This window comes from Suricata suricatta, chromosome 2 (assembly GCF_006229205.1).
Source record: "Suricata suricatta isolate VVHF042 chromosome 2, meerkat_22Aug2017_6uvM2_HiC, whole genome shotgun sequence".
Taxonomy (NCBI): Eukaryota; Metazoa; Chordata; class Mammalia; order Carnivora; family Herpestidae; genus Suricata; species Suricata suricatta.
The window spans coordinates 6240645-6294259 of NC_043701.1; the positions used below are offsets into that span (position 1 = coordinate 6240645).

Consider the following 53615-nt stretch of genomic DNA (forward strand, 5'->3'; position numbering starts at 1 on the left):
AGGCCCAACATGGTCGCGCACTCGAGAGCGCACAGCGGCGCCAGGCCTTTCGCCTGCGCGCAGTGCGGCCGCCGCTTCAGCCGCAAGTCGCACCTGGGCCGCCACCAGGCGGTGCACACGGGCAGCCGGCCCCATGCCTGCGCCGTCTGCGCCCGCAGCTTCAGCTCCAAGACCAACCTGGTGCGCCACCAGGCCATCCACACGGGCTCCCGCCCCTTCTCCTGCCCGCAGTGCGGCAAGAGCTTCAGCCGCAAGACCCACCTGGTGCGCCACCAGCGCATCCACGGCGAGGCCGCCCACCCGGCCCCCGACGCCGACCTCTCGGCCCCAGCCTGGCCCGCTCCCCCAGAGGTGGCCGCGCCCCCGCTCTTCTTCTGAGCCTGGCTCTCGTGGGGACCCTTCCTTGGCTCGCTGGGGGGAGAGACGCACGCCGGAGATCTGGGCAGTGAGCGCGGCGTCCTGCGTGGCCCCGACGGCTGTTCTTCCCTCACCTTGCCCGAGAGAAGTCAGGAAAGGGTAACCGGCTTGGACACTCTGTGACAGAGACAATGCTAAGAATGAAGTTCAGGCCTGAGTCCTGGGAAGACGCCCACCAGGAGAGCCCATCGGAAAGCATACATTTCTTGGACACCCCCTGCACACACGCGCACACACACGGCTAAGAGCTGACTGGGTCAGGAGCTTGGGAGTGGGCGAAAGAATGGTTATTTGTGTCCTTAAAGTGTCACTAAAATTAAAACCGGAAGGATCCGGGGCTGTTAAATGAGCTCGGGGTGGGACTCCTGACTGTTCTCTCCATCGCCCCCTCTTCCTCCTCCCACAGACACGCCCCCTTCCCATCCCGGGTGAGCCGGATGTAGCCAGGTGCTGGCAATGGGCTGTCCCAAATGAAAATACAGTATCGCTCACTGCTGAACCACTAACCTGCCCCCTGCTTCTTGCTCAGACATTTGACGGGAGAAACATCAGCATGGATTTCTCACAGCGGGTGTTGGGGGGGCCAAGCAACGAAGATGAAGGTTCCTTGCCATCACCATGTCCCCTAAATTCTGTCTGTGATGGATGCTGGATCCGGACGTCTCTGTAGCTGTGCTTGGCCAGCTGGGCTGGCTGGCTGGCAGGGAAGGAAGGGGAGGGGAGGATGATGGGGACACGCAGGACAGGGTGCCGGCTTGGGTCTGACCCCTCCTGTGCCGCTCGCAGGATTTGGAGCAGAGCATTCATCTTCCTGGGCTGCTTCTGCTTTCTCGTTACCACAAGATCGTTGGTGTTGGTGACGGCTGAGGCGATTTCCATCACCAAAAACCATCCTGGCAAATAGTTACTGGGTGCCTACTACATTGGGCGCTGGGAAACAATATAAGCAAGACAGGCTTGCAGGAAATGGAAGAAATTCTAGGCTAGGGTGAGCCCAGAGGGCTTTGGGACATGTGATGAGGGCATCCAAAAATGCCTGGAAAGGTCCACAGTCTAGCAAAGGTCAAGGGAGGTTTGCAAGATGAGAACACCTCTAATGTGAGGCCTGAAAAACGTGCCCGAGTCGCCAGATGAAGGTGGAGGTTGGAGAGAACCGTGTGTGCAGAGATCCGAAGCCCGGTGCAGCCGGAGTGCAGAACGAGCATTGAAGGAGAGGCCTGAGAAAGAGAGGATGCGTAGACTAGGAAAGCCTTGAGCACAGATGAGGGAGTTCAGGCCTTATCCGGGGGCAGTGGGAACCCCTGGAAGGGTCTGGGCAGAGCAGGAACAGGATGACATTTACATGAATGCATTTTAGAAACACGGCTAGCTGCCCGGAGAGGATGGACTGGCTGGAGGGGACCAGACTGGAGACCTGCACGTTAGCAATCCAGGTGACAGGTGGTGGTGACTGTGGCCCATGCTGTGTCAGAAGGGAGGAGAGAGGTAAAAGACCGGAGATACATTTACCAGGCAGCGGGTACCGGGCGTGCTGACCAGCGTGGAGAGAAGGGAGATGGAGGGCGGAGATACTGGCCTGGCTTTTGTTTGATGACTAACACCCCGACAGCAGCGTTCCCCGGAGATGGGCGACCCAGGGGGAGGAACGGTTTTGTACTGGGGGAGCCGTCTTCGATCTGTGGAGTCGGTGGAACCAGAGCGTGGCCAGGTGGCGGGGGGAGGCAGTGCTCCGCGGGGGGTCTGAGCCGGAGAGAGGCCTGAGGCCCATCGACACGTTTCTGAAGCCAGGGGGCAGGGGATGAGCTACAAGAAGTGGGTGTGGAGGGGGCAAAGAGAGAACCTAGCACTAAACCCTGGGGACACCGATGTTTAGGGGATAGTGTGTGGAGAAGCCTTGAAAGATGGGGAGCGTGCGGTTCCAGAGAGTGGAAAGGAAAACCCAAGAGGGGACAGCAGAGCTGAGGAAAGGCAATGTTTCAGGATAGAGGAAGAAGTCAGCAGCTGACAGTTGCCGAGAGATCAGTAATAACTTCCAAACCCTCTGGATTTTGCAACAAGGAGATGGGTTGGCATCCAGCTTCGGGGGCAGTTGGGACAGAATTCCCCTTGCAATGGTGAGTCACAGATGCACGGTCCCATGGAAGGTAGAAGAAAACGAGATCAAGTTGCAGGTAAATGACTGAGGTCAGCTAGAAGGTCTCTTTGACTCTAAGGCCTAGGAGGGAGGACACGGGGCAGGGGAGGGGATCTGAATGCCGTGAGTTCGACTTCTGTGGCCAAGAATGAGTAGGTGATAACAGGTGACTGTGGTGGCAGTGTGGCCGTAAAGAGGAACCACCGAGTTTGGCCCCAGTGGTATTTTAAATGCTTGGAAATTTCACATGAAATTTCTCTTGTGAAAAGTTGGAAGGTTGGGTGACCATCGGCCAGGACTGAGTGCCAGATGGCCTCTTCAGACATAGGGAGAGGGATGCAGCGTCCGGGCCCCCAGCACGCCTATTGGCTTTGCTCTCGAGTTGCTTACCAGGCCTCTTAGGCACTGAACTCGGGATTCCCGCCAAAAAAAGTCATCTCAGAGACTTTTAAAATCAAACACATAAAAGAGACATTCATGTCAGTTATACCAATGTTTATATCCCTCTAAACATTCCAGAATTCTTGTGTAAGAACAGCTTTTAGATCCTGCAGCCTATTTGGCGAGATCCACGATATGCCAAACATTTCCAGGACTTCTCATTCTCGAATCATCTTGACAAGGTGTATCTTTGTTCTTCGAGTTTGTTTGCAAATAGTCGAGTCATTTAGGGTCATGCCCGGTGATGATCAAAAGAGAAGATGGCGCTAAAAAATGCAACGTGTCTGCAATGAAAGACGGAGGTTCCTGATGGCTATTCCCCAGGGAGGAGTTCAGAGTCAAACAGCAGCGGTCTCACCAAAACCGATATATACCCCCCAGGCCACCCCTGGTGTGAGCCAGCCCAGGTATGACTCTCAGTAAAGCAGCAACCTTTTTACCTTAGAACTTCCTAGTATGTGAAAAATAGCACAAATGTACTATTTCTAGATAGAGAGCAAAATGTTTTATTAAGTAACTGAAATTTCTTTATTTTCCCCTATCTCGTTCCAAACCAAGATCGATGGTAGCCAGTGGGTGTAGAGCACCCTGTCTTTGCCCCCAGTACCAACCAGCCACACACAAACATGGAGGGCTTTCACCAGCCACGTGTCCATCAGGAGCTCACGGCGAGGTTAGACATGGCAGATGAATGACAAAGGAATGTGACATAAGTGCTGAATGGCTCCATAGGTCTAAAGACCACAGAGAACAGCCTGGAAGATGGGGGGCTGGAACACAGAGCTGAGGAGAGGTGGGGGTCAGATTTCGGGGAGGGGAGAGAGAGGACAGGGAGAGGAAGGTCCCACCCTGCCTTCTTCCCACACGCCCCTCCCCTTCACTCCTCCCCCTCCCCCCTCGAAGCCCCATGGGGTCCTCAGATCCTGCTCTCTCACAGCTGGCGACCCTCCCTCCGCTCCAAACCCCCACCGTTCCATGAAATTTACCATTACATGAAACCTAACGGTTTTTAACCATTTTAAAGTAGACACTTCAGTAACATTAAATACATGCACAAAGTTATGTAAACATCACTGCTATTTCCAGAACCTTTTCATCCCAAATGGAAACTCTGTCCCAATATTTTTTATGTGATGGCCCATGTAAATAAGGTCAGTGAGAGGGCAGTGCATGGCTGCCGTATAGCTGGCTGGGGGGGAGGGGGAAGGGCTCTAGAGCCCCGCCCACTGCCCTGGTAGCTGGGAGACTGAGCTCCACCTCCTTGTAGGTGCCAACAGGTCAGGAAACTCTTCAAGCCCACAGATCCGAGCTCCCGCATGTGAGGGAGATGGGGTCCAAATTCACTTACCACCAAAGCGATGAAGATCCAGCAGGTTTCCCTAAACTGTAATAGTTCACAGAGATGACAAACACCATGGAGACCTGAATGCCACCAGGCATCCACCTGGTCTTCCCTCATGGCCCAGACTTTGAGTCCACAGGCCTCCGGATCCTACCTCTGCCCCTTCTCAAATGGATGGGCTGGGGACAGCTCTCTTATTGCTATCATGTTCCAGGCTTTGGGGTGCCCACCACCACTCAGGTGATCCGTACACATAAGAGCAAGGGACTCAGTCCTGATTGACAAACACTTCCCCCTCCTTTAGGCCCTTTTCCCAGGCTCCCGCCTCCCTCCGATCCCAATCTCCTAACTTCCGGCTGATCCAGCTAGGGGATCTTAGGTGGAACCCAGCCCCCGTGGCCGTTCTGGTGGTGACCACAGCACTGGGGGAGGCAGAGAAAGAAGACTGAGCGGCCACCTGTGTCAGAGCGCAGTAGTGAACAGAAGACAGTGCATCTTGCCTGCTCGGGACTTCGCTGCCATCGCCACCGGCTCCACCGCTCCTTCCAGCATGAACGCCGATGAGGGGGCACCCAGCACACCCCCGCACTCCATTCCTGTGTTGTTGCTGCTTTGCACTTTGAGCAGGAGAGGAGAGGGTCAGTGAGGAGCCAGCCTCGAGTTTTAGATAAACACACGGCCAGTGTTCTTCAAATGGGAACACATTCAGATGCATAGACTGTCCTGTTTTCAGACGCCATGCTTGGGAAACTAACTTAGTGATAAGGAGGGGTTTGGCAGCAATGAAAGGAACAAAATGAAGTGGGTAAATTCATGAGCTACTTAATCCAGGCTTGACTGAAGTCTGCCTATCACACGTTAGTAAGACATGGAGACATCTGTGTGGCTGGACTTCCTGTTTCTTCCCCTCCCCATCGGTGAGGCTGGACTAGAACTGCTGGTCAGAGTGACCTACAGGACATCCCTGTGAATCTCAAGTCAGAAAGACACTATGTGCCCCCAGGCTTGGTCAATGCAACAGGCAGGGACACTCTGGCATTTTAATCTTCCACGCATTAAGACTGGCTGAGTTTTGGGGCCCTTGGGGAGCTCAGTCGGTTGAGCGTCTGACTTGATTTCGGCTCAGGTCACGATCCCAGGGTCATGGGATGGAGCCCCGCATCAGGCTCCGTGTGGAGCATGGCACTTGTTTAAGATTCTCTCTCGGTCTCTCTCTGCCCTTCCTCTGCTCATGCCCTGTCTCTCTCTCTCTCTCTCCCTAATATAATTCAACATTTAAAAATTTTTAAAAATGAATCCATATATAAGACCAGCACGAGGGGTCCTGCATTCTCCAAAGAAATAAAAACCAAGAAATGGGCTCATAAACCTAAGCCTTAGGGAGACAAAGCTTGAGTTTGACGAATCACCCAGACCATCCCGTGCAGTAGCATGGCCGGATCCTGGGCTCGGGAAGAGTCCAGACAAGGCGAGGCTTCGGGCCAGAGCAGTCAGGGATGGCTTGGTAAGGAGGAGGGTCCTGAGTGAGTCTTGAAGGATGCTAGGACTGGAGCAGACCAAGAAGCGGGAGAATCCAGAACAATGCAAGACGGCAGGCAATTACACGCTGAACTGTGCAGGGGCGTGGTGCCGCCGGAGGTCAGAGACTCGTGACGCTGAGTTTGCAAGAACGGGTCGGCCAGCTCAGTGCTTGCAGAGCAAACACACGTCTCCGGTTCCTCTGCCGGTGAGGCATGGAACAGTCAGGACTCTTTCCTTCCCCAGCACCTCACAGAGCTGGCTGCCGCACCCCGCCTCCCAGTGGCAGCTCCTAAGAAACTACCAAGGGTCAGGGCAGGCAGTTTGAGAAGGGCTGGCCATTACTGCCGGTAGTAATAATGGCGGCTCATATTTACCTACCACGGCCAGTTTTCATAATAACTACCATTATTATCCCCACTTTACAGACGACGAAGCTGAGGCACAGAGCAATTAAGTTATTTGAACGAGGTCATTCATTCATTCAACAAACATGCACTGAGTACCTGCCATGTGTCTAGCACTGTTAGATGCTGGGAATAACAAGAGTCATAAACTAAATCATCCTGAACGCTTACTTTGTGCTAAGTACTCTGCAGATTAAGGGTTTCGAAAGTGCTGCTCTCCTTTTCTCCCTACCACCCGATAAGTGAGCATCGCTGTCCTTGGCTTGGTTTGTCCGATGAGTAAAATAAGGCTCAGAGAGTCTAAGTAATTTGCACACAATTACACAGCAATGCATGATGAAAGCACCCCAGTGGTTTGGTTCCAGAGCCTGTGCTTTTTTAAAAAAGGAGACTTTTTGAGTAGGGTAGAAGTTCAAGGTCAGGGTCACACCCATTTGAAGTTTCAGAGGGCGAATGTGTTTCAGGCCTCTCTCCCAGAGTCCAGTGTTGCTGGCAATCCTGACTAGTTCCTTGACGTTGTGAAAATGAATAAAAATAATATTCAAAATGGAGTTGGGGGCATCTGGGTGGTGCAATCAGTTAAGCATCCAACTTGGACTCTGGTAGTGATCTCACAGTTGGTGAGTTCCAGCCCCGCATCGGGCAATCTACTCTCAGTGCAGAGTCTGCTTCGGAGCCTCTGTCTCCCTCTCTCTCTCTGTCCCTTCCCTGCATGTGAGAGCCAGTGAGCATGCAGAAGAGGGGCAGAGAGAGAGAGGGAGACACAGAATCTGAAGCAGGTTCCAGGCTCTGAGCTGTCAGCACAGAGCCAATGCGGGGCTCAAACCCACGAACGGTGAGATCATGACCTGAATCAAAGCTGGACGCTCAACCGACTGAGCCACCCAGGCCCCCCTAAAACACACACTTTTTAAAAATGGAGGTGGAAAGCCATGATAGGATGGCTTTCGCTCCACTACCACACCTGGGAACTTACATAGAGCAGCAGGAAGAAGGAAGATTTCCTCTCTGCCTGGCAGCCATGGCTCTGCCCTCGCAGCCAATGAGAGGTCACCACTTCAATCAGCTGCAGCCAATGAGAGGTCACCACTTCAATCAGCTGCAGCCAATGAGAGGCTGCCACCACTCTGAGCTCCCATTTTCCTCCAATAAACTTTTTGTTCAAAACACCCCCTTCTCAATTCTTCCCCTGCTGTGTAAAAGGACAGTCTCCTCCTTTGCTCTCCCAACTTGCCTGTGGTTCGCCATTCTCCGTGTGTTCCAAGTTGCAGTTCCTGTGCTATTCCCAAACAAACTCATTTGCTACTGGAAACTCTTTGTTGTTTTAACTTGTACTCCAATCTCCTCCTCCCTCTCCTCCTCTTCGTCTTCCACCTCCTCCTCCTTCTCCTCCTCTTCCTCCTCCTCACGTGCTCTTCTGTGTCTGTCGCTGTGTCTCTTCTTAGGAGGATCCAATCATATTAGATTAGCCCATCCTGATGACCTCATTTTAACTTGATGACATCTTCAAAGACCCCATTTCCAAATAAGGTCACTTTTGCAAGGACAGAGGGTTAGGCCTTCAGCATATTTCTTTAGGGGACACATTTCAACTCAGAACACAGAACTTCACTGAGATCACAGCTGCAGGAGGAGAGACAGAAATGCAGGTTCCTGGCGTTGGGCGAAGACTGGGGTGGGGCGGGCCGGCTCGGTCCATCAGGGAAGGGCCGCGGTGGCTCGGTTCTGATCCGGCGCTGGCAGCAGTGGACCTGGGCTCCCCAGTGGCTCGCAAGCCCCCAAGCTCTTGCACTTCCACTGTGATGGGCTGGAAACGTTTGCAGATGTATAAATGCACTCAAAAAAGCTAAATGATAATACGTTGGCTCTGTGTTCCTTTATTCTACAAGTGATTTTTAAATTTATATGTTTTTACTTTGATAACAGTAAAATAGCTTTGACATGACCACAAACAAACAAAAAAGCACAGCTGACTTTTAGGTGACTGTAGGAGCAACAGAGAACAGAGCAATCTTCCATCAGACAGGACCATTTTGTTCAGTGTTTCTGTAAACTGTGCGTGTAAACTGAGCATGCACCCGCACCTGCCTGCTCTGGACCTTCTTTGTGGAGGAGCCACATGGGGGTGACGCTGTCCCAAGGGGTGAGTGGATTTGGAAGGGGGCCAGATGGGGGTTAGGTGGGGGGCTGGGGAGGGCTTCCAGCCAGCACCTTGAGGGAGAGTCTGAGCAGACTGAAGCGGGGCCGGATGCAGAGTGAGGTCAGAGGACAGCCTGGTCTCCAATAGCGACAGCTTTTTTCTGCTCTGCTCAAGAATCTTCCGTGGCTTATAGAACTAAGCCTATGGTCACAGTATGGCAGACACCATCTGGGAGAAAAGTGATCCCCCCCCCCAGCTGCATCCCCCCTGCTCAGCCTGGCAGAAACAACCACCCTTCAATCCTATTCAATTCATCTTTGGAATTTCTTATACTTCGCAATCAGAGGCGATGGCTCTGTTGTAAATAGGTGACACCCTTGTCCTTTCTGGAGAGCTTTTTATCTGGGGAAAGGCCGGCACGTGCTGTGGCCTTATGGAGTCAGGAAACAGCCACCGGGGTAGAGGGGGCACCGGGGGTCCTCAGGAAAAGGCATGGCTGTCAGGGCCTGACGGAAAGCTTTTAGGAAACAGACTTTTCCCAACCACCCAACAGGGGACAGAGCTTCAGGCTAGGATTAGGTCAACCTCGGGGCAGGGGCTTGCTTGGTCAATGCCAGGACATGGATTTATGGCATGGGCTTATGTAACCTCATTATGTAACATCATTAGGAGCATTGCAAATTGGATTCTCCTTCGGGCTCTCCAGAAGCCAGACCCTGGGCTCTCCTCCAGCCCAGCAGGGCAGTTACTGCTTAGCTCAGAGTCCCCTTTCTCTTGCTGGGATTTCTCCTCTCGAGGCCTCCCTGGAGGGCTGTATGGGGCCCTCAGTGATCACCATTGTGCTGCGGCTTCTTCCCAGAAGGCCCGGAGTTTCGAAGGGCGAGGCTCACTCTCTCCAAGTAGGCAGGGCTGTGGGAATCCTTCCCCACACAACGATGGGCCTCAAATCCATAACACACTTGTACCTCCTGATGCATATTCACCCTGTTGTACTTGGTCCTCACTGTGCTGTCTACACAAGTCCAGGCTTGGGGGCCACCTAGACCTTTGATATCTTCTCCTAGCAGGTCTGGTCTCCAGCTTCTCCTGCCTTGCAGGAGATCCAACAACTGGCTGGTTGGTCTTCCTTTAACTTGCTATTTAAACTTTCATCCATTTCCTATAACTTAAATGCATCTTCCATTGGGATATCCAGACTCCGCAGGGGTTGGCACATTGTCTGATGTCTGTTGTGGATGCGTCCACCTCCTGCTCTGGGTTGAGCTCTTCCCTGATGCCCGACCTGCACTCAATACACATGTGGCTTTCATTCAGAGCCCTCTTCCATTGGCCCCAACAAACATTTTAAACTTATTCCCCAAACTTCCTGGACACGAACCCTCCCTTACCCCCTGAAAGATCTTACTCTTGTCTCCGACCATGCCCAGGCCTTTCCACCTCCCTTGGTTTTCCCATCTTGAAGTGACTCCTCCCCAACTTCCTCTTCAAGCCCAGATGGAGGCTCCTGTGGGGGCCCATCCTGAAGGCCCAGCCACAGACCTGTCCTTTTTTAAATGCCTGGACACCTGCTATTTGCCATTTTATCAGATGCTATCATCACACGGTTGTTTCTGTGTACTCTGCACAATAAGCAATACGTGCTTATTGTGACCTAGGCTCTTGGTGAGTCCCCAGAGTCCACTTTGATAGGGAGGGACTCTTTCCCATTCTTGGGTAAGGACGCTGAGATTCAGAACGGTTCAGCCACTACAGGTGGGAGGGCCTTGTCTCCCCCAGCCACCAGGGAGTAGCGCAGGGCCGTGTTTCGTCATCTGGATTCCTGGGACCTGGTGCCTTCACGTGATTACAAGCTTGATGGACTGGGTAGGGGGAAGGAGAGCCTTTGGAAGGCCCACCTATCTCAAAATGTCTTCCCTGCTAGGGAGCCTGGTGCCCAGAGTCCACCTTTTCAGAGTGAAAGCTTTGGGCTACGTTGTGGTACAGCCAAAGCAGAAATTCTGGAGAATGAATAAATATTCAGCAATCTACTTTTCCCCCTTGGTTGCCAGAATGCTTAAAACTAAATGCACTGCTCGATACACTGACCAAGTTTGACGTCTGGTGTGTTTCAGATACTTTACATCTCTCCCAATTTAACAGCCTTACTGTAATGTGCTGTCTTTATTGGGGTTCTTCAAGATGCTCTCCACCCACGTTATTAGATGAGAAGCCAGCCATACACGCTGAGAAGCGCAGAAGACCACACCTGGCGAGGGTACGGAAAGAGCAAGAATACTGGTGTTGGAGGGGACAGGGAATTCTCTAGACCAGAGGTCCCTCACCTTCCGTGGACCACCAAGCACATTGTTAGGATGGTTCCAGCTTTCCTCGGAAAAGTGTCAGAGACACGAGAGCTTGCATGTCCTTTCAGAGGGACCGTGGACACCCGCACAAGCCCATCCGTGGCCCTCATAGTCCCTGGAGCTGGCTTGAGAGCTTCTGCCCCCCGACCCCTCGGCCTGCACCTGTGAGAACAAGAGCTGCAGAAGGGGAGAGGCCCCCCTCCCACTTGCCCGGGCCTGAGAGGCGTGGGAGGAAAGGAAAGATGGAATCTGAGGGCCCTGCCATCAGATGTCCTAGTGACGCCTGGGCTGCCCCTACCCCAAGAAGGGCCTTGGGAACCACTGCGGGGTCAGAGGAAACAGCCCGGCTCTCATCCCCCTTTCTGTTCGGCAGGCTTGGGGGGTGGGGTATTCAGATCACAACTAAGAGAGCGGAGGGTCGGGGACGAGATCAAAGTTCATAATTAGCCGAAGGACCCCTCCCACGCCCGCCCTGCCTCCAGACCCAGACGGAGGTGCACCCACCTGGCAAGGCTTGGAGGTGGGGTGCTCCCAGGAGGACTACCTGGATTGGACCCAAAGAACCTTGGTGCCCAGCAGTCTCACATTCATGAGAGGCCCCTCCCCACCCCGTCTGTGCAGAACAGTCTGATCAGGAGCTCTTGGCCCCACAGCCGCCCTCCCTGATGCCTCTTCCAGCTCTGCCTGCTTTGTTTCCAGAAGCAAACAAGGCAGTGAGAGTGAATCTCACTTGTCTTCCCGGTCGGGACACAGGCCTCTCCTGTCCTCTGGGGCTGGTGCTTCTGAGCTTCCAAGAGCCCATGGGAGATGCCTGGACAACCATGGCTGAGTGGGACAGGGAAGCCGGCCAGAAACTCGAATGATACATTTGACGTCAAGTAGGTCCTTAGGGGCCTGAGACTACCCAGGAGAAACACAGAGGACCTGTCCTCCATCACCGTGGGGATCAGCCTTTCGCAAACGCAACTGGCCGGTGAAATGAGGTGAGGTGGGTAGGTGGTTAAGCAAGAGGCAAGAAGGACATCATGTTTCTTCCATCATCAGAGCCGTCTTTTCCACTGTACATAGATCACTGCAAAATGGACAGGCTGGAAAAGCCAGAACTCATCTGCGCACAGCTCTGTGGGCTGGCACCCTGGGCCAGGCCTGGCGGATGGGTCTTCGGCTGGTTTCACCCAGCGTTCATGTGCTTCCAGTCACCCTGTGACTTTGGGGCTTGATGGGCCCTGGGTGGTCCCTGTTGGCCCCATTCATGTGTCTGGGGGTCGGGACTGCTACCAGCCAGGCCCCTCCTGCTCCCAGAGGCCGCCCTGGGCTTCCTAACATGATGGCTTTGTATTTCAAGGGGTCGGGGCAGAATTTGGAAGGACTTGGCTCCAGAACACGTGCAATGTCACTTCGGGAACGTTCTCTTGGCCACAGCAAGTCACAAGGCCGGCCTAGGTTCAAGAGGTGAGAAATGGCCCCAGAGAGGACAGCGACAAAGCCACAGGGCAGAGCAGAAAGGCTGCGGCCACCCTCATGGCCAATGTGGCTCACCCTTCCTGGATCGTGTGGCAGGTGCATCCCCCCATGTCTCCGGTGTTTGAATGGTCCCCTTTTCAGTCATTAAACAGTCTGGCCTGATCTAACCCCTCCCAGTCAGGGCTGGCCGTGTCTCCGGTAGACTGACCAGTGTCTGTCCACCTCGATCATCCTTCCTCCTCAGTCGCCCCTCTAAAGGGGATGGAATGGGGGGAGGGGAGGGTGGGAAGGATGCTGTCCTCTGGCATGGTGTCCTCTGAGGGGCAAGATGCTGCTGGAAGCCCGATCTTTTCTCTCGCGGGTGCTTGCCGAGCTCCTCCAAGTCACATGCTCCCCGAGGGGACCTTGGCGGGCTGCGCCGTCCCCCGCTGAGGGCCACGCGCCCTCTGGACCTCTGCACAGCCACCTTCTGCCAGGTGACTCACTGACAGGTGGTTTTCTCGCTCCTGCTTCTCTGCATCTGCTCCTTCCTTCTCCTCCACGGACCGGCGTTCCTGCCTCTTTATCCCCGTGGCGTGGTGAAAGTGGCCACACGGAAGTGTGGTTACAGGTGTGGTTAAATGACTGACTGACCTTCTCACTTCCACATTCCTGGGAGAGAACACTGGCTAAGCGAAAGTCCTGTTTATCCCGGCTTCGACCAGCTACGACCCCGGGGGATGGGATCCCGTGAATCTTAATGAGTAATAACTGAGTCCTCAGTGCCTGGCACGCAGGAAGCACTTAGGAAACGTGAGATAGTATGAGCTATGGTTTTTATTTCTTCTTTATACTTTTGCCTTTTCCATCTCTTCTAGAAAGGCAGGTTTTGAATTATCAGAATGAAGATTGATATACGAAAAGAAGAGGAGGCTGGCATACAGAGGTGTATCTGTTATCTGCCGTTGACAGATAAGCATGTTGCTTGAAACAACGCACATTATCTGACAGTTTCTATGCGTCGGAAGCCCAGGCACAGACCGCCCAGCCGGGTCACCTGCTTGGGGTCCCCAGGGCGCGATCAGGGTGTAAACCTCCGTGGCTCACCTGGGAAGAGTCCGAAGTGGACTTGCGCAGGCAGGCACACACATTTCCGGTGGCTGCAGGACGAAGGCTGCCGCTCCCTGCAGGGGGTTGCTTGAAGGTCACCCCAGGCCCAAGGTCACCTGCAGTTTGTTCATGTGAGTTTCTCAGCATGATGCTCACTCCCCCAGGCCAGCCAAAGGAGTAAGACGGAGCCTTCTCTAACCTAACGTGACCATGGCAGTGACACCCATGACCTTTGCCATATTCCATCGGACAGAAGCCAAGTGACAGGCCCTGCCCACACTCAGAGGAAGGGATCGCACCAAGGACTAAACAGCAAGAGGTGGGGTCACGGGGCCACTTTGGAGTCTGTCCTCCTTGGTCAGTTTAGTGGTACTGAGATATAAATGCCAGAGTTGTTTTTTTTTTAATGTGTATTTATTTTTGAGAGAGAAAGAATGTGAGCCAGGGAGGGGCAGAGAGAGGGGCACACAGAACTCGAAGCAGGCTCCAGGCTCCTAACTCTCAGCACAGAGCCCGACGCGGGGCTCAATCAAACCCATGAACTATGAGATCATGGACTGAGCTGAAGTCAGATGCTTAACTGACTGAGCCCCCCAGGTGCCCCCAAACTTGTAACTTCTTAATCTAAAATAGAGATCGTCTGGGGCTAGGGGTCTGGGTTTTGCAGGGGTCTCACTTAGGGGCTCGGGACTGCTGGGAGCAGTGAGGGCCACTTCAGTAAACAATAGCAGTGACAATATTCCCAGGGGGCAGCCCGAGAAGACCGAATATGACCATAGCGCGTGAGAGAGAGAGAGAGAGAGTGAGTGTATGTTGGATTACATGAGTGTGAGTGAGTATATGGGTGTGTATGTGTTTCTGAATGTATGTGTGTGCATGTGTGCACATGCAGGCTCACACACGTGTGTGTGTCGGTAAGTCTGGGAGGGCAGATCCACCCCCCCAGTCTGAGACTGGGAAGGTGGACGAATCAGAAGTGGCCACTTTGCTTGGTTTTTTTGGACACGGACTTTTCGTTGTTTGTCTCAAACCCTGACTCATAGGTGCCACCCTGAGTGTGGCTGAGCAGAGGGAAAGCCTCCTACAGGCGTGTTCCAGAATATTCTCTCCTCCTTCCTGGGACGGCCAAGGTGGAGAGGCCCAAAGCGAAGAACCGTGGTACTGAGAGAATAAGGAAGCAGGACTGAGGAGGAGTGGGTGGGTTTGGGGAGAAAAGTTGTCCGTGAGAAACGTGCCCAGGGGAGGTGCAAGGGGCACGTGAAGGCAGGTCACACAGCCCAAGGTTCAAGCTCACGTGCCTTGTAAGTACTTTGGCGCTGTGGTTCCTTTCTGATGAGGCCGCATCTCTCTCTCAGGGAGTAGTGACAACATAAAGTCTAATTCCCACAGCAGACCTGCCTTTAAATGTGTGTGTCAAGTGCAATAGCATTGGGAGAGCTTTGAGTCCGCGACCTCAGAGACGGGCGTCCCCTTCCGTCAGGCCCCAGAAAGGTGAGGACTTCGCTCCCTCTAAGAAGACTGGGGGAAAGGCGCCGACTCCCGGGGCCTGTCCTGAAGCTCCAACGCACGTGGAGTCGGGGTGCAGGGTTGCTGGACTTTGCACAGGGCTGTCCCCATTATCCCAAGGGGCAGTGGGGTTCAAGAGCCCTGGACAAGTGATCTCTGAGATACTCTCTCTTTTTCTTAATGTTTATTTATTTTTTTAATTTTTTCTCTATTAGAATTTATTAGTTTTCTTAAGATATTTTTCTTAAACAGCTAACAAAGGAAAACTTATGTTTCCCCATCAGAAATAAAAATCTGGACAATTACTTTATTTGTAATATATGCTTTTACAGCATTTCAAAAGCAAATCTTAATTCAAACCAACACCTCTAAAAGGAAATAAAAAATTCAGTTTAGTTTCAATAGCTGAGAAGGCAGGTCACGTTTTACATTTTAATGCAAACTACTTTATGATAAATAAAAAATAATAGACAGTGATAGCTATTATCAAGGCTGAAACTATCAATGCTAAGAGGCTGCTCTCTGAACTGTCATTGATGCAATCTGAAAATTCCCTGTCAATTTCACTTATAGACACAATCTCTGTAGTCAAATCGATCATTCACTTTCAAGCCCCATCATGAGAAGTGGCGGGTGATATCTGCAGGGATACAATTTCTTGCCTGCTCCTCCACTCAGAAGTAACCCTGTGTCTGTCCAGTCTACACTCAGAACTTTGTCTTCATGAGCAGCCAGGTCATAGAGAGGAGCCGTAGGACTTCTTGTATCCCACAGCTTTACAAGGTTATCTAAAATCAGCTGCTGCTTGTGGGTAGGAGACCACTTTAATGATGTGACCCAACCTGTATGTGAGGTTAGGGACAGTGACACCAAAGAACAGCCTGATCCCACAGCCTGATATGCCTATCTGTGCTTCCAGATGCTAAATGTTTACAAAGTGGAGAATAAGAGATACAATTAAACACGCTATTTCCTGTCGAGGTTGACTTAGGACGGCCAGACTCAACATCCCACACTCTAATTGTGTGGTCCCAAGATGCACTGCAGATTTCTTCAGCCTCTGACCACAGAACCGATGAAACTGCTTTCTGTGACCGGAGAGGGTCACTATGGGAGTCCTTGTTGGTCCCAACTGCTCTGTTTTCTGTTTCTTTCTCAGTCGATTTGTGGATTCCTCCCTTTCATCTTCTTCATTTGTAGGAACTGTAGACCAGATCTTTAGCATCTTGTCTCGGGAGCCACTGCAAAATTTACTTCCTGTGCTATCAACATCTATCTATCAACTTCCAGCATGACCTCTCCCACAAGAGAATAGTCTGATCCGCAGAGGCACTCAATAGCGGGCAAGACAAACTGTCTTTTTTTCACCCGGGCCACATCTTTTACAACATCTGTGTGTCCCACAATGGTCATTATTGACCTTCCTTCCAAGGACCAGATCCTAGAAGTCTTACCATAAGAACCAGGCAAGATCCATTCCTCTGCCCCTCCGACTGACCTGGTCCAGTCACCGTGGATCAAGCATCGCTGTGGCTGTGTCCTCCCCCACACGCTCAAGCTCCACAACCCCTTCTGATGAGATGTTTTCCAGTTCCGTGTGTCTGAGCAAAGGCGTTCGCGGAAACTGGTCCTTGATAAGGAAATCAAACTCCACATGTTGGTGGAACTCATTTTTGGTCTCCAGCAATTTATTGATGATGTTACTACGGTCAGCAATTTCAGAGGCTGCAGGAATTGAGAAGGGAACACCACCTACAACATATTTCTTACTGTCGGTGAAGAAGTGAGACTGGAGCTGAGCCATTGCGAGGTGTATACACGAAACTTGTCTACCGAAACGAAGGGGGGAAATAGACAACAGGCGCCCTGGTCTGTTAAGACTACCAAAATAGTCAGCTCAAAAGTAGCTTGCACAGGTACGCAAGAAGCTGCTGTGATCTGGGCTTCCGCTTTCTTTCCTCCTAATGTTTATTTAGTTTTGAGAAGCAGAGCACATGCAGGGGAGGGGCAGAGAGAGGGGGAGACAGAATCAGAAGCAGGTTCCAGGTTCTGAGCTGTCAGCACGGAGCCTGACGTGGGGCTCAAACCCACGGACCGTGAGATCATGCCCTGAGCTGAAGTTGGACACTCAACCGACTGAGCCGCCCAGGTGCCCCTGATCTCTGAGATACTCTTGAACACTGAGTCCCACCTTTCGGTACAGAGGGATTCCTGTTAATTTGTCTAAAATGTCCCTTTTCTGGTTTCAAGGTGGATAAGAAAGTGGGAGCCAGAGGCGGCCCCTTCTAAACGGGAACACGCACCAGTCACTGGGCACTCAGCCCATGCTGGATGCCGCATGTCACTCTGTAACGTGCAGCAGAGTCTGGGGGGACCTGCCGCTGCTCTGACAGAAGAGGAAACCCAGGGAAGCCCGGAGGGGCTCGGTCGGTTAAGCTTCGGACTTCAGCTCAGGTCATGATCTCACGGTCCGTGGGTTCGAGTCCCGCGTCTGGTTCTGTGCTGACAGCTCAGAGCCTGGAGCCTGCTGCAGATTCTGTGTCTCCCTCTCTCTCTGCCCATCCCATGATCACACTGTCTCTCTCTGTCTCTCAAAAATAAATAAATGTTAAAAAAAATTTTTTTTAAAGAAGACGAAACCCAGACCCAGAGATACTGAACAAGCTGCCTCAGTAAGCAGAGGCGGGGGGAGGTCGGCATGTCGGATCTCTCAACTCCAAACCTGTCTACACCCGGGCTCCGCCACATACTGGTCCGGCCACCCTGTCTCCATCTGCAGAATAGAGAGACCACCAGTGCCAAGGCCCCCAGCCCCTAGACCGTCCTGAGAGCTTTAAGTGAATCAACGCACACAGAGGCCTCCCTGGCACACGTCCCCTGTGTCACATCAGCTCTTACTTGGTTAGCGCTTAGCTACCATCGCCTATTTGGGGAATGGCCAGTGAGACCTTCATCGTGTTTTCTAGCCTCTTCATCATCTTAGGCTGCCTTCCAAGATACCGCAGGCTGGGCTCAAACAGTGGCCATGTATTTCTCACAGTTTTGGGACACTGGGCATCCAAGATCAAGGTGCCGGTGACCCAGTTCCCATGAGGCCTCTCTTGCTGGCTTGCGTTTTTGCCGTGTTCTCACATGAGGAGAGAGCGAGCTTTCTGGTGCCTCTTTTTTTGTTTTTTTAATATAATGGCGCTAATCCCATTGGACCAGGACCCCACCCTCGTGACCTCCTGTGGCCCTAATTACTTATTCCAAGTACAGTCGCTCTAGGGACTAGGGCTTTCTCTAACATGTGAATTTGGGGGGACACAGTGCAGTCCACTGCTGGCTTTCTTAGGCTTTCCTCTGTAGAATGTGAAACAATGTGTCTCTTCAAGCCTGGTGCCTCACCTTCCCAAAGCTGTCCCCCCTCGGCCACTGCTCCCAGCCATGAATAAACGTTAGATTACCTGACTTGAATAAAACGTGCACAGAGGTGAGGCTCCCATCCTGCCCTGAGACTGGCTTTGGGCACAGAGGCTGGCACGTGCCCAACTTGCCCCACGTGGCCGAGGAAGGCTGACGGAAGGTGCAAGGTGGCCTCAGGGAAGACAGTGCCCCTCCTAAGTGGCATTGCATGGTGCACGGAGTCGGTAACATGCGGGCGGGTAATGAAGTCACCACGATCTCCAACAGGGGTCCAGGGCCACCTCCTTCCAGGGCCACCGCAGGGTTGGATGAGGGGTGCACCTTAGGGGAGCCCCTTCCTGGGGGCCAGGCCTGGATGAAGGGTTGGGGCTCCTCACTGGTTCTTCTGCCTGGCTCTCCATCTTTGCCCCTGGAGGAGACCCGATGTCCCTCTGCCACATTCCCTCGGCCAGCAGGCCAAGGAGGGCTTTGCAAGTCAGAAACCACCATTCCTAGCAGATGCCTCTCTCCCCTCACGGCCCCCCCACTCCCAGACACCCAAACCACCGATGGCATTGCTGAGCCTTGTCTGTTCAGTAAACGCGCCACGAAGTACGAAGTCAGGGTAAACAGGAAGGTGTGCTGCCGAACGGGGAAGGGGGTGGTGTGGGCACACCAGGTGGCTTCTCTGTCTCCCTCTACAAATACTTACATATCTTCGTACAAAATTTCAACATTTTACACGGATCTTTGAGCCGCACGCTAATCACAAGGTGTCCCCAAGGTACAGATCCATCTCCCGTGACACCTGGAAGGTACACAAAGTCTCAAACTCTCACCTCACCCACAGCCGATTCATTACAGAGGACCCTGAATAAGGTGGGGGTCAAGGCACTCACATCACGTGCAGCCAAAGTCCACATGTAACGTGCCTCCCCCAAAACTTAACAACAGCCTACTGCTGACCAGAAGCCTTACTGACAACAGAAAGTCACATACCACCTAACACGTAATATTTTGAAGGTTATGTGTATTATTTACTGTATTCTTACAATAAAGTAAGTGAGAGGAAAGAAAATATTGTTAAGGAAACCATAAGAGAGGCTTTTAAATACAATGCATGATTCTTAGTTGAATCTTGGACAAAGAAAACTTGTAAAATCATTCTGGGGACAATTGGGGGACTCTGAATATAGACTCTGCATGGTGTAATAATGTCATTACATCAACGTTCAGTTTCCGGGCACAGTTAGTGGTAGTATGACATTGTTCCCCTTAGGAGGGATATGATGAAATAGTTTGGAGTGAAACGCCATGAGGTCTGAAATATACCTACCAATGGTTCAGAGAAAAAGAAAAAATATCTACATATATATGGGAAGAGAAAGAGAAAGACAGACGGGGACACAGAGGGAGATAATGCAATTGTGGCTAAATATTAACAACTGGTAAATTCTGGGTGAAGCGTAAATGGATATTCATTGTACCAGCCTTTCACATTTTCTGTATGAATGAAATTAAAGGGGAAAATAACGGTTTCATCCCATGGTGCATATTTGTAAAACTGATACAGCCATGTACACTGTTAATGTTAAAGAAAATTATGCTTTTCAAAACAATTTGACTTTCCCTGTCCGGATCCCTCAAATGCACCTACTCAGTGATCCTATTTCGGGAGATTTCAAAACAGGAAAAAAGCCAGGAGCACAGAGATGTTCGCTGCAAGCCAAACATCAAACAGTAGAAAGATGTCTAAACCAACGACGGCACCTCAGTGGCCTGGAAGACTGTCCCCTAATAGAATTCTATGAACGGATGCAGTCACGTGGGCACGCCGAGGCTCCGCTAACGAAAGGGGGCAGCAGAGAGCAGCAGTTGTGGGCGGGGCGGACCCGGACGGCGTGCGCTCCACACTCTGGAATGCGATTTGTGATTTAGGACCACCTAGCGATCCGTTCTGAAGCTCAGGGCTTGAACCTATAAAATGGGGATAACAAACCTTCCCTTTTAAGGTTGCTCTGAGGATCAAACGCCATGCAAGCCCACCGTTCCTGGGCATGGCGAGTGCTTACGGCATGGTAGCTGTCGCTATATTCAGAAGGGACTTTCTCAATTCTGACTGCAGGGATCTCGGTGCACGCCCCAACCTTGGCCTTTGCTAATAAAGCGGCCTTAGTCCAATAAAACGTGGGCATCGAGGAAGGATACTTCTGGAGGGGAGCAGCAAGGCCCGTGCGTGGGCTCAGGCTGCCCAGGAAGCCGCGAAAAGCCCAGCCCGTCTGGAACAGAAGTCCGAGGGCAAATGCAGCGCGCTGAGTGCCCAGCTGGCCGCGACCGCTCACGGGAGGCTTTGGACTCCAGCCCACCGCCTAGCACCTGGTTCTGTGGTCTCTGGGGAGTCTCTGAAGGAGCTGCCACACCGCTTCCTCCCCACTCCCAGCAGGGTGGCAGCAGGAGCCGGGGACACACAGGATGGCCTCCTGCATAGGCCAGTGGACGCTCTGAAGAGGCCCTTAAAGCTGCGTTTAGGCCAAGGGGCCAATCCCCAGAGCTCGGCTTTCCTTCCTGCACCTGCACCGCCCGCCGGCTGTGAGTGCCCGTCCTTCCCTGCAGGTGGTGCTGAGGCCCGGAACCGAAGCCCCTTCTGTCGTCCAGATTCCAGCTGGACCCTCGGAGGCCCGAGGTGCCCCTTCCCGCCGCCCTGCCTGGGTCTGACCCAGCCAGCCGTCCCCTGCGGCTTGATCGGCCGTGAAAGGCATCCCAGACTAGAAGAGCCTTCTTTTCTGCTCCCAACGGCCTGAAAATCGATAGATAGGTGATAGATTGATAGATGACCGGTAGGTAGATGAACAGACAGGTACCAATGCTGGGCCCCTCTCCAGACCAATAGAACTAGAATTCGAGTACCTGATCTCCCGCCAGATTGCGGTAAAGTTCTCCCAGTGATCCCAGCGTTCACACAGGAATGAGGGCAGCTGTTCCAGGGTCTTGTCCTCCAGGACCTTAGAGACCACGCCCAGATTGCCACCAAGCCAGAAACATTTTACAGATTTACACCTCAGAGATGGGGTGTCTCAGTACCAGCCTGAGGTCACAGAGTCCCCAGGACTAGTAAGGAATAGTCTCTAACTTTTTTCCTGTAAGAAGGCACGACCATGATCTCACCATTCGTGAGCTCGAGCCCCCAGTCAGGTTCTGTGCTGACAGCTCAGAGCTGGGAGCCTGCTTCTCTCTCTCTCTCTCTCTCTCTCTCTCTGCCCCTCCCCCGCTCACACTCTTTCTCCTAAAAATAAATATTAAAAAAAAATTTTTTTAGAAGTCATGACCAGCCTTGTTAACACAGGGAAACAGCGCCGAGCCCCAAGTGTTAATGGTTTTAGCTCATGGCTTCGGTTAGAATCCAAGGGTTCTAGAAGTACATGAACCATTCTGACAAACTCTTTCTAACACCCTCACTCCCCCGCATCTCAGATCCAAGTAAAAGCATTATGCAAATACTCAGTACCAGTTTATCGCGCCCCTACAATTTCCCTCCCCCACTATTGGTGCATAAACCACATGTATCTGTTACTCAGAGTTTACAGCAGGGGACAGAGAGCAGACAGTCACCAAATATCATACAATTAAATGTTGCAGGTTAGGCTAAACTTTAAAATAATGGGGTTTTCCCCTTCCTCCCTAAGTTGCCACAGACTCCACCAAATCTAGCTTGAAGATGCAGCTTTCAGTGTGCACTAGCTCTGCATGTTTTAGGGCCTCACTTTGGTCTGAAGTCAGATTTTCCTAGTCCCAGGCACAGCTCATCCCCTACCAGCTCTGGGACCTTGAGCGAGTTTATTAACCTCTCTGAGCTTCGGTTTCCTTATTTGTAATGTAAGAAAGATAATAATCTAATTTACATGTACCTAAACTGTTATGAGGAGTGAAGAATGAAGAAAATTAAAAAGAAAAACACGCAATAGTTTTCTCCATATGAATCTCTGGTGGATGGGCACCTGGGTGGCTCCGCTGAGCATCTGACTGCAGCTCAGATCATGACCCCATGGCTCGTGGGTTCAAGCCCCACATCGGGCTTGCTGCTATCAGCTCAGAGCCCACTTTGGGTCTTCCGTCTCTCCCCCACTCATGCACTCTCTCAAAAATAAATAAACCTTAAAAGAAAACTTTGGTAGATACTATTCCTAGATATTTGAATTTTGTGTTATTGTAAGTGAAAATTTAATTTTTTATTTTCTTGCAAGTTATGGATATATGCTAATACAACTTATTTTGGTATATTGGGTTTTAGCCAATTATCTTATAAACTCTTATTAAGGTTAATAGTTTATCTATAGATTCTCTTCAATTATCTATGTATATAGATACTCACCTGTGAGTAATGACTCTTTTGTTCCTTCTTTTCTGATCCTCATGCCTTCTTTTTGCCATGCATTGCTATCCTGGCTAGAACACCCATTATAATGCTGAATAAAAGCGTAAGGCTAGGCTTCCTTTTGTTTCTGATCTGAGCAAACACTTCAGTATGCCACCATGGAGTATAAATTGCTATATGCTTTTTTTAAATTTGTAGATAATCTTTATCAAATTAAGAAATTTCCTTTCTTGGGGCACCTGGGTGGCTCAATCCATTAAGCATCCGACTTCAGCTCAGGTCGTGATCTCACCACTCGTGGGTTCGAGCCTCCGATGGGCTCTGTGCTGACAGCTCAGAGCCTGGAGCCTGCTTTGGATTCTGTGTCTCCCTCTCTCTCTGCCCCTCCCCTGCTCAGGCTCTGTTGTGTTCTTGTAGGAGTTGTATATTTTAAATGAATTTTCAAATTTTTGGCAAAAAATTGCTTGAAACATTTTTTCTTTTTCTTTTTTCTTTTTTTGGTCTGTAGCAGCATCTGTAGTGATGTCACCTTCTTCCTTTATGAGATCGGTTATTGTGCCTTCTTTTTTTTAATTGATAAATTACACCACAAGCTGGTCAATTTTATTGGTTTTGTTAAACAGTTTTTGGCTTTCCTGATTGGGTTCTACTATACACTATCAAACTAACTCCTTATTTTTACTGTCCTATTTGTACCTCTTACATTTCCAGCCTTTCTTTTTTCACATCCCCATGTATACATTCCCATTTCAAAGTACTGGTTTAGCTTTGTCCTAAAGGTTTTTAAATTTTTTATGTTTTAATGTTTATTTATTTTTGAGAGAAAGAGACAAAGTGTGAATGGGGAAAGGCAGAGAGAGAGACATAGAATCCGAAGCAGGCTGCAGGCTCTGAGCTGTCAGCACAGAGCCCAGTGCAGGACTGGAACTCACGAATCATGAGGTCAGGACCTGAGGGGAAGTCACCTAACAGACTGAGCCACCCAGGCCTACAAGTTTTGATGTGTGGCACTTTCTTCTACTTCAACTCAAAATATTTATTATTCTTTGACACATGGGTTGTTTAGGCGCATAATGCTTCTTTTTTTGGATATATAGGAATTTCTCATTGTAAAAAATTGCTTCTAGTATAGAAGCAATAAAAGATATTTTAAAATATAGTATGGTCAGAGAACGTGTTCTGTATAATCTCAGAACTTTTAACTCGGTTTAAATTTGCTCTAGGCTTAATGTATGCTTGCTTTTGTAAATGTTTTGTGTATGCCTGAATGTATATACTATAGTCTTATGATGCAGTGCTCTCTATATTTACCAATCAAGCGATCTTATTAGTTGGCTTGTTCAAATCTAGATCTTTCCTGATTTGTTATATCAATTTCTGAAAAAAGTATGCTAAAAACTCCCAAATACGATTGTAAATTTGGATGCTTTCCCTCTTAGTTCTTTAAATGTTGGGCCAGTAGAGGGGAAATGAAATGATTAAAAAACAAACCCAAAACACTGTCGATTAAAAACAAGGCAGAAAAAAAGGGGGGGGGAGGACCAGAACAAGTGAGGCAAACAAAAGCACAAAATAAGATGGCTATATTCAAACCTAAATCTATCACACTTCTATTACAGACAAATGGATGAAGGACTCCAAGTAAATAACAGAATTTGTCAAGCTGGATTAAAAAATAAAAATCCAGGGCACCTGGGTGGCCCAGCTGGTTAAGCATCCAACTTCAGCTCAGGTTATGGTCCCAGGGTTGGTGAGTTCCAGCCCCGCTTCAGGCTCTGAGCTGCCAGTGCAGAGCCTGCTTGGCATTCTGTTTCTGCCCCTCCCTCACATCCACGCTTTCTCTGTCTCTCTGAAAATAAAATAAAAACATTTTACAAAATCCAACCGTGGGCTCTTACAGAAGTCACACCTGAAACAGAAAGACACGAATTCAGAGTGAAGTCTGGTTTGCCAGTGTGCCAAGCTCCCCCGGGAGTGGTGACATCGGGATGCCACAGGCCCCACGCCCATGAGGAAGGGGCCCTCCCATTGGACCCCAGGCCACCTGGAGGCTGCGGGGAGCCCGCTCAGATTGGCAGGTTACGCCCCTTCCCTCTTTCCCACCTTACAGTAGCCAATGGAGGAAACCCTTGGAAGACCCCCGAAAGGAGCTCGGGGTGGGGGCGATTTGCGCTCAGGCCAGCCAGGAGCCATCCGCCGGACTACTTCTCATGGTGGGGGCAGGCAGAACTAGATTCTTCTCTGCCTCCCCCCACCGGGTCCCTGGAATCCCCGAGTTCAGAAAGGCCCCTCAGTTCCTTTTGCCAGAGACCACATTCCCTTGTGCAGCAGGTGCAGGACACACACGTGCTGAGCCGCACACGGATTTTCCAGAAAGCAGTCATCCTAGAAGGGAGGGTTTGTGCTCGCGCGGCAGTGGACCTGGGGGACGAACGCACAAACCAGGGAGCGTCTTACCGTTCATTTTATTACTCATTTTCCACGTTCTTAAATAATAATTAAAAAAAAAAAGCCTTGAACTTCTTGTATGATCGGAATGGATCTGGACGGCGGAGACCGCGCTCGCCCTGAGGTCCGGGTGTGCGGCGCAGGTGAAGGCTGGCCCGTGTCTCTCTGCCGTGGAGAGTGCGGCACCGCCAGGGTGCAAGTGCTCTTGCAGGCTCGGCCAAGGGCAGGCAGTGCAAGGGCAAGGTCATTGTCGCCCTCCGAGCTTATCTGTCCCTTCATGCCTGCAGCACAGGGTCTGTGTGATGGCCGATACTGGCAAAGCCCACAAATGCGGTGCAGAGGCGGGTGCAGACCATGTCTGTGGCCGCTGCCCAGAAGGGGGCCAGGGGACTGGAGGCCAGTGGGCAGGGCAGAGGGAGGGTCAGGCAGAGGAGCACAGCACTCTCCCCGTACTGACCGCCCCCTCCCCTCATCCCTGCCCTACAGTTTCTACTGGCTCTGAGCCATTCCGGCGTACTGGCTGCAATCTGAAAAAGACTCCTCTTCCTGAGGCCTTTGAGTAGAAAGCCTAGAACTTTTCCATTCCTCTTCCCTTACTGAGAACGGCTAGACGTGAAAAGACTGCCTGTTCCAAACATCCTACTTACGTGATTGTATAGACATCAGCTTCTGTGACAGTCATATTGGGACTTATTCCAGTCCTACCTGCCCCACTGCTGGACCCCACCAAGGTGCCTGCCAGCCTCAGCCCCCCACTTCCGTCCCCCACCAGCAGCCTGCTGCTCCCACAGGGGACGCAAGAGCACAGGCCAGACAACACGTGTCTCCAGTGGCCCTGACCAGGCATTGCTTGTGCCGCCATCGGGACACAGCCCCTCTGAGCGGAGTGGCTTGGGTGGTGGCACTGACACCTTACTCCTGACAGCAGAGGCAACCATGCCAGCCCATGCTGGGTGGCCCTGCCTGGGTATCAAGTGTACACAGAGTTCCTGAAAGTTCTCCACACCTAGTAAGGACTAAAGTGGGAGCAGAAGGCTAGGGAAAAGATCTGACCTTGGGGAAGGATAGGAGGCAGGTGATGGCAAGCCCCCCAATATACGGCCAAGTGCCACCTGAAGGGCGGGGCCCAGAGCAGGCCGTTGTGGCCTAGACAACCTGAGTCGTGCTCTCTCCCCCAAGACAAATTCAAGAAGACTCAGTCTAGTGTATGTCTTACGGTTTGAACTGTGCCCCCCAAATTACGTTGTCTTAACTCCCAGAACCTAAGAGTGTGACCGTATTCGGAGACAGGGTTTTAAAGAGGTGATCAAGTCACAGAGGGCGTTCGGGTGGGCCTGGCCTACAAGAAGGGGAAATGTGGAGACACGAGTCCAGGGAGAAAGCCGTGTGAACACGAAGATGACCATGGACAGGCCAGGAGACAACCCCGGGGCAGACCCTCCTCACTGCCTCAGTAGGAACGGGCTCTGCCACGCTCTGACCTTGGACTCTGGCCTCCACACTGTCAGGGTGAATGTCTGGGGTTTGAACTGCCCAGTGACCACGAGCCGCTCTTCACAGAAGTCCCGTGGGAATCCCGTCCCACAGCTGGTTGTCCGGGAGACTGCTGTCTCTGGAAGTGTGGCGAGGCAGGAGCTGAGCCAACTGGGTACTTGTAACTGAGGGCCTTTCCCCCAGCACCCCACTTCTCTATTGTCAGACTCCACGTGGGCAAACCCAGCTGAAACCCGGTGGGGGGGGTTCGGTTCTCTCCAACTGAAACTGATGCCCCTATTGACCAGGAAAGCTGGGGCCCAGCGCTGCTTAGTGCCGAGATCGGGGCAGGCAGGTACTTGGAAGAGCAGCCCTCGGCTGCCCGGGCAGGCACAGTGTGCCCATGTGAGCATGCGCACCTCCCACCTGTGCGCCAGGACAGATCCAGTGGGAAGGACAAGATGGGGAATCAACATCTGAATGAACCTGAGCCAAGAAGGCCATGGGTGTGGCTGAGAAATGCACCCCAAACAGCGGCCTCCCTGAGCAAGCAGCATCCTGGAGTCAAGGACAATGGGGCCAAGGGCAGACCTCCCAGCCCCTCAGGGCCCAGAGGCAGGGAAGGCTGGGCTGGAGCAGGGGGAGGGGGCGAGACAGCGCCTGGGGGAAGTGGCCAGGGTCGGGCCGCCTTCAGCAGGACTGAGCTGATGAAGAAGGTGGCTAGGGGCCCCCCACTTCAGGGCCCTATGTCCCCCACCCCAAAGTTCCTCCTCGACGGTCCTCTGGACTCCCGCCTTCAGGCGGCTGGGGTCCTTGGGCCTGCCCCGGGTCCCGGGGGGCACAGCTGCCGCACAGAGCGGCTCCACGTCCTGCGGGGGGACAGTGGCAGGCACTGAAGAGCCGGGGGCACTCTGCAGACCCCCGGTGTGTCCGAGGGAGGCAGGCGCAGTCACCACGGCGCGGCAGCCGCACGCTGAGGAGAGGGGCTGCTGGGAAGGGCTGGAGTCAGGCCCAGAAGGTTCTGCCGTGGGGGCATCTGGTAGCAGCTGAGGTACCAGGCAGAATCTTCTGCACGAGAGGCCTGGGGCATCACCAGGCCTGCAGCCTTCCGCCTGACCACGCAGGACCTTTGGTTTCGGCCTGGCCGGGCCCTTCTGTCTCCCATAGGGCAGGTGTCTGTGAGCAGGGCCACTAGCCCAGCGAGGTCCTCGGGAGAGGGCCCACGGCCAGGAAGCCTGGCACTTCGGCCCAGGGCCCCGAGGGCGCCTCCCTAGCCGATCCACCTGCGTCCTCATGGTGGCCACTTCCTGAGACAGGCCTGCCAGGGCCGCGGCCAGCCGATCCAGCTTCTCCGAGAGCGCGGCGCCGAGGCCGCGGAGTTCTTGCTGCAGGAAACTCCCGCAGGGGCACAGCTGCGGGGGCGCCCGCGGCCCAGCCGGAGGGATGGCAGCCACGGGTGGTGGCTCAGGCAGGCCTCTGGGCAGCGGCTTCCCCTGGGTCCTGGCTAAAACCAGAGCAGGGACAGAGTTCTCAGGCTGCCAGATCCTCTCCCCTACCCCAGGGGGTCCCACCAGCTGCAGTAACTGGCACCCTCCCCATCCGCTAAGGCCTGGCTTTAGATGGGACAGAAGGGACTCAGGCTTGAGAATGGCAATGCCAGTGCTCATGACATCAAAGGGAGCATGTCTCCTGGCTGCTCCCCAAATTCACGTACCAGGTAAAGCACAGACTGGGTCTTCAGCTTTTTTAGGGCAGTGGCCTTCCCACCTTCTGGTAGAAGGTTCTTTGTGCCACATTTGGGAGAAAATGGCATCCCAGACCACCTAAACCTGCCCTAGTGCATCAGTGGGCAGGGCCTGGAGAAACCTCAGCAGATAATCATGTGACCAAGGCCATGGACAACATCTGGGAGAGGGAGGGGCCCAGGAGGGCCAGACCAGCCAGGGGCACGGCCTCTAGGGGAGTAGCCAGGGACTGTAGTGCCACCCGGTGCTGTTGGTCATTAGTACATCCATCCTGACCTTCACCCTCCCCATTCAGAAGTCAGAGTCCTAGGACTTTAGATCTTAAATTACTTTAAAAAAAAAAATCAGCTAATCCTTCACCCGAAGGCCCCTTGGAACTGGTCTCTGCCCTGGGCAAACCTCCTAGAAAGCCCTGTTACCACCCAGACTGGTGGGGCAGACCTGCTTTCCCCCACTTATCCGCACCCCAGCCCGGCTCTGCCCCCTTGTTAGCCCCTCCAGGCTCCAAACAGAGGCGGAGGTGACTACGGGCTGCCCAGTCAAGTTCTTCCGGAAGGATCTAAGCTGAGCGCTGGGATGTCGCCACTGCCTTAGCCCGAGGGAGAGGCCAGCTCCGTGCTCTTAAAGAGCTGTGCCTCCAGAGTGGCGGAGCCAGCAATGGAGCCCCAAATGAAGTGCTGGTGTGGGGGTCTCGGTGCATACGCTACAGGGAGACAGAGTGCCAGGCCCTCCCCTGCCTCTAACGCATCTGCAGGGGGAGCTTCCTCAAGGTCAGGTGTGAAGCAGAACCACATCTCTTGAGACGCCCTTGGCCAGATCACACAACATTACTGGGCCTCGGTTTCCACGTCTCTCGGTAAAGTCTCCTTGAACTCTCGGCATTATTTACTCTGATAGCCTTGCCTCTAAAAAAGTATCTGAGTACTGTTATGAACAAGCCGGCTATTTCTGTTAGAAAACACTGAAATGAAATAAGCAACCTGGAAATCAAGGTGAGACTCTTCCTACCTATGACCCAACGAGCCTGGAGGGTGCTATGAAAAAGCTTCCCCCGAGCTCTTGGCCAGCCTGCCCTGTGGGAAGGAGCTGAGTGGTAGGGAAGCAGGCGACCACCGCAGACGCGGACCCCCTGCCCAGCCGTGCCTGCAGGGCCCGACGACCTGAGGGGCCGGGGAAGCCACCAGCTCACCTGCAACACTTGGTCTTCCGTTTCCAGGCCCCAGGCCTCTGGATTCTTCACTGACCCCGGGCTTCCAGGACAGGGGCCCATGGGCCGACTCAAGGGGCGGGCAGGGCCCCGCCAGGGGCCTGGTCTCCAGCTGAGGGGCAGGGCAGAGGCTCACAGCTGTCCCTGCAGAAAGAGCACAGAGCACCCCGGGGTGTGGATATATGTCATTCTGCAGGGGCCCTTCTGACACGCGGGTATTTGGATATGGCCTAAAAACAAGTGAACTTTCAACTTTCGAGCAACGGTTAAATGAGATGTGAGATGGATACACGTGGACTGTCAGGGAGTCTGGCTCTGTTGAATGGCCTCTGGGGCATGTGTGATGAGAGCGACTGCATCAGTTCTGGAGTCTTCTGCAGCTAGGGCCTGGTACCTCCAGCTCTACCACGATGGGGGGGCCGGAGAAAGCAGATGGAGAGGGCGGTGATGGGCAGCACCTGCCCCCACCCAACCGCGAGGCTCCTTGGAACACGCTGGGGGCGCCCTATGGGCCACAGGAAGCTGCTCCGTGCTCATCCCCCACTGTCGCGCCCCACTAGGCCCACTGAGCAGTGGGGGACGCAGGTATGGCCTGGCCGGGAGCCAAGCACTGTGCAGAGCCGCTGGCCTGAGTTGTGGGGAGCTCCCTTCCCCAACTGCTCACCCCACCCCTACCTCCTGCAGCGCTGCCCAGGGGGCCAGACCGGCCCAGGATTTCCGAGGGCACTTCTCTCCAGGGCAGCTGGGACCTGCCTCCCGTCTTCTCTTCGGCTTTGCCTGCTGGGAGCACACACTGGGTCAGGCTTGGACCGAGAGGCGAGGCGGCCCACAAGGGCATGCAGCTTTCTCAGCATCTTGACCGCACAACCTCAACGTTCTCCCAGGGGAAGAGTCTCACTGTGGACACTGTGTTTGTTTATTATCAAATTTTGAAATCGCACATAACTATCATCATCATCATCATCCTATGTACACACACATACACGGACATGCAGCCTAAGTGCCTGACTCTGAGCTTCTGGTCGCCGAGCCATCCCTCCGCCTCAGATACACATGCTGCCGGCTGCACGACATGGCATCTAGCAATCCCACCTGACACGTGAATGTCCGGCTTTCAGAAGGCCCTGGGTCACTTAGGTTCAGGGAACTGGCCGCTTGAGCCTCCCGCTTCTCCCTTCCTGGGCCCCAACTCCCGCTCCGATGCGTCAAGAGAGAACCTGACAAAGCCAGACGCCTCGCCCTTGCGGCAGAGCCCCAGGTCCGCACACTCTTCTCCTTTCCCTCTACCTGTGGCCACACTGTGTGCCCTGCAGGCTTGCTGTGCACCCTGCAGGGCCTGTGAGCAATACATCCTGTGCCTCCAAGTTCCCGGATGGTTCTTGCAGACATGCATCCTATGACAGAAAAACCACACGGGACAGGCCCGGTGGGGCTGCCTACGAGTAGGGGCTGGGCGAGCGCCTCAGGCTTCCTCGCTGAGAGCGGCACTACGGCCAGGTGGGTCCAACACAGCAGTCCGTGTGCACACAGACGCTATTAGCACGTATACCGTGTTTATATTACACGCGTGGGATGTACACGCATTGAGTTCACTGCCAGGCCTCTAATTAAACACGCCTGTTTCACAGTCCTGGGGCTCTGTGCCCTATATCCTCTCTTAGACGCAGCTCATCTTACAAGGAACTCAAGCATGACTAAAGTAGAGAACTTTCTGGCAAGAGTGAGGCAACGTGGGGCTCCAGGCCCCTCTCAGGAGACCCCCAGGCTCACCTGCATGGAGGCCGCAGGGGGCCCTGGGCTCTGCTCTCCGTGGGCCTTCACCCGGGCTGCTGCTGGCAGGGGTGCCACCAGGGCGTGGGGACAGGGGGCCAGGACCCCTGCAGCTCGGAAGGTGGTCCCTCTCTGGCAACACAACCAAAGCAGGGGTCAGGGCGGAGGCTGCGCCTGGCGGGCCTGGCCCTCGGCCTCCTCTCGCCCCCACGAGCTCACCCTGCGGGAGCAGCTGCCAGAGCTCTTCTCCTTCCGAGCTGCTGATGCTGGAGCCCGAGCCGGGGCCGGGGCTGGAGCCGGGGCCGGCCAAGCAGGCGAAGCGCAAGGGCCTCCCGGGCAAGATCCCCTTCAGGGAGTTCTCCAGGCAGTGCAGCGGGGAGGGCTTCGCAGCCACCCCTGCGCAATGACAGGAGCAGAGCATTCAGGAGGACGCTCTGCCTTAGCGAGCGGGCGGGCGTACAGCGCTGGCCTCCCTCCGGCTCGGCCGACGGCCCCCCACAAGCTCTGGTGGGGCCCCCCACAGCTCCCACTCCTGCTGCAAGGTGGAGAGAAGCGAGGCAAGCCTGGCCAGGCTGCTCTGGAAAGCCAGCAGGGAACCTTCCTGAAGTCACACATCCCCGGTTCCAGCCAGGCCCGCACCCAGCAGCACCCCACTGAGGACCAGCGGTCCAGGGCAGAGACTTGGTCACATCGACAGGAACCCCCCAAAGCCAGTTCTTTTCTGTTGGGAATATTTAGAAATACCACATGGAGCCCAGCAAGTCAGACCCTGGCAGGCCGCTCTGGCCAGGCTTGGCGGGATACTGCTGTACGTGCCAAGGAGCAGTGGCACGGAGGAGGGAGACCCCCGCCCCCGGCCCCAGGCGACCGCTACAATAACGGCAATGACCAGTCCTCTCCCAGAGAAACCCAATGGCCACATAAAAACCATTCTCCCGCCTTCCTTTCAGTGACCCGGTGACAGTCTCCCTTCGGCACACCCCAGGCACTCTGGCCAGCAGCCTCTGGGGGCCCACTGGCTCTAGCACCCAGCTCGTGGTGTGAAGTGCACGGCCGGCGCGATGGGCAGGAGACTGCAGGAACAGGGGTGGGGGGAATCAAGTCCCTTGCGGAGGGTTGTGTCTGGAAGGAAGAGCTGCCACTAAACACGGGGGGAGAGGTCAGCTCACCGTCTTCAAGCCACCTCCACGGTCCCGGCCTGGTGGCCCCATGGTCTTTGAGCCCTCGCTGGTAGCAGATGGGGACACTGCTAGAGGTCAGCACCTGTGGGCTGGCCAGCCGGAAGCTCCTGCTGGGTGTCTCCCCCTGAGTCTGTCCCAGATTGGGGGGCTCACAGGCCTCACCTCTCAGTCCTGTTTCAGTGAGAAGCCGAAAGGCCCGTCAGCCCCATGGGGCACTGAGGCAAGGAAGTCGCCGGGCGGAGAACAGTTTCTGCCACTGTTGGCTGCTGGGGCACAGGAGCTCCAGGGGCGGGACACACACCAGGCCTACAGATGCTCCCGGGAGCCACTCAAATCTTCCCGGACCTCTTCATCCCCAGAGCCAGCCACCTGGGCTCCTGAGGGCCCTACAGCTCAGTGACTGGGCTGGACACCAAGGCGTGCGGGGCCAACACAGCCAGGATGGGAAGATTGGGCCTGGCCCCGGAGCAGCAGGTGGTGGGGCTGGGTGTCCCGCCCCGACTGTGCCCACCACTCAGATCCTGGCACCCACAAGCCCCTGCCCAGGGGCTGGATGTGGGCCTGCGGGCCGCGCGGGGAGGCAGGGCTGGGACTGGCAGGGCGGGAGTCGCCTTGTCCTGCTCTAGGACACTGTCAGCTGTGCTTTACCTTCCTTGTCTGCCGTCCAGCTCTTGGGCTCCACTCTCTGTGGCCCCCTGTCCCCCGCAGAGGACCAGGACGAGGCTGACTGCGGCCGGGGCACAGGTATCTCTCGGAGACAGTTCTCCAGGCCCTGGAGCGGGGAGCTTCCCACTGGGCTTCCTGCGAAAAACCAGTATTTGCAATCCTGGATGGCCAGAGCTCAGTCTCTGCGAACCCCAGGAGCCAGGCTACACCCTTGTGTGCAGGGCAGCCAGGGGCCCAGGAGGCCGTAGAGCCCTGGACCTGTCACATGAGGCCCCGTTAGAGGCCAAGCTGTCTGAGCCGGGAGACGAGCCACAGGCACAGGCCGGGCTCCCTCACCACACCCTGCTGCACCCTTTCGAGGGATGCCACCATCTGCCTCGCCACGGGCAGGCTCCCTCCGCTGCTCGGAGGAAAACGCATGCCCTCGCCTCTGGACATGATGCAGCAGGCTGAGCAGGCCAGCGCCAGAGCAGCTATAACTTGGGACAAAACCAATTACATTGCAAATATCGTATTCCAGGGGCCGGAGCAGGGCACGCCGCAGGAAGCACGTGGACCAGAAGCCCAGAGAAGGAAAGGCCCTTCCTACGGGAGCTGACGACGTGGCCATGCTCTTCCCTGCAGGTATTTGTGGATGTTGGGCCAGGTCGGGCACAAAGAAACAGAGGGTATTGGAGCTTTGGGCTGCGGGGTGGTCTGGAACGGCCAAGTTCAACTACAGCAGCCCAAAATGTGGTGCTCCTGAGCTCCAGAGCAAGAGAGAGAGCTGCGTGCGGAGCTGCGCGAGCTTCTAAAAGGTGGCTCAGACTCTCCTGCAGTTTGGGCTTCTTAGAAGACAAGGCGCCCCAGGAGAGGCCGCCTAAATAAGCAACGCGCGAAGCCCTGTGATGGACACTGCAGCGGTACAGAGAATGGGGGGCTGCTAGCGTCCAAGAAACAGGCAGAGGAAGTTCAGCAAAGTGCCAGAGGCAAAGGGTACAACAAAAATCGGAGCGGGGGAGCTGTGCAGAGCGGACTGCCGCCTGGGCGAGGGTACAAGCAACTAGGCCGCACAGAGGACACCTGCCCCCCCAAGGCGAGTGCTCACAGCGGTGGTGACCCAGGAGGGCAGGGGACAAGGGGACATCATCTCTCCTACACAACGTCTTCGCTTTTGAACAAAACCCTCTGATTACCTATTAAAGACTAAACCTTAAAAAGAGAAGTTGGCTGCATTTGGGGAGGAAAAAGCCCCCACACCAGCAGCTGACTGTGGTGGGATGCAGGAATCTGGGTGCCGGGGATACTGGTTCCCCAGGGGTGTCTGCGGGCCCCAGCTAGCCTGGTGCAAGGTCCTGGGGCAGCTCCAGGCTTTCCACAGACGGCACGCAAGGGGAGCAATGGGGGACTGAGTGCAGACAGGACAGCGCTTGGACTATTCAAGTGGGAAAAAAATCAAGAGGGGACCCCACAGAGTCCTGCAAGGTTCCAAAGGGGTGTGACAGCTCATGGCAGATACCCCCCTCCCCATGGGGGGTACTAGGAAAGACGCAGGGCCCCACAGACACTCCTTAGGATGGCTGTACAAGAACCTGAACCTCAGAAACTTTTTTCCTAAGTCAGAGGTCAGTTTGATATTATAGGCATTTCTTTGTGACTAGGATAAGAGAGAATTTGACACTAAAGGAGACCCTCTTCTAGTTTTTTAAAGATCTTAGACATTGTCCTGCCCCTTCTGAGCCTAGTCACAAAAATGGACACTCCCCTCCCCATCCCCCATGCCCTCATCCCACCACCCCCCTGCAGTAAGTCCTGTGTTTATTCCTGCCTCAGTATCCCCAGCTCTGCTCCAGACACTGAGCAGGGTAGCTGGGCCTGGATGGGCCAGGTCCGCTGTGGGCTGAAGGGCACTGCCTCCTCTCCCAGGACTGACTCCCGGCCGTAGGGCTGCCGGCTCACCTTTGGCAGGCTGATGCCCCTGGCTGCCCCCTGGGCTCTGGAAATCCAGGTCCCCATCGGTGCTGCTGGATGAGGAGAAGCTGGTAGGGGTGCTGTGGGGCCCCGAGGGGAGGGCAGGGCTGCCTCTCACACAGCCCTGCAGACTCAGAGCCAGAAGAGGCCCCACGGCCACCTCTGTGGGAAACAGCACAGCTGACATCACGACAAAGCCAGCAGACAGGTGGTCACCCCGCACCGCCCTGGGTGGGCACCAGGAGACCGACCCCAAAGGATCTCCCACAAGGGTCTCCCCGTAGGTTGGGGGCTCGAGGCACTGGTTAAAAGACCCACGTGAAGCCAACTGTTGGTGTCCTGGGACTAGAAGGGAAGCCAGAGCTGTCAGAGGGGGCGGCATGCAGGAAGACGTGGACGGGTCCCCACCCCAGTCAGGAACTGCTTGGGGGCGGGCCTAAGGGGGCTGGAGAGGGGCATGCGCCTCACGACCCGGGCGGGGATGAGGAGCAGGGGACCTAACGATGTCCTCAGCATCCCCCTGTGCCATGCACGGGGACAAATGCCACCCTGGGCCCAGGGCCCCGTCTACCTTCACTGTGTGATCTGCGGGGCTGCGGCTCGGGCCTCTGAAGCCCAGGGTCTCCCAGCTTCGGGCTCCGCAATCCAGCGGTGGCCGGCGGCTGGGGAGGTAACGACCCGCTCAGGGGAATGCCCTTCAGACAGGCCTCCAGGGCTTCCAGGGGTGAGCTCGAGGCACTGCCGGCTGGGACAGGGGACATGGCCCTATCACCATCTCGGGCACATTCCCCTGGCCCGGCCCCAGGCTGGCTTGCCCCAACCTGCCTTCTGCAGGGGTGACAAGTCTGGCACCAGGCACAGAGGCCTGCCAGGCAGGCTCCCTGTGGGGGACTTCGATTAGCTCTCTGTCCCTACAGGGGAAGGACACAATCTGTACCCCAGGCCCAGGGGTGGGGTGGAGAGACCCACATGTATGTAGGGGCCAGCTTCCTGATGGGCACGGGCTCTCTGCCAAACAGAAGTCCTTACAATGGAAGGCTCCTAGCGCCTGGATTGAGGAGGAGGTGGGTTCAGAGTCACTGCCAGGTCACCCTCTGCAGGTGGGACCTGCTCCCTCCCCCATGGGTGGGCAGAACCTTGCTGGTGGGGCTAAGAATCCCACTGGGAAGGACTTGAGCAGATGCCCCCAGGCCTCACCTTGAGCTACGGAGCCCCAGCTGGGCAGCTGGACCCCTCTGTTCTCTCCGCTCCGCTGGCTGCCAGCGGCAGAGGGGCTGTGGGTCCATTTGCTGAGCTGACAGGATGCAGGCACTGGGGGGCTCTGGGCCCAGCCGTCCTCTATCTTCACCGCAGAGAGCACACCGCCGGCTCCTGGACCAGGGCCGGGAGGAGGAGTCTGGAGGGGTCCAGGCCCTGTGGGAAGCCCCCACGAGGCTTTTGTAGGCATGAGACGGGCCTCCCAAGCCCCCGGCCTCTACATCGCTCTCTGGTTCCAAGGCAGTCACTGCTCATGGACTGACTCACGCCCGCCTCCCTACCACTCCTCTGGCCCCTCTGGGATGCCTCCAGAGGTTTCTACTGAGGGAAGCCACATGGGCCTCCTCCGGAGACACCGAATCAGGGTCTTTACTCCAAGGCCAGCAAGCTGGTCTCAATTCGACTTTCTCACTAGTCTGAGAGGCTACCAAGTACCAGCGAGCCCTAGTGCGTGGCCACGTTACCCCAGCCCACTGAACACGAGGAGAACGCCCAATTCAAAAGCATGCCCCAAGTGTCTACTGGGCTGGAGCCAAATCCTCTGTTCTCAGCCTCCTCCCTTCCCTAGGATCCCTTCCTCCTGGAACTTTCAGCCCGACTCTGACAGCCATGCTGGATGGCAACTGTGGACTGATGAAGCACCCCCAATACACCGAGCCCCATTTATGGGGACAGTCCCCAACATGTGACGACTCCAAGCTACATGCAGAGGCGAGGATCGGAGGGCCTAGAGGAAGGGAAATGGATAGCATCCCGGGGCCCTCCCTGCCCAGCCAGTGGCCTTTACCTGCAGAGCCCCTCTGGCAGGGCCCCAGATCCCCACGCGCACCAGAGGGGCTGGGGCGCCTGTGCGGGGTCTCGGGGAGCTCCTTCAGACAGTTCAGCAGACCCTGGAGGGGGCAGTCCCCGGAAGCCGTCTCTGTCTTCACTGCAGGGAAGAGGAACACACTTTGGCCCTGAGCCCAGTCACGACACACACAGCAAAAAGCAGCCAATCCAGGTAAGCATTTGAAAGGGTTCAGGGCCAGAGATCTGGAAATGTGGGTCTTCTTGCAACTCCTTCAGAGCTGCACAGGCCGCCTTGGTGCTTGGTTTGAAAATGTCTTTCCCCACGGCTCCCTGCAGCTGCCGGCCGGACGCAGGTGCCAGTAGAAGGAAGTGAGCAGACAGGCTGCCACCTGGACGTGGCTCCCCTGGCCCAAGAGTCTCACAAGCAAACACAAGTCCGCCCCTGTACCTGAGCCTCACAACAGCCCGTGAAGGTGGGAACCATCGTCCCCTCTTACAGATGGGGAAACCAAGGCTCAAAGGCTTCAGGAACCCATCATAGTCTTCACTGCTAACAGGGATCAGAGCCTGGGACACTGCTCCCACCCCCACCACACCGCCCCACCCCCCGAGTCCCTCTAAACACGCACTTAGTGTCAATGTGAAGTGACAGTCAGCGGCCCCTCACAGGTCCCACATTAGGATGCGCCAAAAACACAAAAGGATCCAGGCAAAGTCTGTTTTTGTGTTTCCCTGTAAGAGCTGAGTGAACGCCGTCCTCCTAAGAAAGCCGCCTGGCTCCAGGCGCAGCCATGCCGGCAACGATCCTTTGGGAAGACGCTGTATTTACAGAGAAATCGCTACGGAAAGGCAGCTCAGGGGCTCCAGAAACCTTGGCCTGAGGAGACAGGTGTCCGGGGACTCACCTCCCCAGGGCAGGCTCCCGGGCCCCAGCTCTGCTCTGGTCAGCTGAGCGGTGTCCGGGCCGGGGACAGGAGCCAGCGAGGGTGGGGACACCTCAGGGTGCTGGGGCCCAGGCACAAGGATATCCTTCAGGCAGTTGATGAGGCCTTGCAAGGGGCTGTTCCCAGGAGAGCTTCCAACGGCACCTGCAAGGCCAGCCAAGGTCAGCGCGGCCTTGGTGGTGGAGGCTCTGGGACCTTCAGGAGGTCTGAGCTTCCCACCTGTGTGACAGGGACACACCTGCTGCAGAGGGTGGTGGGGGGCTGAGAGGAGAAAGCCGCCGGACACGCCCGTGAGCACCAAACGTGTCCCCGGTCCCTTCCCCGCTCAGCTCCGGCGCACGCCCCACTCCACAAAGCCAGCCTCTCACCTGTCCCCAGGACCCCTCTCTCCTGTTTCCTGGGGCCCTTCTTCCTGCTGGGGCTACAGGGGGGAGGGCTGGGCTCCCCACCTGGGGCTTCCGGGCCTTCCTTCTCTGCAGATCTTGGTTTGTCAGCAGTTTCTGTTACAGGGGAGACAGAATGGTCTTTCTAGCCCCGGCTCCCCGAGGAACCGCCCCAGACTGGTCCCCGCAGAGGACAGACCTCTCAGCCCCTCAAACCCCCGGGGGGCAGCCAAGTACTGGAAACTTGGATTGGTGGCAGGGCCAGCTCCTGCGGGCTTGTCCTAGGAGTCTGTCCCTGTGTCCTTGTAACCACCAACATGGCTTGCTCTGAATAACCCAGAACACCCCCAATTCCAGCCTCTGACTTTGGCTCAGTAAGTCGCTCCAGCAGCCTTGACACGCAGGGCCCAATCCTGTGCTCCTGCCTCTCAAGTCTGAGCACATGGACCCCCAGAGCAATCTGCCAGATGGCGCCTACGATACCAGCTACATGGAGTCTGTTTTTCAAGCCTGTCAATGTTAGTCTATCATCTTCATTTAAAATATTTGAAATTAAAAAGATACTCCGACAAATGCAAAATTTGCAAGAATTTCTAAAAGTACAATGAGACGCCAGAGAAATTCCAGGGGCGACTCTTGCCCTCCTCTGCTCTCGGCAGGGAGGTCTGAGACTTAGAGCAGGGGTACAGGGGTGTGCCCCTTGCCGACTGGGCCTGCATGTCAGACGCTGCCCTCCGCTGACCCTGCGGGAGCACACGGAGGTCTGAAGCGGGGCTGGGACAGAGGCCGATCAGGGATGAGCCCCACACCGGCCCCTTGGTCTACAGATAGGGCCCCGGTCCTGCTCTCTGGGGAGGCTGCCCCCTTAACAACTAGGGAAATCGAGTCCTAGAGAGAACAGAGAGGGTACAGAGTCCAGACTCCCTGACCTCAGGGTCAGAGCCCTGCCCCGGCTGGGTCACACTCACTGATGGGGAGGGGGCTGCCTTGTCCCCCGGCTTCCAGAAGGCCGCTGGATGACGAGCTGCAGCTAGACGTGGTGGCCAGCCTGGGCCAGCCCGGAGACGGGTCTGGAAGGCAGCTGAGCAGGCCTCGGAGAGGGCAAGTCTCCACGGTCACAGCTGCTGTTGCGGAGGAAGGAGAGGGCACTGGACGCTAGAATTTAAGCCCAGCAGTGGGTGAAATGCCCCCGACATTGTCGCATTCGGGCCCTTCCTTGCCATGTTCCATTAACAATGACCCGGATGGCAGTATCCTCTGCATTGTCATTCCTGGGCTCTGAAACGCAGATTCATAGCCACAGTCCTGTTCCCCTAAGATCCTTGCCCCCATTTTTGGTTTCATTTACCATCCACTGGGCAGGCTCAAAGGCGAGGACTGGTGGGGACAAGGCCGTGAGGGTGTGGCTGAAGCCACATGTGCAGAGTCAGGGGCCACTGTCTCACCGACCACCCATGCCTTCCCAGGGGCAGAGGTGCGCCCGGGGCTCGTGAGCCGGGCAACTTGGCCTAGGGTCCGGCAGAAACTAGGCAGCACACGGCGTGCAGAGGCCGCTGTCCGACTTACCCTCGGGGCTCGCCCGCACCCCGTCTGAGCCGACTGCCCCGCTCTCGCTCTCGGGGCTCACCTCCCCAAACAGGAACTCCGGAATCTCCTTCACCAGCTGCACCAGGGCACTGAGGTGCAGGCTGTGCGGGGGTGCCCCTCCTGCCGGAGCGGCCGCAGTGAATCCCCGGCCCTGCCAGCTCCCCGCTCACCCGTCTGCGCCCGACTACAAACCACACCTCCCGTCACCCTCCAGCCACGTGAGGAGCAGCGAAGGAGAGACTGATGTCCCAGAAGTAAAAGGACTTGGGGCTCGGACTCGAGGTACTTCTCCGAGGGGAGTGCCAAGGATGGCTGTCCCCCCTCCCCTCCCCCTGCCAGCCAGGTGCTCTGCCCTTCCTGGCACCTCTAACCTCCCGCCCTCACTGGGCTGGGCCTGAGGTCTGCAGACGTTGGCCCTGTGCAGCACCCTCGGGGGCTGCAGGCTGGCTGTGTGGTGGTTGGTGGTGGGAAGGGGGCTTGAGTAAGTCTGCAAGGGTGACCCCCTTCCTAGCACTGCTCACAATGAGCAACTGTGTGCCAGGTTCCCGGCCCAGGGGGGCAAAGGTTGAAAGGTCGCAGAGGGGTTTGGGCGTAGAGCACAGCAAGGCTTGAGGTCACAGTGGTCCCCGAGTAGAGCTAGGGGCTGAGGACCACACAGCAGAAGGGACAAGAGTGAGTCCCCCCTGGGGCAGGGGAACTGTCCTGCATCTGCCAGCATCACTCACCCAGGGACCCTTGTCCCCCGGGGGGCTCCTGCCCCTCACCAGCGCAGCTCCTGCCTTCCATGGCCCGGTCAGGCTCCGCAGGAGACAGGAAGGCAGACAAGGGGAGCAGCTCGGCGGTCCCTGGGAAAGAAAAGAGGGAGGGACAGCCCCCTGGGCATGGAAGCTGGCCTCCACCTGACTACACACAATCACGAATCTGGGACCACCCAAACCCCAAGCACCGCAGGGCCAAAGGCACTGCGCAGAGTTTGGACCTCTCAGGAGCACCCTGGCCGAATCTCACCCAGAACCCCACAAAAGATCAGCGAGGCCCCCAGCTCGGCCTGAGCCTCCTGGAACACCACCTCCAGCTGTGTCCACTTAGTAGGTAAGATGAAGGCCCAGCGGGCCCAGGGCCACTCGGGACCCGGCTGGCGCTGGTTCCTTACCCAGGGACAGCAGTGTCTCGTAGTTCTCCTGCATCACGTCCCGGTACAGCGCCCTCTGCCCCTCCCCCAGCAGCTGCCACTCATCCTCCGAGAAGCGCACGGCCAGGTCCTGGAAGGCCACGGACACCTGTGGGCACAGCCTCAGGGGAGCTGGTGGTTCCCACCTGGTGACACCAGGGGTACATCGGGAAGTGGGGGGCAGGGAGAGTGCGGCGGGGGGGCTGACATGTGGGGGCAGGTGAAGGGGGGATGTGAATCTGCTCAAGAGACAGGGACGGGGTTTGGACTGTGTGCACAAAGAGGGGGGGCCACAGGCACCTTGCAGATGTGGCTAAGGTGAGGTCATCCTGGTGGGTAATACTTAACCCAGTATGACCGACGTCCTCATAAAAAGAAGAAAGACACAGTCACATGGGGGAAAAAGCCAGGTGACAATGGAGGCAGAGACAAAAGTGACGCAGCCACAAGCCCAGGAAGGCCTGGAGCCACCAGAACCTGGGAGAGAGGGGAAAGAGCCTCCCCCAGAGCCTTGCAAGGGGGCCAGGCCCTGCCCACACCCTGGGTCCCGTCACCTCCAGCACAGCAAGAGGAGTCACTTGCTGGGTAAGCTGGCTTATAGTCCGTTGTTAACCAGCGTCCCAGAGGAGCCAGTATAGTCCGTGGCCCTCAGCCTGGGCATAAGAAAAGGTCAACTCCAGGCTGGAAATCCCAGCCAGCCCTAAATTCACCATGTTGGAGAACCACTGGAGGTAATCAGCAACCTTCACCGTGCAAGGACCTGGGATCCCATTACTACGGCACATAAAAAAAGGTTACGCGTAGAATGGATAGTAAGGATGACAACGAATGAGGTACCCGCTTTTCAGTGGGGATAACCCAACAGTCAAAAATCAAGCAAATGATGCTTTTGCTGCTCTTCCCAGTCCCACCCCAAGGAAGAGGAGGGGAGAGAAAACCTAAAACAGCTCGCAGGTCTAGAGGAGGCACCCCCCCTCCCTTGCTAGGACAGATAGATGGCTGTGTGACCGTGAATGAAGAAAAGCAGCAGCCAATGCACCTGTGTTGTATTCGTGGCCCTTGAACTTCAGACCCCAAACCTTACAGCCATAGTTCTTCTACAGACCCTCTGGCCCGGCCAGGTAGGACTCTGGTTTCTGGCTGTTCTGCCCGAATCCAGGCCTGTGCAGGGCTGAGGCTGCCCTCACTTTCCTGGTCTCAGCTGACGTTCAGGGCCCCAGCCAGCCACGGTGATTGCCATAGCCGTGACCCAGAGCATTCACCGCCAAGCCCATGCAGCTCGAGGGCTCTATACTCTAACAGGAGAGGATGCAGCCCAAGCCCTTCCAGGCCACCGTGCGGGGCTCCCTGCTCCCACCTCCACACTCCCCCATTGCAGCCCCCTCCCTGACCTGCATCTTTGGCCTTTTAGGCGTGGAGCCTGGTACACTGTTACCTGTTCTGCGGAGAACGGCTCTGAAGAAACCTGGGATCACCCTTAGGGAGCACTCTGCTTTGTACGATAAAAGAAACATTTTGTCCCGATTTCTTTAAAAATAATCATTAAGTGGGCTTTATAATGGCCATGAGACCCCAGATGACCAGCAGGAGATAGGCATGGATTTTATATTCTAGAAAAATTAACTTAGAGCAAACTAAGCAAACAGAATGTAAATGGTGGGAAGGGTCCTTCTGGTGTAGAACCAGATGCCCAACTCTTCGTAAGAAAAAAAAATTCAATAAAATAAAAGCCCTCCTAACAAAGCAGTTAATTTCCTGCCTGGTCGTGTCATCTCACGTCAGTAAGTTTAAAACTTAACATCACTGCTACCAACTCTCAGCATTGTCACCCACGGCATCTGCTTCCCACCTGACCCGCCACTCTTGGACAGGGCGCACGGCAAGATCAGGACCCCTGCCCTCCGCTTCTCTGCTGAACTGGTCGGGACCCGGTCCACACACTCGGCTTGAGGCACGCTCCCCAGTGACTACCTACCTGCCTTGGGTCCAGAGGTTCCCGACCTCTCTCTCCAGCCCACTCGGCCAGCCGGCAGACTCTCTGGAGCTAATCTCCACCTCTCTGGCCGACGTATGGCTGCTCCCTTCCAGGAACACGCTCAGACATCCTCAAAAACATCTTTCCAAGAGCCATCCCCATCTCCTCCTGGCTTCTGGACATATACAATGCGGCCAATGGTAGGGTCTGCGCATAACAGCTAGCAGAGCAGGCCTGAGGCCGCCGTGGCCCTGGCCAGTGCTGGGGAACTTGGATTTCAGAGGGGTGGTTCACTGGGCCCAGACTACTTGCACAGTGTGGTTTATGCTGAACATTTACCTTCATTCCGGGGCTCTGGGATCTTGGCCTACGCCAGGTGGGAGTGCCTACGTGCCAGGCCCCAGTGAAAACCCTGTGCCTTCCTCATAGACCAGATTTCTTCTTTCTTTCTTCTTTTTTTTTTTTTTGAAGTAGGTTCCATGCCCAACATGGGGCTTGAACTCACAACCCGAAGATTAAGAGTCACTCGCTCTACTCACTGAGCCAGCCAGGCGCCCCCGATAGACATGTCACACCTGTTGTCATGACTCAGCTGGAAGAATTAAGTACATCCCGAGTGACTCCTCCGGGAGAAGACGCGAAGCCCACTCTGGTTTCCTCCGGATTTTGTCCCCTGTGCCTTCGCCCTTTGATTTTGCTGTGTCCTCTCACTGTAATGAATCACAGGTGCAGATACGACTCCGTGCTGAGTCCTGGGAGTCCTCCTAGTGAACCACTGACTTTGGAGTGGTCCTGGGGACCCCGATACAGGGTCCATTATACTTCCTGACCAGACACGAGCACACAAGGGCTCAGAGGATGGCCCCGCCTTGTTCGGCTTAGAAACCCCACTGCTCAGGACACTCCCTTCCTTCCCAGAGTCCACAGCCCACTGCCTTGCTATACTCTCTGGTCCTGGCTACATCCTCCTCCCTCTCTCCCTCCTGGGCGGGGGAACCCCAGGGCTGATGGAGCGGGGAGACACCGCAGCCAGAAAGTTCTCATCTGCACAGCAGACCCAGAGCCTCAGACTTGGCCTAACATGCTCAGTGTCAGAAGGGGCACAAACACTGTCTTATTGACTGAACACACGTTTCTGCTTGCACTCTTTGATGACTATGTTTAATCTTACACAGATGCTTTTGTGATGATTGTGTGCGTGTCCTTTAAAAGTAATACTGAAAAGGGTGCATGAATGGCTCAGTCCGTTCAATGTCCAATTCTTGACTTTGGCTCAGGTCATGATCTTACACTTTGTGAGATCGAGCCCCACATCGGGTTCTGCACTGACAGCGTGGAGCCCTCTTGGGATTCTCTCTCCCTCTTTCTCTGCCCCTCCCCTACGCATGCTCTCTCTCTCAAAATAAGTAAATAATAAAAACACTTTTAAAGATTTAAAAGTAACACTGAAAACACTTCTTTTAAAATACTTGCAAAGACTACAATCTACTGTGCTTAGGATACAACTGTGTAGGGTTTGGGGGAGTTTTCAGCATTAAAAAGGGGGATCCCAGACTCAATCAGGTGGGCGCCCCTACTAACTGCCCCGTTCCCTCAGTGCTACAGCTGAGGAAGGGTAGGGAGGGAGCAGGGACGGGCCATGAGCTCCGTTATTTCACCCTTTTAGGCTAGCTGCACACATTTGTCTTAAACTCTCATTCTGGCCAATATGTCAGAGCAAAACAAGACGTCCCTAGAACTTGGAAACTAGTCAAACTAAGCCCGGGAAAGATTAGCCACCTGGAGAAGGCGGCCACGCCAGGGGGCAGACGTGAGCGAGCTGTTTGGGTGCACGGACCCACCTGAGGCTGCACACCTGCAAAAGAAGGGTTCCACCCAAAACATACCCCTAGGAGGCCAGTAAGGAGAGACAAGCCGGGCTGGTCTCAAGGCTCATGTCTTCGTCACCTTTGGTAGCTCAACACATTGTTCAGCAGGTCCAAGTCAGCTCTAGGGAAGGGCACGATGCTACCAGCTATGAGCTACGGAAGGTCCACTTTCTAACAACACCGTTTCCCCAACCAGGGGTGATAACTGACCCTCTCCCTTTTCCCTCCCTATGGAACACGGACCATGATGGGAACTGCAGCCAGCCCCAACATCTATCTCCCTACCTGCCGGCGACGGCTGGAGATCGTTCTCTGCGTCGGCTAGGTTTCCCCAAAGCACACTATCTCCCATGCGCACCAGGTACAGCAGACACTCAGCCTGCCTCGGCTCCATCGGCCTCTCCGCGTCAGCCCTAACTTTAACACGCACGTGTGACAGGCACCCTGCTGGATGCTATACAAGATGTGTTGTATAGCACAGGCTCTGTTCTCAAGGGACCCAGGCATCGGCAGAAGTGTGATCTTTCCAGTTTCGGAGCACTTCCGATCTCTCACTGATTAACAAAACAAATCAACGCAGGAAGTTGGTCAGACGCGGTTACCCCACGTGCGGGGCGAAGGTTCCAAAGCGCCAAGTCAGGAAGCTGTGTGCCAAGTTGGCAGACAACCACAGGGCCAAGTCTCGGATGGGGGGCCTTTGAGCTAACGCTTAGGTGTCCTTTTCGCTGGGCTTAGTTGTCACTGTCACCAATGATATTGGTAAACCTTAAGAAAACAAGGATTGACCTTCTCTAATTTTTAAAAATTATTATTACCCGATAAAGGTTGTCCTGACGGCTCTTCAGTACAAATAAATGCCCCTGTAGCCACCGCTAAATGGCAGAGTCCAAATGGCATTGCTCTGGCCGGAGCGGGGAATGTGGGAGTAAGGATTCAGCCCAGCCAAGTGACAGTTCTCCTGGGGAGCTAGTCTGTCACAAGGTGTCGGCAGACAAATTCTCTGTTTAACAAACCGAGGGAAAAATACTCTGTAAACTCAACTTCTCCCATCAGAAGCTTTTTATAACATGAGGACTGAAGAAACAAAAGCGCTTTTAGGCTCAAATGATTTACTTCCGTTTGCTTATCATCAGTGCTGATTTCCCTTGATTTACTGAATCAGGAGTAAGCCCAGAAATCTACATTTTCACACCTCCCGTGATTCTGACACATTCTCGGCTTAGAATCACAGGGGAGCATGACTGTCCGGTCACAGGCTGGAGTCCTGCCCAGCCCTGCTGGAAATGAAAAGCATGTGGGGGAAGAGAAAACAGGTTCGGCCCTCCTTCCTAGGAGCCAGCTCTCCAGCTTAGTGGGTATGTGAACTAGAAATCACGGGTAACTGTGGACCTTTAAGGAGCAGGGATCGTGAAATGCCGATTTCCACCCACAACAGGATGGCTCTTCAATTTCCACTTGAACGCCTTCGGTAACAGGTGGCTCACCACATTCTCGGTGGCTGGTCTTATCGCCGGCCCAATCTGGCCCTTCAGAGGTTCTGGACACACAGACAAGGTGCAGGATGGGAGCTGGGGCTGGGCCTCAGGAGCGAGGCCGCCAGCATTCCCGGCCCGGCTGCGCTTCACATTCGCTACGGCACCTTGCAAAGCTACTTAACCCACTTGCGCCTCAGCGAACTCATTTATAAAATCGGGATCATAATGACCTACAGCCTAGGATGTGGTGAAGATTAAATGAATTAATATAGGCAGTGCCTGGACCAAATGCCAGGACGCAGTTCAGTGTCACGATTAGTATTGTAGCGGCCAAATCCGTCGGCTGACGTCCAGCTGCCCCTCTGGCTATACAGAATGAGCTCTTCCGCGCGCACTACTCCTGACCTCCAGTGCCTCTCTATCTCCTGGCTAAATATACCCAACTCTTTTAGGCATCTGGAAGAAATGGTTTCCAGGCCTTTCACCATCTCAGCCTCAAGACAAATTCTTCAGGACGAAGTTCTCGTAAAATGGAAACGGGAACTGACTGTGGCCAGGTAAGTGGTTCGAGCAATGGCCAACTTCTGCCCAGAAAAAGCGGAGGCAAAGTGAGGAGTGTGTGTGTAAGGGATGCAAACACGCAAGGCACAGACGCTTGCCTCACAAGAAGGAAACATGCTGTGGGCTCGCAGCCTGGGCCCACTGTCCTCCACGAGCCCTAGCTCACCTCCTCGGCGGTTCTCAGGCCTCCCTCAGCCAACAGGAGAAAAGCTTTCTGGATTGACCCGGGATTGCGGTAACTGTGCAGCCTCCTGGCCACTGCCGCCATGCTGGTCCTCCTAAAACATTCCTTCTATTCTGCCACTTGCCCAGCATGAAAACCACAGCTTCTGCCCCACAGGACCAGTCCATCTTTCCACCGCCCTTCTGGCCCTAAACCCATTCGCCCAGAGTGCCTCGGGCTGGGGTTCCCAGATTGGACCCTGCGCCCTGCTGCTCCCCACTTATGAGCTGTGTTCACACCTCCCTGGGTATTTGGGAGACACACTGGATAGGAAGAAAGGAGGCCTTCCCTGTAACTACTCATCTGACTGTTATCTACGGCTCCCCAAGGCCACTCGAGCCACCTTCTCCATGAAGCTAGAAGGTGTGAGGGCACATCCTTCCTGGACCAACAGATCTGAAAAACCAGTGGTTCAAACCCCTCATTTTGTAGAAGAGGAAACTGCAGCATGAGGGCCTAGCACAGGACCAGTGGACATAATCTGAGCAAGAGGGTCCTTCGGCTGCTTAACCGCACAGCCAGAGCTGCAAGGAAGGCGGCCTCTGCTCCCCCAACTCCCTTTTCCTGGCTTCTCCCAAGAGCTTGTGGGCCATTAATGACGGGAGGGTCTGGTACAGGAGGGTCCGCTCGGCCACAGAATGCCCCAGCCACCATCTCAATACCCCCCCCCCCCCAAACTATGGAGTCTACAGTTGGTTGAGGTTGGCCCAACCTCACGGGCCAAACCAAAATTACAGAACTGACTGCGGCGCTCACCCGGAGGAACGTGCAACAATTCTCCCCTGGTATCATGACGCTTTGCTGGCACCTTCCCAGCCCCACACGCAACTCGCCCACACTGCCCAGGCGACGACAGATGGGGCTCTTCCTCCAGCTCTCGAATCTACACACCATACCTGGTTGGATAAAACCTGGGACCTTGTTTCATGCCCCCTCCCCCAAAGGTCCTGGGTCCTACCAAGAATAAAAGCATCAGATTTACTCATTCCCGAGGCCTTCGTGCTCACAGCTGTCAGGATAACTAGTAACTAAAAGAAGCCACGCCGAGGGAGGGCGATGCGAAGCCAAAGGAACGAGTTTCCAAAGGTGGAGACGGGCTCCACGTACAGGGTCCTGGGGGACGAGGGCTGGGGAGGGGTTGGGGTCGGCCGAGGAGCGAGGCTTCTCGGCAGAAAATTCTGCGCTGCAGGCCCGCCTGGCCGAACACAGCCCGACCCCAAAGTTGGCGGGTCCCGGGGTCTTTGTCCGTCCCCCCCCCCCACCCCCAGCCGGACGGCACCACGCCGCGCGGAGCCGACGGGCCGAGTTGTCCGTGGGTCCTTCTATCCTCCTGGGTTCGCCGTACCTGGCGCGCCATCCCAGGACTCAACCTCGGCTCTCAGCTTCCGGCGCGTCCCGCGGCGCCGGCTCTCCGCCCGCAGACTGTGTCGGGACCCTCGGCGACCGCGGCGACCGAGGTCAGCGCGGACGGAAGCGGGGCTGGGGGGTCTCGGACAGTGGGCGAGAGGCGAGGCCAGGCTCGTCCCCGGCCGCCCGGCGCCCCCCACCCCAAGAGACGTGGCGGGGCTTCCGCCCTGAGACCCCCGGCTTCGGCGGCCCGCCGGGCGCAGGCGCGAACTACTCTTCCCAGAGGGCGCCGCGGCGCCCGCAGCCGGACGGAGTCGGGGGCGGCCTCGTTGGAGTCGCCTCCCCCACCTGCTCCGCCCAGCACCCCAGGAAGCTGCAGGGAGGGATTCCGCGCCCGGACCCGCCAGTGGCCAGCCTGCGGGTGTGTTTGCACGCGGGTACGCATTCATCCATCATCTATCCACTCTTGCACCCAACATTTACCGAGCGCATCTTCTGTGCCAGGTGGGGATGCTCGGATGAACGGGGATCCGCCTCTCCCAGAGGTCACATCCCGTAAACCGACCGTTTCCGAGGCCACGGGGGAAAGCGGGCGCAGGGGTGTGGAGGGGGCTGCAGGCCGGACTGCGCGGGCCGCAGTCAGGGGTGAGTCCGAACGGCTACCCGACCCCCGCGCAACCTCAGATCTGCCACCCCGCTCCCTTGCTCATCGTAGCACTGAGCCGGGTCAGTGTGACCACTTTCTGGACTACTTGGTTGATTCAGGTAACCGCAGAAGTTCCTGGAACGTAAGAGGTTTTCAGATAAATGCTTGAGGAGTGAACGAAGCATGCCCCCCCCCCCCCGCATTCTGGCTGGGAAGTGGCGGGCTGGGGGGCAGAGAGAGGATCCCGCCTGAGCACTAGGAGCCTCGTTCCGGCCCTGGGGGGACCACCCCCTGTTAAAACAGCTCAGAGAAGGTGGGCAGGTGGTGCTAAACCGGTCTGCGAGACCGAGGCAGGGGTCCAGCCAGGCGGAGAGGCCCCCCGCCCAGGGAACCGGCTTCCCCCATCCCCACAGGCTCTTCCTCTGGAATATTTGGGGAAAGAATTTCTCACCCAGTAGTCCCAGTGTTGGTCTCTGGCCTCTCGAGGAAAGGCTTCTAGGGGAGACCACTCTTAGTCACTGGCCAGCTTCATACCCCGGACCAACCAACCCCACTTCATACCTAAAGAATTGGCAACCTGACCGGTGGGGGGGTGGGTGGCTGTGTGTGTGTGTGTGTGTGTGTGTAAGCAGCTGTAGCAGGGTTTGAAGATATCACAAAGGTTTCATTTCATGGAAAAGGAAAACGTCAAGCTCAGCCTCTGATCTCAGGATCCCTAGAGGCCATACCCCTTGTGGTAAGCCCCTTGCCTGTGCTGTGTGCCCCGGATTCTGGTGAGGTGGATTTCCTCCCAGAAGCCAGGGTGGCCCTTCTGCCACTGTCTCCCCTCCCCCTCAGTCTCAGGATCCCTAAACCTTAAAATCCTTACATTTAGAAACAAGTGATATCCCCACCCAAGACAGAGCATCTTGGCATCTCTTTGACTCAACGTGCCCCCCTACCTGACCAGACTTAGACCCCATTTGTGGAGTCTGGGTCAGCAGTTGCTAAGATTTACCAACACCCAACCTGCTGAATGACCAGTTTGCCAAAACTCAATCTGATGCCTGGCCAGTTCTCCCAGTGATTCAGGAACCTCCTTCCTACCCGGTTTTAGTTGTACCTCTGACCCCATTCTTACAGCAGCCCTATCTCTGTATCTGCATTGCAAAGGCATTGTGGAGAACTCTCCCAAATTCCACTTAAGGTGTTTATTCAGCAGTTCTGGAGAGAGACTAAGGCAGGAGTGTAGACGGAACACATTTTCTAAAGATTCTCAATCATTCAGACTGATTTTCAGCAAATTGATATTCAGGGGTCTAGTTTCTTCACATTTCGGCCTGTGGCTACCTGGCCATCATGTGAATTAGCTTTTGGTGAATTAGTCAGCTATGGTTCTCCCAAACAACCTGGCCAGCTTCCTCTTAAAGATAAATGCTACTGTCCACTCCTCCATGGGAAAATGGCTGCAATTTAAAACTATTCTCTGGTTTTCATTATTTTTATTTTCTATTCACGAGGTTATTGAAAAGTACATTTTACTTTCCAAATGTACAGGTTCTTTTCAAAGTTATCTTCTTCTTCCTGAGTTTTACCTTGTACTGAGAGAATATAGTATATGATGGTTTTTGTTTAGGATTGTCTGAGACTTGCTTTGTAGTCAGGGAGGTACAGAATGAAACTGTTCCATGTTTGCTTTGAAAGAGCTTGTATATTCTAACGTTGGTCGTAGGCTCTAATTCGATCTGTTAAATCAAGCTTACTGAGTGTGTTATTTCTGCCCTCTCCATCTTATAATTTTTTCTTGCCTTTGGACGTATCAGTTACTAAGAAAACTGTATTAAACTCCATTAATGTTGTGCATTTGCCAATTTCTCCCTGTATTTCTGACACTTTTTCCTTCATGAATTTTGACACTGGGTATACAGTATAGAATTGTATTTAACGTGGACAGTCCATTTGATTATGAAGTAATACTCTTTGCCCTAATAATACTTTTCATCTATAGTTCATTTCATCTGATAATGATATAATGAAACTAACTTTATTTTGGTTAGCATTTGTTGGATATATATTTTCCCATTCTTTTATCTGTATATGTAAGATACATATATATTTATATGTATTTTCTATGCCATTCGTTTCATACTTCTATTGGATTGATCACTTTTCTTTACTCACCTTTGACGAATTCACCTTGATTGACCTCTTTCTGCTAATTTGAAATGTATTTAATTTAGTCTTCTAAAGACTTTAATTTAGTCTTCCCCTACACTGTGAGGGGCTACTCTTCACATTTTTACACACACACCACCTGGATTGATATAGTCTAACATTCATTAGCATTTCCACCCTCCTTCACACAATAGAAGGACGTTAATGTTTTAATTCAATCACATTGTTGCCCTTGTCTTCTGTGTGATTATTATTCTCTTTAGTGAGATCCTTAAGCACCCCCCACTCAGTTTTGTCTTGTAGAACCAGTGCTATTTAGATTTACCAGTGTGTTCACTGGTATCTTTGTTCACTATTTTTTCTCTTGCCTCTTTCTCCTTCGATCTGGGTTCAGCGTTCAACCTGAATCCCAAGTCCTAAAGTTCTCTCAGCAAGGATATCTGAGATTTAAGTGCCTCCAGTTATATTTCTTCCACAGCTGAATGACAGTTGAGCTGAGGAGAGAATTCTAACGTCTATCACAGTCTTTGACTTGTAATATTTTATTCCATTGTCTTCTACGCACCATTGCTTCTGTTGAAAAGTCTGCTGTCATTCTTCATTCCTTTCTACATGATTTGTCTCTTCTCTTTGGCTGCTTTTTAGATCATCCCTTTGTCGATGGTATTATGAAGTTTCACTACAATGTGCCTGGGTGTGGATTTACCTTTCTCAGAACTCATTCCTAGAACTGAAGTCTTTGTACAAGTTTGGAAATTTCTCAGCTATCATATTGTTGAATTTTGCCTCTCCTTCGTTAATATTTATACTTGCAGAATTTATATTTGACATGTGTCAGAACTCTTTATGCTATTCTGCACCTCTCTTGGCCACTCTTTTTTATTTTGCACTTTTTAGACCTTTGTGCTACACTCTTCATAATTTATTTTCACTCTTCATAATTTTTTAAGACATATTCTGTTTCACTCACGAATCTCTCCTCTCTCTATCTAATGCACTATTATGCTGTTAATTTCAGATATAATATTTTTCATTTTTACATGAGTCCACTTCATCTTCTTAAAAGTGACATATTCCTATATATTCAATTTCCTGTATCTTTAATAATTCTTACCATACTTATTTCATAGTATCTATATGATCATTCTCTTCTCTGACATCCTTTATTTAGTCTGATGGCTTTCACTCATGGCTGGCAATTCTTGCATATTTTATTATTTTGAGTTGTGAGTCCATTTTAAGCCAGTTTTCATCCAAGGGAATTCTGTGGGGCCTGGATTGCTGCTGTGCCTTCAGAGTATATGTGTGCTGCTGCTGGGTCCTCCACAATCACTGTTAGCCTGGGCACATTTGTTCCGTTGCCTGTAAGCTTGGGAAATTTCTGAGCCATGCAGGTAGTGTAAATTCAAAGTTCTAACAAGAATAGCTCTGCAGTTATGAATTTTCAGGGGAATTACCCGTCCGCCCTGAAAAGAGAAAGACCTCTTGTCTGCTTGTGCTGGTGTCTTACTAATCTGACCTTTTCTAAGGGTGTGAGTCTCTGAAAGTCTGCCTGTACATGGGGGAGGGTATGCCAAGTCTAAACCTGACCTCCTGGAGTCACATGGCTGTTAAAACGCAACACCTGGACTACCTCACCACAGCTGTAGGTGTTCCTTTGGTCAGAACATTAGTTCATCACCCACCCCATCCCCAAGACTTTCTTTAATGTCAAGGCTGCTCAGCAATACTTATGAATAGGCATTTGTTATATTTTCTCTTCCATTTCTGGGTGCTTTGAGGGAGGAGGAATTTTATATGCTCTAGTCTAACATATTTCTGGTAACAGAAATTTTTTTATTTTAAAGCAGCACTCTCTTAAAAAATTAACATAATATCACCTCCTTTGTTTAGCCTTTCTTATTATTCAGGTGACCATTTCCTCATTTGACTGTTCTACTTACCACACATAGTTCTTGCTGAGCTCTGTCATCCCAGTGTCTGGAATCGAGTAGGGATCAAATATGTCTTGAGTGGATGGATGATTCCATGGCTGGTCACATGGGTATCAGCCACTGCTCTGATGTCAGTGAGCATGGTGAGGATGGAGGAGGGCTCAAAGAGCCCATCCCTGCCTCGCTGAGGAAGAGAGATTAGGGACAGTGGTGTGCTAGAGCTGACTTGCACCAGAGAGTCACTCGTTGGCATATCTTCCCAAATCCATGTTCAGTGATCTTATGTTTGTAGCCTGAAATTGGCC

General features: G+C 54.1%; 3 protein-coding genes and 1 pseudogene across 12 annotated transcripts in view; 1 reads left to right on the forward strand and 3 right to left on the reverse strand.

Moving 5' to 3' along the window:
* ZNF467 (zinc finger protein 467) overlaps positions 1-923 on the forward strand; it is a 6915-nt gene extending 5992 nt beyond the window's left edge. Inside the window, exon 6 of the mRNA XM_029954482.1 lies at positions 3-923. Coding sequence (XP_029810342.1) covers positions 3-378 — 376 coding nt within the window. The 3' untranslated portion in view covers positions 379-923. The remainder of the gene's footprint in view (positions 1-2) is intronic.
* Positions 924-15111: 14188 nt separating this feature from the next.
* LOC115304629 lies at positions 15112-16753 on the reverse strand (annotated as a pseudogene).
* A 3603-nt stretch (positions 16754-20356) lies between these two features.
* On the reverse strand, positions 20357-25686 carry LOC115304340. The gene is made up of 3 exons (XM_029954494.1): positions 25652-25686; positions 21092-21241; positions 20357-20981 (listed from the first exon to the last, which is right to left on the reverse strand). The coding sequence occupies exons 1-3, from the start codon at positions 25684-25686 to the stop codon at positions 20357-20359; spliced, it is 810 nt and encodes a 269-aa protein (XP_029810354.1).
* KRBA1 (KRAB-A domain containing 1) lies at positions 24363-48826 on the reverse strand. Of its 10 annotated transcripts, none has more exons than XM_029921760.1 (18): positions 48575-48826; positions 41110-41236; positions 40682-40801; positions 39936-40076; positions 39338-39490; positions 38355-38486; positions 37948-38130; positions 37041-37181; positions 36194-36409; positions 35568-35741; positions 34985-35158; positions 33029-33181; positions 32369-32551; positions 31419-31595; positions 31200-31331; positions 30105-30209; positions 29412-29573; positions 24363-27981 (listed from the first exon to the last, which is right to left on the reverse strand). In XM_029921760.1, exons 1-18 carry the CDS (start codon positions 48584-48586, stop codon positions 27080-27082), a joined length of 3387 nt encoding a protein of 1128 aa, XP_029777620.1. In that variant the 5' UTR covers positions 48587-48826; the 3' UTR covers positions 24363-27079. The 10 variants fall into 10 exon arrangements, with proteins under 10 accessions (XP_029777620.1, XP_029777638.1, XP_029777628.1 ...); XM_029921778.1 differs by having other exon boundaries at positions 38436-38486; positions 39338-39493; XM_029921768.1 differs by having other exon boundaries at positions 30105-30206; positions 39338-39493.
* Positions 48827-53615: the final 4789 nt, after the last annotated feature.

What these genes read in the sequence shown, in the direction of transcription:
- KRBA1 (XM_029921753.1), bottom strand. An exon ending in CTGGACGGCAGACAAGGAAG is followed by an intron (nt 32,552 to 33,028) that starts GTAAAGCACAGC and finishes TCACTGAAACAG; the next exon opens with GACTGAGAGGTGAGGCCTGT. An exon ending in CCCCTGCGGCCTCCATGCAG is followed by an intron (nt 30,210 to 31,199) that starts GTGAGCCTGGGG and finishes GTGTGCTCCCAG; the next exon opens with CAGGCAAAGCCGAAGAGAAG.
- LOC115304340 (XM_029954494.1), bottom strand. Translation starts at nt 25,686, where the DNA reads ATGACTGTCACAGAAGCTGATGTCTATACAATCAC. An exon ending in GCTGATGTCTATACAATCAC is followed by an intron (nt 21,242 to 25,651) that starts GTAAGTAGGATG and finishes CCCATCTCTGAG; the next exon opens with GTGTAAATCTGTAAAATGTT. An exon ending in GCAATCTGGCGGGAGATCAG is followed by an intron (nt 20,982 to 21,091) that starts GTACTCGAATTC and finishes ATCGATTTTCAG; the next exon opens with GCCGTTGGGAGCAGAAAAGA.